Genomic DNA, 72,089 nt, shown 5'->3' on the forward strand with positions numbered 1-72,089 from the left:
ATGAGTACTAATACAGTGATGTACAATGAAAAAAAAAATGTAATGAAATAGTATTGTTTGTTTTTTATGAGACTTGTTAAATGAGTGTGTAATTTTGATATAAAATTACACAGTCAAAATGTAGTATATTTTACTTATTATAATATTTTCTTTCTTTTGATAATATATTTGTTGTAAAAATTTTTGATTTTTTTAGCATAGGGAACTGCGCATTATGAATTTAAAGACATTTTTTTCCTCATTAATCCAATATATAAAACTATTTTTAAAATTTCAAGAAATTCCAAAATTGCTGTGACAAAACCTAATGGTGTTGCTCGCGCTAAATGAATTTGCGTGAAAGCGAGTATGCAGGAAATATATTTTTTTTTTTGTAAAAATTAATAAAATTAGTTTTGTGATTCATGTTGAAGACATAATTTATTGTTTAATACTCAACATAATGGCAAATAAAATAAAAATATTAATTATTATAAAATTTTACTTTATTTTGAAAAATATCACCCATTTTTATTTTGATTTTGTTTTCTAATAAATTCATTACTCCTCTTTGCTTATTTATCCTAATGTCACATTCAGTGGGACAAGTGTTTGAAATTTGATATCCGTGTCCTAGAGTCACCCTCTTGCTGGGAATTTATATCTGCGAATTTATAAAAAAAAAAACAAACCATTAGATGAGGGTAGACTAATCTCAGTTTGTGTAACTTGAAATTTCACTCTTTTTTGGTACACAACAAATTAATTATTTTATATAAATTATCCTGATTTCTATTTGGTGGGTGAGAAGGTAAAAGAAGCGAGACATCTTAATTGTATAAAGTCAAATTGAATTAGTTGCTTACTTTGCATGATGGAGGAAAACTGAAAAAATTACCTGAGATGTAAATCAATTTTAATATGAGGATATTCCATATTTTTCCCAGTTCATTCCCGTGGGGAGATGAATTATAATTGCGCTTCTAGAGAAAGAAATGGGAGAAAGAAGCAGGAATACGCCCTTGACAGTGCTCCACTGAGATGGCTAATACGGAGAGTTTCAATTATTCAAGCCGACGGAAAATTATCTCAATTTTTCTGAATTTGCCCTGTGTTTTCATTACTCACAAAACGTTTGTTTGTATCATCTCCGAAACAACCCCCGTCACATTGTTGAGGCCGTATAAGGTAGGATAGGTGGGGTGATGATAAAGGTGTTCGTTTCACCCACGCTTTGTCTGAGCATTCAAACAACCCCGGCGGAATGCTGGTAATTCAATAACAGAACACAATGGTACCTCAAAATGGCTCTGGATTTACTGAAATAAAATTCTACAGGCTCACAGGTTCACCCTTCGACTTGTACGGGACGAGAAGTTGTGTTACAATTGCTTTCGAGGGTGTTAATTCATCAAAATGTTTGCTATGTACTCTGCCACTTGTGCTCTTGTAACACTGGGAAAGGTAGAAAATTCTCCGCAGATCCACCGTGATTAATGAACACTTAAAAATTTTCCCCACGCTCTCCGCCCTCCTGACCGACCCATTTTAAGTTGTGTGTGAATTTTTCATCAAGATTTTCATGTGAAGCATGTCCTATTCTCATCTTTCACTTTTTCACCCCGCATTAACTACAGTTGAATGAAACATCAAAGAGAAATGGTTTACAATTGAAACGGCGGCGAAGGAAGAGCCAGTAAACCGATAAAGTGATTGGCTGTCCACATCTTTGACCAGTATAATCAATCAAATCAACCAACCAACACCAACTCTTCACTCTGCGTCGATTTTATCTCTTTTCTTGTCTCGCAAAAAGATATTACGCAGGGAAAATGGTAAATGAAGTAAAACTGAAACGGAAGATTTCACACTCTTATCCTTTACCTTGTCCTTTACAGATAATACATGTTATATAATATACATTGTGCGATGTCGCTAGAGTGAAAGACTTTTCTTCTTGATTAAATTATGAGAATAACAGTTTTGGTTAGTAAATTAGCAAACAAGTCAGTAAAATAGTCTATTATTGCCAAAATACTGGCCAAATCTGCTGAAGAGGCTGAAGACCATTGTCAATGTGAAGACTTAATTAAATTATGCTCTACTAGCATTTAACCTTTCTACTTAACACAGTTGGATGTTGGATGGAACAAATATTTATAAAATTGTCTTATATCCCTAAGCATTTAAATTAAATATTACTATTTTTTTTAGTTGATATTTTACGAGAAAGATTGAAAATCAAAAAATACCCTTCATAGCAATTTTGAAAGTTTTATTTACTAAAAACCTAAACATGAACAACCAAAAATATTGAAGAAAATATACTTAACTGAAAGAAAAGACTTAAAATGTTATTCTCAGAATCAAGTATTTTTAGGCAAAAGTTTGTTTAAAGGGTGTAAAGTACCGTCGTTGCGGGTGACTTTGCACTCGGGGGGTGACTTTGCACTCTGCTGTCCGTAAGACTTTCATAAATTCCAGCACTTATTGATGGTCTTCGCCGATCCGGTCTACCATGTCAAAGTTTATAGGGATATGTTATGTACCAAGTAAGGTACAATGATCCCCAAAAGGATTCTTGTAGTTTTAGTAATAGTCAATTAAATGCTAATATAGGTATTTTGTCAAAAAACGCCTCCGTGAAAAAGTTATTTGAAGGTACAATTCCAAAATCGATTTCAGAGTAGTAAATTGTCCAAATCCAATCTAAATTTATCTGGCTAGAATAATCCACTTCGATTTTGTTGATTATTTTTATTAAAATATTTTTTTCCCTATTATCTTCCTAAGAACGCATGATTTATGTTATAAAATTGCATATAATGATCTTTCTAAAACTTTATTATAGAAGTATTTGGATAAAAATTATCCAATTTGGTGGGAACTTAAGATAAAATGACCGAGATCTACAAGATGGTATGGTAGCCATCTTGATTTGACGTTTCTGTCCGCCATTTTGAATAACTGTCAAAACAAAAAACTTATCCGATTGAGCTGAAATTTTAGTATGTTGTAGCTGATGTCAAGGCCTTTTCAGAACATATATAAAATCCGACCTAGGTCAAGCGATTGTCTGGATACTGGGGCTCCAAGTTCAAAATTTTGACATTTTCATGAATACAGAACTACGGAGAGCTTCTTTTATCGAAACTATCACAAAAAAGGCAGTATTATCGTTAGGCGATGAGATCTAAATAACAAACAAAAAGAAAAGTAATGTTTTTGTTTATAACAGCGCATGATTTGAGAATCTTAAAAACTGTTTTCGCAAAGGTGAAAAATAAAAAAAATTAATTAAATGCACTTTTCGTTTTTTTTTTTAATTATATTAGAGTAAATAAATATATAAAATTAATGCCCCAACCATATTTAATGGTTGCTAAGGCATTTCGTTTAGGTTTCAAATATTGAAGATTAAAAAATAAAGACCGCCAAAATATGAGTATTACAAAATTTTAAACTTTGAGCCTCTGTATCTAGGTAAATACTTGACGTAGACTGGAACATAAATATGTTTTGAAAAGGTCTTGACATCAGCTACAACATACTAAAATTTCAACCCAATCGGACCAGTTTTAGGGTTTGACAGTTATTCAAAATGGCGGACAGAAACGTCAAATCAAGATGGCGACCACGTCATCTTGTAGATCTCGTGCATTTTACCCTTAGATATGAAGATCTTCATTGTCGTTTATTATCAGAAATTGTTGTTTTTTTAGTATTTATTAAAAAGTGAAAAGTCACCCGCACCTTATCCCCAGTGCAAGCCTTTTTTCTTGATTTTTTTTTAACATAGTAAAATTTTATAAAATTAATGTTAGTGGCACAAAATCCATTCATTAACAACTGAATACAAATAATTTTACCCATTCACCCCCCTCCTTTCACTTTAACTATCCACTTTTAGAGAGTAAAGTTGAAAAACAGCGAAAAAATGTGCAAAGTCACCCGCAACGACGGTAATACAAAAAGAATCCTTGTCCACCACAAGCATTGAATCCCTTGATACTCAAACGCATATGAATTGACCTCCTGAAGTATATTATTAAGTATAAAATGCATTATAAAAAAAATATCACTCAATCTTTACTGGCATCGAATCTCTTGTCACTCAAATGCAAACACGTTGCCCTCCCGAAGTATAGGTTTAAGCTTCAAAACTTACACCTAAGCTAATTATATGAGTAATTATCACTCCAAAATATCTATATGGAGCTATAGGAGACTGAAGGGTTTTGTGGAAGTAAAGGAGGAAAGGGCAAAGATCTATTCACTACCCTTAAGGAATAACAGAGGCAAATTCATTACAATAAATTGTTATGGTTTGTGTTAAAAAAGGACAAAAATACAAGTTTGTTGGTTTTCTCAGACCCTCTAACATAGAGTATATTTAAAGAAAATGTTTCAGTAAATGTATTAGAAATACTTGATGTTCATATTTTGGAATTAATTTCTTACAGATTAAAAAGGATTCTTTTTGAAAAGATTTTTTTTATCTAATGGGGACGCTGGGAGCCGCTGTCAAACACATGTCTGAACGATCACTGAATTTAAATTCTTTACATTAATTTATTACAAACTCTAATGATTTAGAATTTACTAACTATCCAAGAAAACAAATTGACAACCAGAATTAAAGTCAGGAAAGAGGTAAAAGGCCAATTTTAACATATTCGACGGGATGTCGAATTTTCCGTCCGCTATTTAGGGCAAAAATTTTGCATGATAACAAAATGTATTCCATTTTTGTCGAGTTATTTTTTCCAAGTAATTGAGGGACTAAGGTAACTAAAAATTCATTATCGACAGCAATTTGAGTATCAGCTGCCCAGGAACTTCAAATCAATCAATTTGCGTATGATGTATAATACCATGGAAAGGAATGGGTTAAATGATTTTCTTAACAAAGTGGATGTCGTCCTAAAAGGGTCAAAATGTAATTTTAACTTTACGAAAATCACATGTTTCTGGAATAGATTATTAATTAAATATGTGTTTCTGAAAGATGTCAAAAAATCAAAAATTATTATCTAAAAGGAAAGATATAAATTTTATTTAAGTTTAGACAAATGCTGAAAAATTACTTTAAACACTTTTAAGTACATATAATATAATCATGAGTTCAAGCGTTTCGCAAAGTTGGGACATTTTGCCAACCCTTTAATTACATAATTTTCAGGATTTTCTTCTGAAGAGTCATCTTGATATTAAAGTCAAAATGCGGAAATACTTCTAATATAGTAAAAGGCTCGGGATTGATTTTTTTGCTGAAGGTAAATCCTTTATGGTGGTAGTTAAAAACGATCTAAAACAACATTATTCTGTAATACAAGTTGTGATGTACCATAGTAATTTTAAAACAAGTAAAAAACCATTGCAATATTACAATAAAAAGTTTTTCTTGTTTAACAAAATTATTATATTTTACCAAATTCTTCCCAGTTAATCTATGGAGTTTTTCGTTATTCGTTCCATGCCACGATATATTGAGAGTGTTCACGAAGAAAATTACAACATTTTCCACTCTAGAAAAAACATACATCCAATTCACATAAATTAATTATAGCCCTTTTTGGAAAGCAGTCATGGAAGTAATACCTACGCCACCGCTCACATATTGTGTGCATTTTGGGAAGGGTGCAAATGTTAGCATGCCCTCCTGTTGGGAGTTCCTCATAAAAGACCGTTTGTTCACATCACATATCGCATTTGAATTCATAACAAGATAATCGGTCTCGAGGGACATGATTTCACTCATGAGAGTTTGGTAATTGCATTAAAACGCAATTACGTCGCAATCCAAGTAGCTTCAATGCACGTGTAGTTCAATTGAATCGTTATCTCATTTCACAGAAACGGCAATATCTCTCTCAATCACTAGTTTAACTATTTGATAGGGTAGAAAAACATAAGATGTTTACTCAGGATCATCGGAAAAATGTCCCCGAAGGCATGAAAATTGTTCTGGTTTGTAACATCTATATCATTTATTATATTTCAAACCCTCAAACAAAAATATGGGGAATAGAAAACTTACACCCCTTCAATCATGAACAGATAATTGAATTACATGTATATGAAAATTGTATCTGCTTATTTTTATTGCACTAACTATTATATATTTTTATTTTAGAAACTCGTGATAAATAAGTATGACAATTTTCATTATGGAAAAGCCAATTTGGGCCTGTATGTTGTCAACAGAGTATTTCTTTGAAAGCTTCACACACGCAAAGTTTCCCAAATGATTTTTATTTAAATTGATTGACGACAACATAATATACTTTAACATACTTTTCCGGCTTCAGACCATTATATATAAAATAAATTGTTTGGTATCTCTACCTCTGAATCCATTTGCAATTAAATATTTATTGTTTCAGCAGATACCCATTTCGATTTAGAAGACCCAAAATCTGTTCCATGTCTTCCACAAAATGAACCGTCAATTGCCTAAAGACACAGGGGATTGAAAATAAATGGACATAGACTACGAAGATGTAGGAGAATCTATTTGTCTCTTAAAGATTAAGTACGAAGACGAAGGGATAAAGCAACCCCTTTTCTCTGTCTCCACTTTTATCTCATGTATAGTGTATAAACTTCCTATTTGGTATATAAATTTTCTATACCCGAAAACGCTTTCAAAAGATCTGTACAGTAGACTAATGCTCAATCGGCTCTTTTTCAATCGGGCGAAAAATTTTGTTTTCAATTTTCACGTTTAATTATGAAGCTAATTTGATCAAATTTACTATAATTCTTCCTATTTTATCGTGATTCTTTATAATTGAGCGCTTTTTGTGGAATTTACAAAGGCTTTGACGCTCAATTCTATCGCTAAACCGGATGACATTTTGCCCCAAATGCTTAATTGAGAAAGAGTCTGCTTTAAATTTTAGGTTAGAAAAATGTTCTAAATGAGTATTTCTACTATTTCTACAAATCAAGCTAGTTTGATTAGTAAACTTTAGTTTCTCGTAGTTTGTAAGTAATTAATTTGTCAACCTTGCAGTTTTTTAACCCAAGTTTACAAAACTTTAAATAATTTCCCTAAAAATATTTTGAGCATAGCCTAACATAAATATTATAAGTAGTAGAAATATATTGTAGGGGGAAGTGGGACACCTTTGAAAGTGGGGTACCTTAGAAATTGGGATTTTTCACCTGTTCTTAAATAAAATTGAGCCTTATCATGATATAATTTAGGTTCAAAAACAGATTGAGAAGCTAAATAACATTATGATATGGCTCAGTTCCATTTTAACATAGGAGAAAAATCTCAATTTCAAAGGTGCCCCACTTTCAAAGTTGCCCCACTTCCCCTTATATTATAAGGAGGTTTATTATAATAATTAGGTTGTTGCTTTAAACTATTGTAAAATTATATCGTGATAGGGCAGAGCGAGACAGAATTAGACGGTGTAAATGAACTTTTTCTTTGATTATAATTCAGCAGTTTGTTTAATTACATTGATAAATATTTCAATGGATAGGAAGGGAATTCATTACTCTCAAGTAGTTTGCTTAACATTATTTCTAAAAACAAATTATAACCCCAGACTATATAATACTACTAATTCTGTCCCGACCTCCCATATATCGATATTTTTTTAACTGTAGGTGTATTCATTTACTCTCTGTCTAATTTTAATATTCAACAAATAAAAAATTCAAATCAATTTTTCTACTCGCCACTAAAGATACCATGATAAAAAATTACTGATTGTAATAAAATGTTGGAGTCAAAAAATTTAGATATATATTTTAGAGATCATAAAATATCAGGACGTTTCGTTTGATTTTGCTCATGTCATTGTAAACTTTCTAGATAAGCCAGTGATTAGCCCAATTAAGCTTATGGTAGCTGAGATTCTTTACAGGTGATCACGAAATGCGTGCAACTCGAGGTGCTTGCAATCTGGAAGTTGTGAAAATTCGATTGTAAGTTGAATCTTAGGGGTAAAAAATTGCGTCGAGTGAACTGTTCTTGGCGGTCGAAATGGATAAAATTGGCTCGATCACAATCACAATCCTGTAGACGATTACAATCTTGTAGACCGCCCAGCAGCACCTTCCCCGCAGTGTGGATGAATTTTCCGTGCTCCCGGAGTTTTTGGATAGAGGCGGTGCACTTTTATTACGTTATATCACAGAGGTCATTTTCCTTTTTCAGTTAATGAGAAGAGATTGATATGTACTGATAGTAAATCAACCCTTTCAGCAATTTTAAATTTAAATAATAAAAATCCTATTGTATCTGATATTAGAAACTCTATAATGGAAAATTATCCGCACTTAAAGTTAATGTGGGTACCAGGCCACTTTGGGATCTACGGAAACTGTCGTGCCGATAGAGCTGCTGCCGAAGGTGCTACACGAGAATTAGTTGATGACTTATCAATTACGTTTCACGATCAAAAAAATCACATTAAATCAAAAATCTTGGAAAAAAGAAATCTATTGTGGGCAAATATATCACCTAGTAATAAATTAAAAAAGAGTAAAATTGATCCTTTTGGTTTTATCTATTCGAACTCTCATAGTATGCAAAATGAAGTTATTTTAAACAGAATTAGAATAGGCCATAGTCGACTTACTCATAAATTTTTAATGACAAAAGATAATTTTCCTATTTGTTTATTTTGTGGAGTTTCACTTTCCATTGAACACCTATTGATAGAATGTAACTTATATGATGATGTAAGGTCAAGTATTTTCCAAAATCAAAATTTAAGAAATATTTTAAAAGAAGACTATGCTTCTGAACTCGAAATTATTGAATTTCTGAAAAAAATTAATCTGTGTAATGAAATTTAAGTTTAATTTCGCGAAATACCCATTATCTTTAATTTAAATTTGATCAGATCAATTTATGTAAACATAAAAATGTACAAAATGGCCCTAGTGGCTCAGTACATAAATAAATATATTATTATTATTATTATATCACAGAGAAAATGTCTTTTTCTAAACATTCAGTTGTTTGCATCGGGCGGGACTCGAACTAACAACTGTGAGAGTCGAGTCAGATATCTCATTTGCTCAAGATCTAACAGTCTTGCCTATTATGCCACTGAGATCCCCGTTTTATATGTAGTCCAGGCGAATATTACTTCGTTCTATGACCGGAAAAATTGCCATTTTGAATTATTTGAGGTCAAAGATCAATAACTTTGAAGGTTAATTTTTTAACCGATTTGGTTAAATTTGGATTTTTTGTAAATCTCTTGACATTTTTTATCCGGCTATATCAGTTCTATATCAGGCTATATCAGGTAATGAGTTTGCCAAGTAATCGCAATTGATTTATTTTTCTCGAACATCCCTTTTTATTTGTGCGCAATTTTCTAGTTCAGAATTCTTTTACAATATGTGAATGAATTTAATCGTTAATAAACCGGGATAACAATTGAAAAACATTCAATAGATAATTCACGGATAGCTCTATCTCGTGGGTTCGAACATTCCGCAGTATTGAACATTCGAACATTCCGCATTTTGTTACAGTAGACTCTCACTCAATCGGTTCTTTTTTAATCGAGGGAAAAATTTTGTTGACAATTTTCACGTTTAATTATGAAGCAAATTTGCTCAAATTCGCTGTAGTCCCTATTATTTTATCATAATTCTTTATAATTGAGCGCTTTTGTGGAATTTACAATGATTTTAACGCTCAAATCTATCGATAATTTGGATGACATTTTGCCCCATATGCCCAATTGATAAAGAGTCTACTGTATATGATAAATTAAAACTAATTTTGTTAATTGTAGGTGCAAATCTGCTTTTATAGAGGAATAGAACTTATATTAAATTATGTAATGAAAATTTATAAATAAAAGTTGTAAAAATATTTTCTAGTTAGAGTGAGAAAATTGGTCAGTATAAAATGTGAACGATAACTTTGGCATTGAATGGGAGTGTATGAAGGGATGTAGTGATTGGTTGGTGTTGAAAATTACTTGGGAATTGCTGGATATAAATTGTGAAGTTTCAATTTTATCGAACTCTGCACCACATGAACGTATGTGAGGACGAAACGGCCAATAAAACGCAATAAATTTTTGATGAGTCTGAAAATTTAATTGAGTTAAAATTGAGTGTGAAATCAAATGTCTAAATAAAAGGGTGCATTTTTAAATGGATCCCCTCATTGATATAGAATAGAGAATATACATTTTTCATTATTTATATTTCGAGGGAGAGTCATTTTGACGATGAAAAAATAGCTTCTAAACTCTTTTAAGGTAAAGTACCCTTTATTCGACATTCTCAATTTAATTATTTTTGCTATATATATATCTAACATTAAAAATTATTCTTTAAATAATACGCGTGACAAATATAGAAATTGATGAAATTCTCAAATATTCAAAAATTGACCCACCGTATAGAAACCCGGTCGAGTAAGGGTTTTACCTTATATTTAAAAATAAATTGCGATACTATGGTATAAATATTTTTATTTCAAATTTTGCCAGATATATTTTTCCGTTTCCGCGGAGGAAACACTAATAGCGATATTACTCAAAAATAATGAAGAACGAGAGACACACAAAATTGCTAGCATGTAATGACATTTCTGACACAAATAACAATAATTTCATAGGTCACGCTCGTCTTAACTTTAATGAGATCCACACCAATTATACCTACAATACGATGATTGAATGAAGAGTAATCAAATGGAACCTGTAATTATTCTGAAAGAGAGAAAATTGGAGAAGAATTGAGTGTATTAAAGTCTGAACAGAAGTTTCTAGTTTTATTGATAAGGTTTAATAAAAATCCAAATTAAAATATTTTGAATTAAAAAACTAAACTGCGTCATCAATTGTTTTATTTTACTAATTTTACATTATTTGATTATGAAGTTTTATAATATACTGGTACCTTAATATGAATTTACATCATGTATTTGTCATGGAAGAAATTTTCCTTATATTTTCAAAACACAAAAAAAAAAACAATTCGTGTTTTTATATATTCAGAAGCAATTTTGTTTTCACTTACTCGCATTCACGTTTTTTTTATTGAAGTACTATATTTACACCCTTTTTAAAATAAACTTCATAGCCATAGTCCAAGTTACACAATTTTCCTACTAATTTTTTTTCAAAAATGATTTTTTGACGAATTCAGGTAAGATAATTTCTAATAATTTTTCGTTAGAAGTTTTTTTACTTGCTGTTACAACGAAAGAAAATTTCTTCCAAAATGTAGTAGGTATTGAAATTTAAATTTGATAAATGATTTTTAAATGCATGATATTTACTGTAATTGCTTATTTCAGTAAATAATTCTCGAATACACATAATGTTCAATAGTGGCTCTAAATTTTTACCAGATATTGTCAAAATAAGATTTAGAATATTTAAGGAAGAAAACAATAATAACGATTTCACTGAGCAAATAAATATTATTTGAATTGATATTTAATCTAGAAATGCAATTAACATAGGGAAAATTATTTTCCCTTCGAACGCTCACACTGAGAAAAAAAAACGGGGGTGCGATTAACTTTTTTTCCTCATAACTTTAACACTTTTTAGGTGTAAAAATATATCAACATTTTTTAATGTTAATTTTACACCTTTTTAACGGTAAAATTAACATGAAAAAGGGTAACTTTAACCCGCAATACACCTAAAACGGGCAATATTTACACCGATTTCGGATCAAAAATGCAGGGTAAAATTAACATTTCCGGAATGTTATTTTAACTTTTTCGGATTTCTCTCAGTGCATGCCTTTGAATAATATGAATTTTCTTTTATTTTTCCTAAGAGACTTACTCATTTCTATTAAATATTAGTTAGCTTCTTATCAATTCTTGGTAAAAAAAAATCATGTTAATCGACGGCATGAATGTCCGAAGCGATTGCACTTTCCCCTATGAATGTGGTATTAAATACATAATTTGAATTCTTTTTTTCCATAAATTAGGTAACAAAATACTACTATTTTTTTCATGTTTTTGGGTTCAGAATAGAAGGCATTGTAAGTATAAGGAAAGCCACTGTCTTGAATCATCATGTAAATATAAGTATTTTGTTTGAAGAGGACTATATTCACAATTGATTTATGCATGAGATCCTGTCACTGTAGTTCTATATACAAAGTCTGTAGTGTTATTTTAATACGATACACTATCAGATAATCACTAAACACATTCCAAGTTAATGTCTCTCTGAAAATCTATCACTAGCTTCCCAAAGCGGTCCATATGTCCAAACTGTGTAAAAAAAACTACACTCTCTGCATATCCTACAGAGCTTCAGCACCCTGCCGTATGTGGTTCGGCCCAGGGTTGAAGACCATGTAGAGCTGCCAGGGGTGGAGCTGCTGCTGCCGACGGTGTTGTTGAGGCGTGAGAAACGGTGGAGCCCGCAGGTGCGAACCCCTTGCTCAGAGCTTCTGCTTGGAGAGACAGCATCAATCGATTGGCAGCTTGTCTTTCAGCTTCACGCTCCTCTGCCGTTTGGCGCCTGAATTGAATATAAATTGAAATGTTTAATTACATATATAGATTTTACATCCAATATTCATTTTCATTTTCGGGCTTAACAGAAACCACAAAATACCTTTCCTCAATCTTAACATATACCAATATAATTTTCTGCTTTAGCAAAACACCGACGATAAATTTCTCCTAATTTACTCGGAATTATGATATAATAGGGGTAGGATGTTTAATTACTGGTGTATAAATTGTTTGATATGTGAACAGATTGTTTTCATCGTATCAGTGTAAATATTTATGGGCTAGAATGGGGATGAGTTGGTGCGAAATTTATGGTTTCATCACATATCTCAAAACAATGGTACAAACAACAATATATATAACAATATATAATACTATCTTGCACAGTGATCATGTAGCAGAAGAGTGAAATTTAATAATTCAGACTTTTACCAAATAATAACAGAAAATGAATCCAGGGGATGGACTTGAGCTTCAACTCATAAAGTATTTATCAAAGTTAATTAGCGCGGCCGCAAATTTTCCGATGTCAGAACCAATTATGAAGTCGATTTGTATAATTTTGGGGGCTCTTTTGGATACCAAATTGTTGGATTTAGAAAATTAATTATTTACTAGCTTCTTCAAATTGTAATTTTTTGTGGCTATTTGGAAAAAAATGTCGGAACTCGGAACCATATTAGCTGAAACATCATAAAAAGCTTAAACTAAAAAAGACCTAAAAAGAATGCAGAAAAAAAAACAAATTGAAATATAAAACCCCCATGCCTTTTTATTTTCATCTATATATAAACCAATATTGCTGTTCCCCTTTTAATGTTAAGTGGAGAGCTTTTATTACTGCATATTAATGATCACTTTTGGGAACAATTGTTTTCTGAATGAACTGGGTAAGAGCCTGAATCGTGTAATGGCGTCTCTAAAATGGTTATATTAGTCGAAAAAAGGGGAGGTTCTTCATGGTAAAGTGCGCAAATGCTACAACCGCTTTTCATATTAAACCCAGTGTAATATTCAGGACAATGAGTATAATAACAATTATTAATAATGTGATTCACTTAACTATATTATGGATGAATGTCTATATATACAAGGTAATAAAAGGGTTGAGCACAGCGTATAGCTCAGAAACACACTGTGATAAAGTTATTTGACTTTTGAAGGGGTAACAAATTTGCAGAACCTTTTTTTAATTTAGGTTTGAAGGAAATCTTTTTAGAAGTTTATTTGGCTTTACTATTTTTTTGAAAATATTAAGCAAACAAGTGATTTATATACTCAAGTAATTATGAATATCTAAAACATAAATATCTATATTACTAACATTAACACAAGCTAAAGGTTTATTGAGAATACAATGAAAGTCTTGAGCACATTTTCTTTTCATTTTTGTACAATTTCTAATCTTCTCATTTTTATTCTTCTCTTCTTATTCTTTTTCTTTCACTTTTAAATTATAGGGTTTGGCCGTCTCTTCAATTTCGGAACGATTTTGATTAGGATATGTATGGTGAAAAAAAGAATTAAGATCATGTTAAACTCTCATTTAAATTTAATTTTAAACTTAATTTTTTGTTAATGTGCAATTATAAAAAAATAAATGCAAATGAGTCTAATGACATTTATATATTAGGAAAATTTATATTAATCTTTTACAGTATTGAGGAACTTTTGATCGTTTTCCTACAGCGTAAACAATTTGCTTCAATATACCAAATATTAAAGAAAAAACTTCTAATATTGTATAGAGGCTACGAGACTTGATAAAATATCAGATAAAGTTTTTTTTATTTAATTTAAGAAATATTCACAAAATACATAGAATTTAATGTCAAAAAATTTCTGTGTTTGGTCATTATTGGCCCACTAGTTCTTAAAGGGTTATATTTAAAATGTATAAGTCAAAGGTTTAAAAATGTTTGAACTTTCCCTAACTTTGTATAGTTAAGTTTCAACTTTTTTACTGCTCAAACTCCATAGAGAGAGCAGTATATACAAAACATCGGTGTTTTCATCATAAACTATTTAAACTATATTTCCATCATATTCCACTATGTCGTCTCTCGGTTTAAGTCGTAAGTGTGTCTAGGGCATAATAACGGGTTTTCAAGATCAAAGGTTAAAAGGGCTTTTGATAGGATTGCGCATTTATAATCGAATGGTATCACGTTTGAGCTCGTTGGAAAGGTTTTGGAAATCATGCCTTACTCGATTCCAAATCAGTTATAACCCGGTAATGCACCGATTTATAACTGATAACATTTTTTTTTTATCAAAATTCAATTAGATCTCTCCTAAGCTATTTTGAGCGAAGTTTTGAGTAAATAAATAAATAGGTTCAAATCGATTAAGAACTGGTAAATTTAGGAACAAATTGCCCAGTTTGAATAATTTTGCAAATTCTTGAATTCGAGAACACTACTCTCTTTCTTATGAACTAAACCAATAAAACTAAACTTTAATAATATAGGCAAATGACACGAAAGTTCTTTTGAGGCAGAGGTGAGCAAGAACCGTTTGAAACCGAACAGAGTCGAATGAAAATGGTACGTCAATGGTAAAAACCCTACCTGGACAAACTTATTTTGACGTTTATTCGATTTTAAACGGTTTTTGCTCACCCCTCTGGTACCGCGTCTAGTCACGAGTTCGATTATTTCGCAAAGTATTGTAACAGGAATTCGTCGAGGAACTGGAGCCACTCTTAGAAGTGAACTAGTGAGTGTTAGAAAAGTGCTGCCCCCACATCCTCTGTTATGCCATGTAAATTCCTAGACAGATCGGAGACAAAACTCTGCAAATTCCTTAATGAGTCGACCATTGATAAATGCTTCGAGACCGAGCCGAAAGCTTTGGATAGAGTTGCCGTTTTTCTTAAAGTGACTCCACTTCCTCGACATATCCCGTTTCCGGTTCCCTTGTACTGAATTTGATTAGCGTTAGTTCTTTCACAAAATTTTGAAAACCCTGGGACGCTTTGCCACCCGTCTCAAAATTATAAGAGGTCACATTAAAAAGAATCTTACAAAATAAACGAATTGCACCAAGATAAAAAATGATCAATATATGTACATAGTACGACTTAAAATATAGTTGATAAATCACTTGATGTAAGAATATAACTTTGCGAAAAGGAATAATTTAAATATTAACGAAAATTGCTTTTTATTTTTAACACATAATTTTGAAAATGTCTTATTGGTGGGAGGCAAGAGGTTAGAAATGAAGAAATAAGTTGTAAAAACCAGTCATGGAAAGCACCCTCCCTGGCACTTTTGTTACTAAATAATTCACATCCCCAGGAATTGAGTGCTATTTCGATTGCCAGAATCATTTTGCCACAAAACGAGACTCGAAAAACATTTGCCTCTTCTACATTGTTGGTGTAATCGAATACAAAACACAGTACATTTTCCTCCCATCCTCTACTTGAGCCCTATTCCACCATCCAATCTAATCCGAAGGGAAGCAGTGACTCTGGAGTGGTGTGTGATCTTAATCGAATAAAAAGAGTGACACGCATCAGAAAGCAGAATTACCTCATACCTATGAATGTGTGTTAGAAGAATTAAGGAGTACACGATATACATGCAGTAACAAATTTACCAGTCAATCGTGAAAAGCCTAGATAAACTTTTGCTATCTGAGATTCTTTATAGGTATTGGTCCGTACAACTCTGAGTACATAGAAATTCTATTTTGAGTTGACACAACCTCGGCGAGCAAACTGATTTCAACGATCGAAATAGAAAAAAGTGAACATTGATGTCGATTAAGTTTATTTTCATTAAAACCACCAGTTCAAACCATTCAATATTAAAGTTTGAGCCCGATTCAAGGTATAAGGACTTCAATATATGAAGATAGCAAAATTTATGGGCACCGTTTGACTCAAGTAGAGTATACATATATGTACATAACGTGTCGCGCAATTGTTTAAAATTTGGTGGAAGAAATAACATTCTAAATGAATACGTAATGAAAGAATAGTTTTATAAATATAATTTTATATATAATTGGTCAGTTTTATATCCTTTTTAAAATCTAATATACAACGAGAATTTTATATTGCGATTTTTTTTGGGGCTTCTTCAGTCTAAATCAAAAAGAAAGAATTATTAACAGAAAGTGTCCTATATTTAATTCACATTTAACAGAAAGGAGTTGAGTATATGGGAAAGGGACAGATAATCCTAACCGGCTTATGTAGGTGAGATTCTTAACGTGAGCTAACTCGGAGTGCATGCAAATTCGATTTAGAGCTAAAGTTGGGAGACGCCATTCAGTTATCTTGAATCAAATTCGTGAAATTATACAAATTTTGTATTTAAACCAAAATATCAAGGATTGGGATGAACTGACAGAAAAGTGATACATGGGTGAAATGTAGACCAGAATGTTCTCTATAATTTTCCCATAGAACATGATCTCATCGATTACTCAGAAGCCAAGATAAGCGAGGTTTTTTGTTTCTTAACTCGTTTTTTCATCCAGAGTTTCCCAAGTAGTCATTTGTTGAACTTCAACTATATCAAAGAATTGTTGTATTTTGTGGGACTTTTCATTTAAAACCCTATTTTAAGTGTCTTGGTGGAGTAGAGGCAGTCAAATTGGCATCTGAGTGATTTCAAAGCGTTATTATGGGAAAAATCAATTTTTTTCGCACTTAAACGGCAAAATCGGAGTGATAGCGTAGTCTGAGTGGAAAATGATGTATGGACGAAATGTAGAGACAAATGTGCTCTACAATTATGTCGAAGTAATCATCAAAATCGGTTCAGCGACAGTCGAGATAATTGAGGTTATGTGATATTGAAATTGGTTTTTCGACTGTGGCGCCCCTGGTGTTGGTCCCACGAAGTTCAAATATTCTAGAAAGTTGTAGCGTTTGATGAGATCTTTCGTTTAAGCCCTCATTCATCAAAATCGGTCACATAGAACCGGAGATATGATTTTTTGAATTTTGTGAACTTTGACCCCTCATATCTCCGGTTCTATTGAAACCACAGCGCACTTACGCACCATTTTGGAAACGTCCTAGACTGGACTACAACATACTAAAATTTCATTAACTTGCACAATGCCGTTTTTGAGAAAAATGTCTTTGAATTTCGATGAATTTTGACGCTATCACAGCGCCACCTGTGGTGACTTTTTGAACTTCCATCTGAAAGTGCTCATCGAGACGAAACCAAAAAGGTAAAATTTAGGTCGCTATGTTAATTAGAACCGGAGATAGAGGCCGGTCAATGTTCGAACTTTGACCCCTTATAGCTCGGGTCAGGGGTTATGGATCGACTTAAGGTTTTTTTGTTTGATAGGTATAATCAACGGCTACAACATACTAAAATTTCAGCCCGATTGCATAAGGAATTTTTGAGTTATTTAACTTTTAAGATTTAAAAATTTTCTTTTTAATAATAGCGCCCCTAGCGGTGGTTTTATGAACTTGCGATGTTAGAAGGGGAAGTGGCATTTCACGAGAGCTTTCCAAAAAGCCCTCATTTTTTAAATTCTGACAATTAGAACCGGAGTTATGGCCATTTTAAGACATTTTTTTTGGACCCTTATAGCTCGGGTCAGGGTGGTCGGGGGACCTTAAGTTTAGTACTGATGGAAAGCTCTAAGGCCCAGCTATAACATACTAAAATTTGAGCCCGGTCGATGCCATAGGGGCGGAGCTATTGAGAAAACAAAAAAAGGGGGGTCTTCAAAATGGCGGAAGGAGGGGTGGTGGGTGGGAGGTCAATGCACCATGTTGCAATTTTCATGCGATATTTAACCTTTGCCGAAAACCGCAAGTCGATATCTTTTTTAGTTTAGGAGCTATTAAGCTCCAAAGAGCGGCCGGACGGCCGGCCGGCCGGGAACGTAACTTAGCCCCCCATATATTCGTGATCAGGAAGTGGCGAAACACATTTTGGCCAAGTTTGAGCGCGATCGGACGACATGAAATTTTGTTAGGATTATAGTAGGTGAGATTGTTAAGAATCTCACCTAATAGATCTGACTTCACCGTTTTATTACAACAAATCATTATTTTACCTTTATCGAAAAGCCCAAGTTAATATTTTCTACCTTTGTCTCTTTAGAAACAGTTACATGATGACGGTGAAATTTGTCATTCAGCTATGAAAATAGATTTTTTGAAGGTGCCATATTTATAATCTATAAGTGGTTCTTCTTAAAAATTGAGATCGATCGCATTTCAGTTAGTTCCTCTACCTAGCTTATGGTTTTTGACCCACAGTGGAAAAATATATTTTGAAACTTTTAATGTTTACAGTTTTATTAAATACACTTTGAGCCTACACCGTTTCTTATCTAATCAGTCAATATAATTTTTTCAATATATCCTTATATACATATAATCATCAAAAATTTCTACCATTAAAAATATAAAGCAAATGAAGAGCTCTTTTTCTATTTCTTCCTTTATGGTGAAATATTTAACTAGCCAAGTACTATCAAAAGTAATCCCCTAAGAAAAGGTGCAATTACTTTCTAAGCTTTCTGGTGTTTGTACCCCTCTTTTAACTACAGCAAAGGTTCTTACGTTGAGTGTGTTAATTCTCTTTATGACTAATAAATGAGAATCAATTAAGTGATTAAATAAATGTGTTCCAAAATTGAATCACTTATTCTCTTGTGCGACACTTTTATAAGGGAAAGAAGAAGAAGAAAAAAACGATTTTTGCGCACAAACATAGCACTACGAACCACATTCTTAGAATATGCGACGGACGATTTTAAAAATTTACCCCCGTTTTATTTTGCATCCCTACGCGTCATTTCTGTGTTCCAGTAGATTTTTTTTACATCATTCACTGTTTTTGTGGAGTGGTTCTCCAAGTTTGACACTTTGAAATCGGCTCATAATGGTGGAATATAAATATTTAATGGTTAAAAACTTCATCCCCTTGCGCGTCGGTGATATACTTCAGTATATATAGAAAGCATTCTATAAATTTTTCATAGTCACGTGCCTTATGTATTTACATAAAAAGAAACATTTTAATATTTCTCAAATAGAAAAATATATAGTAGAATCCATTTGAAACACTTGGGTGTGTCTTACGTTGAATTGTATTCTCAAAAGACAAAAAACAGAATTTACATTACGTTAACTGTGATGCTGCTGAAGTATCAATTTCATATTAGAGGGATCCTCATACTAATTCACTAACAATTCAATTAGGCTCTGTCACAGGTGTATGAAAATTGATATACATTGGTTGCAATTTCAACTATACGGTACGGCACTCCCTATTCACACTCTGTCATCAAGTCAATAGATTTTGTAACATGCGCCTCTTGTTAACACTTGATGAAAATTTTAGAGAACAAATTGAGCATCAGTGTAACCCGAATTTAACGGGCGAAACGTAATGCAAAATGTGAAAATTGGTCTCACCTCCACTTCGTTCTTCTATTTTGGAACCATGTTTTGACTTGTGCATCCGTCATCTTCAGCCCTCGTGCCAAAGCTGCCCTTTCAGCAGATGCCAGGTACTTTTGTTTGTGAAAGCGCTTTTCTAGTTCTGCAACCTAAAATCCGTTGAATTAAAAATAATTATAATATATATAGTTTTTTGTTTAGGTAATACTTGAAGATGAAAGATTTGAAAATGCGTGTATATACATATTCGTATAGAAAAGCATTACTCTACCGAAGTATAGGCTTGAGTGTAAAAGTCACACTTAATTTGTTAACAGGTGAAGGACTGATACAATCATTTGCTTTTCCTTCAAACATCTTACAGCAATTGATATTTAAGTCCAGTCAATGTTGTTACTTTTACAATGTAATGTTTAAATTTAAGTACAAAAAATACAATAGTCGCAATACTTGGATAAAATTCCCAAGAAATGATATAGGGTCATGGTAGATATTTCAAAGGTGCATAAAGAAGAAAAGGCGTGAGGGTTGAGAGTGACACCTAATCGCAATATAAATAAAAACGTTAAATTTAATTTAAAAGTCTAGCAATTCTTAATCGGTATTTTTTCTGCTTAGATGTTGCTTTCCATTTCACATTTTACCACAGGTATGTGCGTTATTGAAGTCCTAACGAGCGAAACTAGTAGTACTAGTTCTTGCAGCCAGGAATTATTTAAAATTATTTTGAGTCTTTTAAAACCAAGTTCAGTTTATAATGAAATCTAAAGCATTTCTGTATGCTACAGAATGTTTCATGAAATTACAGTATTAAAAAAAACCAGAGATTTCATATTTATAATTTCTAGATTATTTTTTCTTCTAGTCGTTCTAACACTGAGAGAAATCCGAAAAAGTTAAAATAACATTCCGGAATTGTTAATTTTACCCTGCAGTATTGATCCGAAATCGGTGTAAATATTACCCTTTTTAGGTGTATTGGGGGTTAAAGTTACCCTTTTTTCATGTTGATTTTACCGTCAAAAGGTGTAATATTAACATTAAAAAATATTGAGATATTTTTACACCTAAAAAGTGTTAAAGTTATGAGGAAAAAAAGTTAATCGCACCCTCTTTTTTTCTCAGTGAAGTACTTAGTCAATTTATTATTGAAATTGATTGATAAAAACATCCCACCGATATGCGTCCATCGTTACAGTTACATTTTCTTTTTATTTTGCCTTAAATTTATATTTACGGTTTTTAACTTTCATAAAATACAAATATAAAGGAATTGTTGTTTGGAATTTTATTTGAAATATGTTATTGTTACCTGTATTCGAGTAAATGATGTTCGAGGTTTTTTCCGTTTAGGTGGTGTTCGATTTTGATAAGGATGACCAATACGCCGCGCAATTGGAAATGCTGCTAAAAAATAAAGAAAGAAATATTATTGATATTAATTTATTATTCATTTATGAATTAAATTTGGAATAGAATTTCTTGTTATTGTATTCGTCAGAGTAAAAATGGGTATCCCAAAAACATTACTTTTTATTATACTTTTGAAAAAATAATCTATAATTTCTTAACAAATATTTGATACAAATATTTGTCAATATTTATTTTAAATATAGCATATATTAATACACGCTTTATTTATGTTCAGCGCACAATAGCTTTTGTTTGTAAACATGTATTCAAAATTTTCTATAGGAGTGAGCGAGATGACTAGATCTAGATCTCACTCACTCTCATTGAAATGTCAGAAACATGTTAGTCTCAAATATAACATATATTTAATATGATTTTTGTTTTGTTTTGAATTATCGTGTAAGTTTTGTTATTGGTATTTTTGATATTTAGAATTAATGAGAACCAATATCATTTAAAGTAACTTAAAAAAGATATTGTTAACACAAGAATTAAATGGATGGTAAGATGATTTAGATCCTTTCAAAATATTATTTTCTCAATTAAATAATAAAAAATAAGACTTTAAATTTCTTTTATCAACAGCACTTTTCCATCAATAAACACTTCGTCATTCAACCTCAGAAAAATAACCATTATTATAAAGAAACTAACCATTATATAAAGAGATAACTGGCGTTCAAAAAAAATATGCGTTCAAAAAGCTAGGACTATTGCAAGATCAGAAAAAAAGAAGATATAAAAGCTTTTGATCTTTTAGGGACAAATTCTCTGAAAAGTGAAATGGAGAAAATCAATAAGGAAATATATGTTTTTGGGAATGTGATAGGTTCTAAACATAAATCCCTAAAATTGGGGATCTTAAAAAATCCCACAGCTTCTCTTTACATTGATTCTCGGTGTTAACCCCTCAGATATACTTTTTTTATGTTTGGTGAGGGCGTTTTCTCAACTTGCTTTGCAATCAATTTCATGAAAAGCATGATGTTTGTCGAAAATAATATAAAGCATAATTTAATATGCTATTCGCTATACTTTCACCCACACGGTAGGTTACGAAAAAGATGAACATATCTGAAGACTTTTTACGATGGTGGAGCAGTTATGAATAAATCAATAAGCAATAATGTCTAAAAGGATTCAAGAGGGGAGCTTTTATTTCCCCACTTATATATTTCAGATAATCTGAATGACTTTATATTTATAAGTATCATGGTATCTCCTGTGAATATTTTACCATGCTGTCACGTACTTTTTTTGCTTATATAACATGCGCGACTCTACAATTTTAATGAATAGCCTAAAAGTTTACTTCAATTTTAGATTCGCGATATTCTATCTTCTTTTCTTGCATTCACTTATGTTCTTATATTGGAATAAATTAAAAGGCTTGAAATAGTTACTTGATCGGCGAACATGGAAAAAGTTTTATTAACTTACAGCAACAAATTATGTTAATTGTCCAATTAAAATACCTCTAATGCACATCGTACACAAGTCAATGATAACAATTTTATGTTTTGTTTTTGAATATTTTATTTTGTTTCATTTAACTTGCGTGGAGAAACATATAGTAAGAAGCTCCGTCGCGACTCTTTTTTATCACAAAACTTATTTTTATGCCGTCTCTGAATTGTAATGAACTTCGTTAAACAAATTGGACAAAAAAGTGAATACAGTGAAAAAGAGTAAAGTCGTCTCCAGCATGAGGGGAGATAACACCCAGCCAGAAACACGTTTTTATACTTACGGATTATGGTGATTAAGTCACCCAATCCATACTTCTTGTACCACGGCAAAATTGACCACTACCAAAAGGCCACAAATACCTAACTATGACTGTGTTATGTGAATTTGTTTGTTTTCAATGGGATGTTTTTTGTGCGCGTTGCATGTTTGATCCTAATCGACATAAAATTGGTATCAGTTTAAGTTGCAAAGCGTTGAAAACAGTAGCTGATTGCCCATAATATGTGAGTGTATCGTCTTCACAATTCTTCTGGCGGCAAGGTCTTCTATGACCAGTTGAAGGAGGAGACGCAGAAGCGCGCCGGATGTGTAGAATTAAAGAAGACATGAGCACCGACAACGAGGAGAGAACTTTGGATGATTCCAATAGACGATGAAACCCATGATGACAAAGATGATACTCATAAAAAACCACTGTTTATTTTGAAAATTAAGCCAAACAGCACGTAACAGACGGACGGATGAATTTGACATGAATTTCACAGACCAATTTACAAAGGTGAGTAATTGCATTTCGAGACACAGAAGTACCATGCAATTATCAAGCCCATGTAGGTGGTCGACACTAATCAGTGGCCAAAGGAAGTGAGGTTCCGAAGAGCCTTGTAATTTTTATTTCCGCTCTCTTTTAATCGTTGTGGCAACAGACCAAAATAGTCATTATCAATCGAAATGGATTTACTGCACGTTTTACGTTTTATTAGATTTTTTTAAACGTATCTTTCAAATTTACTACAGAACATAATATTGATGTCTCTACTCCATATTACTTTAAGGTGGTATTATGTTACTCCAACGGATGTTATTTGCGACTATATTTGATGCAGTATATTTGATGTGCAAATTTAGAGAATAAATTGAATAATGTGCAAAATAACCAAAACTACCCAATACTAAGATCCTTAACAAATTTTTGATTTTTTTTAATAAATATATGGCGCTAAAGAAATATGTAGTCTACATACTTAAGTGAAGTTATGTTTAAAGAGATTAGTCATCGGTTAACAACACTAGTCACAGTACCGACAAATATTGCAACTTTAATTTTTACTGCTCGAACTTCACGGAAAGAGCAGTATATATATAATCCCTCGATTTTTTACCCCCTCAAAATTTCCCTTGTCCACCCACTGCTGGAGACCACTTTTTTCAACAAATCTTCACGTTTCAGATGATTTCTGAGAAATGTCTTACGCTGTTTGTCCCACTGTCTGTCTCTCAGTCTGTGCGTCCGTCTGTCCGGCTGTCGCGAGCTCTAGAAGCCAAATGGCAAGAGGTAGTGCCTTGGGACATTCGGGGGACCCCCCATAAGTCGACCCAAGGATCGTAAACATCTCTCATTTTTCCCCCATCCCACCAAACCGTGTTTTTTGGGATTGCTCGAAAAGTTCCTAATACGGTTTTCAAGGTTAAAGGCTAAAAAGGCTCCAGAGAGCGCATTTATCAAGTGAATGGAATCATGTTTGGGCTCGTTATAAAGGTCTTGGAATTTCCGACAAAACTGAACCGGTTCCAACTTTTTATTCGATAGTTTTTTATTCGAAATTCAATTGTATTACTCTTGAGGTGTATTTTGGGAAATATTTTGAGTGACTTATAAATCATTTCAAATCGGTTGTGAACCAGTAATGATTCGGTTATGGACCGATAAGAATTTTTTGTCCGAAAATCATTTTTATTACTCTTTAAGCTATTTTGCGTAATCTTTCGAATGGTTTATGAATCGGTTGATAACCGGTCAATTGTAAATGATGCGAAATTACTTTTGAGGTTAAGCCGAAGTGACAAATTCGAGCACTTCGAGATGTTTAGTTTTAAGATAAAAAAGCTGAATTTATGGGACTTGCAAAATTACCATTTTAAGTTGAGAAAAAAATTAAGAATGTCATTTGATTGAAGAAATCAACAGTGAACATACACTATCGATAATTACTTAATAAAATTGGTTGAATGCTTCAGAAATAGTAATTTAGACGTACTAGACCAAAAGGACAAAAATATTTGATGACGCCTATTTGTAAATGCTACTGGATGAAGATTATATAGCTTTCTTGGTCATTCAGCAAAGAATTATAAGCATCTACAGTAGAGTCTTATAAATTCGAACGCTCGGGGGATATTTTTGACATTTCTCACCTCCCAAATTCTAACGTTTTTTTTTTCAAAACTAACTAAATTTATGTGAAATTAACCCTTTAAGGACGAGAGGGTCAAAAATCAGGGGTCAGAAAAAATCACTTTTCTGACTTTTTCGGGCAATACACAACTTTAGATTACCGCAGGAAAAATTTCATTTTTGGGTCACCGACCGGTGAATCAACCGTCCTTAAAGGGTTAAAATGTACTTTGAACACTTTGAATCAAATTCCTGAACTTTCTCACAAGTCTTAGTGGTAACATAATTCCTTTTCATTTTATCCGATAATAATGTATGTAAACATAGGAAGAAGCACATAAATTTGATTTGCATTCATCTAGAATACGATTTTTTTTAATATAACCCCATAATTGACATTTTGAATCCAACGTCATTCGAATTTGAGATATTCAGATTTGAGACACTCTACTGTACATGTTTAAAATTTGTGGCATCGAAGTAATATAAGCCACTAGAAATGAATATACGTTTCTATGTAGTATCTTATACTTGATATATCGCATATCGAAATTGATTCTTAAAGAAGGCAATGCTCAAAATTTTAGTAGGACTAACTGAGCTGCTGAAGCTGAGCGAAACTGTCAAACAACAAAAACTAATTAAATAGGATCACGAATTGCCAAAAAAGACGTTCAGAAATGGTTAAAAACCCCGAATAAGTGATATTGCAACACAACAATGCTCTATGCCGGTCTATGCTGTTGCATTATTATGGTCCAGACAGAACACCCCCATAAGTTGACTTGAGAAACTCCCATACGTGTTTGTATGTAAAAATGAGCTTTTGGTATCAACTTTTAGGAAACTTGGTAGAGGCTTGGTACAGAATAACATCAAAACGCTGATTTTCATATGTGGCTTTCAGTTCAATTCAAGTCAAGACAGAATTCGGTCTACTTTTTTATTCTCGAACAATATTCTCGAGGAATATTTGGAACACTACTTTCTATCAATTCTACTCCAGATATTTCCTTACTATTTTCCTTATTATATATGCCAATGAAAGACTTGAATACTTGAAGATTGGAAAACTTGATAATGTTCTCTTAGATTGTTGATGTTTTGAAGAAGATTTCTGAAGAAGAAGAATTGAAGCGATTAGCCCTACTACCCTAACTGAGCAGTGATTGGTATCGTTCCTTTAGAAGAATCTTCGTCAGAATAGGCTTTCTCTCTCCAACTCCTCTATATAGGCTCAATAGCTCTACTACAAAGTTGTTTTCGATTATATAGCTAAGAGATCAGGAAACATCGAGGAAGGAGTGCGACTCATTGTTGTAAAGATCTCAAAGGATTTGCGAACCCTAATCGAAACGTAATCGAAAGCTCTTATTCCAAGCTATAACATACTACAATTTGAAAGCAATTCATGTCATATAGAGGCTGAGTCATTGATAAAATAAAATTAGTTGGTCTTCAAAATGATGGAACGGGTTGGGAATGGCGGGGTGATGGATTTGGCAGATTTAACATGACCAACTCCTAGCCGTACATCTGCATTAAACCTCTCCCAAAAACCGTTTATCGATATCTTTTTTGGCTCTCTCTTCAAAAACGGTTATACGACGGACACGAACGAGACGAAACGGAACTTCTACAAAATTGATTTTTAGTGGATAGAATATTCGTGATCAATGAGTCCCAAAGCGTGCACGATCTGACGAGGTCGGATTTCAATGATGACAGTAACTTGAGTTATAATCGAAGTTAGGCCATATCTTTGGTGTTTATGAATCGATTTCGATGAAATTTTAGTAAAAGTGTGTAGAAGTCAGTTCTTCTATAAAGTGGTAACGTCATAATTTTTTTTAAAATTCACGAGTTAATTCTCCTCACTAAAAGGGAACGGAGAGGGGAGAATTCGTGGCGATAGGGTGTCAGTCTTGGTTGGAGCGAGGAAGAGGAAGCATCGGGCTCCTTGTCCTTGGTCTGATGAGGTGGATAATGGCATATCCCAAGGCCCAGGGCAACAAGTGTATCTGAGTACGAGTCATCTCGAAGGAAAAAGTCTGTTCAGAAACACTCCCATTTTCGATTAAAATGTCGCATCAGCCCGGCTTCACTAAGGAATCTTTTTTCATTCATGAACTGACCGTAACTTCAAAATGAAAAAAAATACGACGAGTTTTTAAACCATCCCAGAAAACATAATTTTGTAGAAGGAGTGACGTAGGAGGGATACTGAGGGAAATTTGAAGGGTCCCGAGGTCGACTTAAGGGCGGGTTCCTTGTAGGTTTGAAGTCTCTATCTTTAAACTTTGATGTGGCTCTAACTCTAGACATGGTAACGGCCGAACAGATGGACGGATGGATTGATAAACAGCATGACATTATTTTTCAAAAATTGTATCAAAGTTGAGATAGTGGTCCCAGCCCGGCGGGTGGAAAGAGGAAATTCAGAAAACCTATCAACCTTTCAACCTGAGAACCATTTAATAAATTGTAGCGTAGCAAAAACCAGTGATAAACCCGGGTAAGCTTACGGTTGCTGTGAATTTTTACAGGCGACCTCGAAGTACGTGCAACTCGGGGTGATTGCAACTCGGAATGCGTGAAAATTTTATTGTGAATTACATTTTGGAGTCAAATAATCGCGTCGAGTATACTACTTTCGGAAGTAGAAATAGATAACATTGGCTCGACGTGATTATTTACCCCCAAAATTCAATTCGTAATTAAATTTTAACGCATACCGCTTTGCAAGTACACCGAGTTCGCCGAGGTTGCCTGTAAAGAATGTCAGCTACCATAAGCTTGGCTCTGGGCTTATCACTGGTAATTTTCTATTTCAAATAATTTGAGTGCAGAAGACTAAATAAGAAAAAGAAGGCTCATTGAAATCGTTCAATAAACATCACAGATAAAGTCCGGTCAATTTCGTTATAGTAAGGGTCGGGGTACAGTGGGGTGGAGTGGAGACGAATGCGACACACCATTAGAAAGGTCTTGATCTCAGATACAATATACTAAAATTTAATCGAAATCGTTTTACAAACACCAAAAATGTAGTGTGGTTAAGACATTTTTGGTTATATGTATCTCAGGTCAGGGAACATCAAGGAAGAAGTACTACCCACCATGGGAAAGTTATCGATCTCAGCTACAACATACTGAAATTTAAAGAAAAAGCGACGTGTAGCTTTCGAAATATTCGACTTTCGATTGAATCGGATGAAATTGGGGTATCAAAATAGTTATAATAATTCACGAGAGCTTTCCAAAAAACCATTTTTTTTAAATTCTGACAATTGGAACAGGAGATATAGCAATTTGAAAATTTAATTTTTGGCCTATTCTAGGTCGGGTTGTGGTCAGAAGGGTCGGGGTGCTTAAATTTTTTTTAATCGAAAGCTCTTAGGCGCAGCTATAAAAATTTGAGATCTATCGATGCCATAAGGCGCTAAGTTTTTGAGAAAACAAAACTTTGGGGTGTTTCTAAATGGCGGAATGGGGGTGGGCGTGGGTTTTCGCTGTGTCCGTACCAGTCCGTTCGCTGCGTAGAAAAGAAAGAAGAAAATTAGCTCGATAAGCGTGTGCTGCTAAATTGGATGTCATGGGCCCGCGACCCCAATAGGAATAAGCAGTTGAAAATGATGATGATGATGAATAACAATCGATCACTGGTTAATAAACGGTTCTAGATCTGATTATGGCCAGACGGACGCACGAATCAAACTGAAATAAGAAAAGTGGTCTTTAGGGGGAGACAGATTGCAATTTTTCAGGTCAAAAAATTGAGGGGTTACACAAATTTAAATGAAAATTCTTGGATTATTCCTTTAAGGACGCTAGGGACACCAGTGTCCCATTTTTTTTTATTCCCTGTGGACTTCTAAAGTTATGTTTTGTTATGAAAAGCCAGAAAAAGTTATTTTTTCTAACCCCCAATTTTTGACCCTCTTGTCCTTAAAGGATTATGAAGATGTGGGGTACATTTGACTTGGTCACCTTTGAAATAGGGTTTTCTTTCCTAATTTTTAAATAAAACTGAACTGGACCTTACGATGACATAATTTAGCTCCACAACACAATTGTGAAGTTGAATTATACATTACGATAAGGATGAATTAAAAACAGGAGAATGAAGCCCACTTACTGGGGTGTATCAATAATATATCCCATTTCCGCCTACATACAACAGCTTCAGTTAGAAACCGAATTTTCCGAAATTCTGAAAATTATTGAATTTTTCCACCAACATTTTGTTATTGAATATAAAATTCACACAAACATTTTCATTATTAATTAAGTTTGTAGAAAATTCTGAATTTATTTTATAATAACTCATTGAAATTCGACATAATGGTTAAAATCCGTTCGTATTATAAAATGAACTTATAACAATTGGTTAATTGTATATATGGTTAATTATGTTGGTACTACTTAGTAATTAAATATTTAGCGATCTATTGTAAAACAACAATTACCTGCCAATCGATCTTTCACAGCCTGATGAGCGAGTGCAGCGGGATGTAGAGGTGGTAATGCCCATGTGAGGGGTGTACATGGTCCCCTCTGTGGAGCTACTCTTAATACATGGCCCGGAGGATAAAGTGGATATGAGTAGATACTACCGGCGGCTGTTGAATAAGACAAACCAGCCGAAGAAAGTGCGGATGATAATTTACTTTCAGAATCTGAGAGGTCCTTATCACTTTTATTGTTATTTTCAAATGGTTTCGATAGCAAACGCGATATACTGAAAGGCAGGGTTTCACTGGAGGAGCGTGTCTGTTCTGATTGAATCGGCTCACTGTGAAGGAGACAAAAAACATAACAATGTTACAAATGAATTACACCGAGAATCATGGTGAGGGAAACTTGTTTATACAAACACCTTTATGAGAAAAATGAAGTTTAAAAAGTATTACTGAGTCTTTTAAAACGTACGTCTTTATCTCAATGCATTTGAATCATAAATCAAACCTGTAGTAAATTTATTTAAAGTTATTTTCGCTCGACATATGTACAAATCAACAAGACAATGTTAATGGTTTAGTTTTGCAAGGAAATATGCCAGTTCTTTAACGAAAAATACCCTGTTGGACAGTAATATCTAATAAGATGTGAATTTGCATTAGAGTGCACGATAGGTAATGAGGGTATGATGCGATTTTCACCTTATGGCAGTCTCTGAATCGTCGTAACAACTTCCGCCACCATCGCAATCAATATCTGATCCACTTCCTCCGCAACTCATTCTTGAGTCCGAATCCACATCAACATTGATTTCCTGTTCGTCGTCCCCTTGGGTCGACATTGCCGTTAGGGGCGCTATTTTGGCGGTTGTATCACTGCACTGGGGCACCCAACAAAGCACTTGTGCAATTACAATCTTCACACTTCTGTTCACCTGATATGGAGAAATTATTGCTCACATTTCCTTATTAGCTTAAACACCCCAATGAATGATGAAACAAGTCCCAAAGGTATCACATTCACCGTAAACGTTAACATGAACAGCAATTTGCTGACCGTTAATTGACAGTGATATGGATGAAAGGTAATCATCGAAGTGTCAACATTTCTACAAATAGCACACTCGATGAGCTTCTCTTGGCTTTCACAAATTAACCATATAGATATACGATTTGGTTTTGAAAGTCGACAATATAATATAGTATTAAGAATTTTATTTTAATTATTTAAAAAGGAGAATTGATTTATTGCAGATCACTCGACAAAATATACTTTCGGTTTTTTAACGAAAGATTTAAAATAATGTCGCGCGTATCTTAAGATGCTTACCGGAGCACTACTGAACAAAGACTGCAGAGTTGTCGTACGAATGAAACATATAGTGAAGAGCGGTATCGAGCAGTGGTGCGCTTGAGTAAACCATCGAGACTCCGCCTTACAGATTGCGCGTATATATAACATATATATAAATGGAAACAACTGGTTATGCGGAGGCCCGGTGTCTGGCAATGCCATGGTGAGTCGGTCGGCTGGGCGTATCAGAAACACAACTGCGATTGGTTCAGATTCTCAATGTATAGTGCAAGTGCGACGAGGGAAATCGTATTTATTTTGATTTGGCGAAGCAATTTAGTTAGAAAATGGCCAAACGGATTTTCTTTGCATATTACATAGGACATTATAGCAGTGGAGGAAGTAAATACATTGTCAATTGACTGCTTTATTTGTCTCTTCATATTCTTATTTAACAGCCTAATGTTCAGATAGTTTCTTTTGTATAAATTATGTGATATACAAATGTAGATAGAGGAAATTAATTATAGCCTATTTATTTGAATTTAAATGCTAAGATGATAAATACCTAATTTTGCAACGCTAGTTAGAGTAATAATATTATTCATATAATCAAATTCTAAAATATTAATGAAACACGTTACACCCAAAACTGTCCCAAATGTTCTTAGTCCAGTGCATTTTGAAAGGCTATTAGGTAAATCAATTGCAATTATGAATGATAGCAGATAATTATATTTATTAAGATATGAAATATATATCTTAGAACACAGTATAAAGAATTCAAAAGAATTTAATATTTTAATCTATAATATCTTAATCATAGTTCCTACGAATTTTGGGATGAAATATTAGGTATCTGAATAATTTTTCAACGCTGACCATCAAATGGTGTAATTTCAGCCTATTTGCATTGGGGTAATATTATTTATAACACTTTATCATATACAATGTCTTCATGGTAGTATACGAGAACTCACAGTCGGAGAGTTTCAGCCAAAGGAAAATACATTCGAAGATCGACTATCGATATCCAGAGAAGAATATTAGGAGAGATTCTGCTTTATTCATGCTTCTTTATTATTCATGCTGCTATAACTAAGTTCAAATGCTATAGTACATTTGAACTTCGTGGGACCAACACCAGGGGCTCCACAGTCGAAAATTCATTTTCAATATTACATAACCTCAATTATCTCGACTCTCGCTAAACCGATTTTGATGATTACTTCAACATAATTGTAGAGGACATTTGTGTCTACATTTCGTCCATACATCATTTTCCGCTCAGATTACGTTATCTCTCCGATTTTGCCGTTTAAAGGCCTCTACACATTGGGAGCAATTTTTGTCAAAAATTGCATTTTTGATAGAATTTTGACGTTTCTGCCTACAGCACTGCAGCCAATTTCCTTCAAAAAAGCAATTTTTGACGAAAATTGTGCTCAATGTGTAGACACCTTAAGTGTGAAAAATGACTTTTCCCATAATAACGCTTTGAAACCACTCAGATGCCAATTTGACTGTTTCTACTCGACCAAGACACTTAAAATAGGGTTTTAAATGGAAAGTCTCACAAAATACAACAATTCTTTGATATAGTTGAAGTTCATTAAATGAAAACTTGGGGCGCTCTGGTCGAAAAAACGAGTTCAGAAACAAACAACCGCGATTATCTCGGCTTCTGAGTAATCGATGAGATCTAGTGAGATCTAGGAAAATCAAAGCAACGAGACTCACAGTATTCTTGTTTTACTATTAAATCCCTTTACATTCTCTGAGTGTCTCCTTTGACAGCTTAGTATGGCCTCTACACAGTAGAGAAATTTATGTAAATATTGAAGAAAATTTCCTACGCTTCTATGAGACATCTTCAAATGGGTATAAATATATGGTGTTTCATACATTTTTAAATTCAATCTCGAAGTTTCGGTATTAAAATTCGAAATTTAGTTTAAGTTTTTCGAATATGAACATTGTGCAAATAGAAAACTATTTATAAAATTTGCCAGTAAAGCAAATAAAATTCTTCAGTAGCTTTAAGACTACAAGTCTCTGTTGGAAACAATACACTGAAACTGGTTAAAACGGAAAAGAGCGTTTGTAATGCTACTTCAGACATTGAGGGAGTATGTTCCTATCGGTGCTATCACACTAGAATTTTTACAATTTAAATTTAAATTTAATTGAGCCAATTGAGAATAATATGATTCCTAGAATTGACTTGAAAAATTCTCACAGCCAGGACACATTTTGCAAGAAATTTGCTCAATTTTAAATAGTGCCGCGAGATATTTGATTGTGAATGACTCCGGAAAATGCGTGATAGTGCTTAAAATGTCTTATAAGTCACTTATCTGTTGTTCAGAAGGATCTCCAAAGCCAGAAGAAAGATTTGTAGGGAAAGGGCTAATGAAACGACTCTCATGCATCTTGTTGAAAATCCATGGAAATCTGTGTGAAGTCATATAAACAGGAGATTTTTTGGCACAATAATGACTTTGGAGGAAATTAGCAAATTACTTCCGATACTGATGCTTCACTCGCGTACAAGTTTATCACTAAATTACTGTACTTATCTTATTTTTTGGTCACAAATAATTATTATTACAAGTAAATAAATTTTATAAGAACAATTTGGTTCAAAGACTACTTATTTAATTTTGAGCAACCACATTTTTTATGCTATTTTAGCGTGTTTAAATATGTTTTGGTGGGCCAAGTATTAGTTTATATCAATAAATGAGCGAAAGTGTATCAATTCAAATGATTTTTAATGCAAAATAACGCATAGGAACAATTCATCTGAAAATTAAATTGAATTTACATATTGAAAAAATCCTAGGGTGATAGTACGGTATGATGTGTTTCTAGGTTTATTGATACCGTATTTAAGTGTGATTCTTTCATAATCACACCTAATATAATCATTAAGTTTGCGTGACGGAGTTTTTCAAGGATTTTCGCGGATTTTCGCAAACAGCGGAATTTTTCGCGGATTTTCGCGGATCCGATGTATACTCGGCTTTAAAGTTTTTCTGATATTGTGCATTTCTCTTGCGATTTGCTATCTCTCATAGTTTTCGAGATATTCGGCTTTAATGTTTTTCAGATTATTTTCCCTTACAATTTTCTTCATTTTCAAGTGAAATTAGGCATACCTCAAGCCTAAAGAAGGCTCTACATGGATGTCAATTTTGAGGTTTCTATCTCTCATAGTTTCCGAGCCCATTTGGCTTTGAATATTTACATGTTTTTTGTGCATTTATGATAATCGAATTTGCATGCTTTCCAATTCGCAAGAACCTCGAGTTACACACATTTCGATGTTGCCTGTAATGAATCTCAGCTATCAAAGAATTTGCACCCAATCTGAATTTGCAATGAAAGAATCATACCTACCATAAGCCCATTTGGGCTTATCACTGGTTTTTTTTACTGTTCGAACCGTTCGAACGATTTCTGAAAAATAATATCACAATGACGTATCGAGATACAATCTGTAGATCTCAAATCTCAAAAAAACCTTATTATCATGTACAATAGGGCTATAACAATTATATAAATACTTCATATGATACTTAAAATTTAGGCCGCATAATTCGACGCATAATTCGACTTAAGAAGATCTATTAATATGACCTTCTTTTTCCTCAACCCCATCTTTATCATTAAATCATGATTTTTTAATGCTTTGTTAATTGAATTTCTAAGAACTTTATTAATAAAAATAAAACAAAAGTTCTGGCAACTATGTCGTGAGTTCGAGCATTACACTAAGATGGAACGCTTTGATACTCGTTTTCCTTTCCATATATTTTTATTTAGTGAACACTACGGACGCTACGTATCATATATAATAACTGCAAGATTAAACCATCGAAGCATGAAAACGAATTATATCTACAGAGTGGAAAATGCTGCAATATTACGTGATAATTGAATTGTTGCAAACAATTGAATACTTACATTTGAACTTTTATGCATTTTGGTTTCTTGGTTATTAATGTACTTATGAACGTATCATACATATTACAAGCATTAATTTTTTGTTTCATTATTATACAGGATTGTCATGGTAATTCGGGAGTTTTTCAATCTGAAAATATTTCTCATTACTTTATAACTATATATATATATGACCAAGAAGATGGTGAAAGTTCCTCACGAAAAATTTTAAAATTATTAGGAGTGAATGGAAGTCTAAATCATAAACCTTAACCGCAATTTCCGCTTGTTAAGTAGATTCACAGGAAGGAGATGATGTTGAAACTTTGATACGAAAAGTGGACGAGGAAATAATAAAAAATGAAAATCTATTAAATACTTATTCGCAACTTAAAGTAAGAATACAGTCCCAGCTAAAACAATCAAGAGTCTGAACGTGAGAGCTCTGTGAATGGTACTAATCGTTTGTTGCTGAAGAAATAAATATTAGCGGCATTTTGTAATTTAAGGTGATCTCAGGATGATTGTTATCTGGAACCATAATTTGTAGAGACAATTTTATATAGATGTAAACCTTATTCACAGCGAAGCCAATGGCTAGGAGTATGTTTGGACGACACAGAAAAAAGGAATGAGAAATTTGTGGTCTATAGAAAATGAGTTTTGGTAGTATTTCCCGAAGGACCCCGTATATGTCTGTTGCAGCATTAATGAGAAATACATAGCCATAAAAATAGGCTCTTATTTCTGAATTCAATCTTCAATTTATTGCTCTTAAGTATACCCATAACAATAACCTTGCGATACGAGACTTGTATTTTCTATTGACTTGATTCTGCTATTTGTGACTCCCAAAAGTGGCTGAAAATAAAGTAAATTTTCATTGTGTTATTGGTAAATTTCACTTCTTTATTCGGATCACATAATAACGACATAGAATAAATTGCACTTCTGTGTCGAAACCAAAGATCTTATATTAATACCACAGTTGTATATTCTCTGCATTGGGAGGTATATAATATATTATCCAATCCAAAACACATTTATATACACTGTTAGGAATTGTATCAGGTTTGAAAAATATTTTAATTTTTGAAAAAATAATTTCTCTAATAACATATTATTTAAGTAAGAATGATCAAGAAGTTTTTGCTGTCTCACTTCAAAAACCTATTGAAATAAATTCTAAGGTTCGCACATTTATCCTACATATTTATATTAAGTCATATATTTTCAAGAACGTCTCATTACGTGTTAAATAAAATTCAATATTGTCCAGTAAGTCATTAGAGGACAGATGGACCACCTTTTTTATATTCAATATTGTGAACACCTTTTTAACGCGAGACAAACACAAATTTCACTGGTTTGTCATTTGAAAACTCTAGATCACTCTAGATTTAAGATATAAATATTAGAAAAGCCTAGATGAAAATTAGTAACTTCGAAAAATTAGATTTAAAAAAAGTAACATTTAGAGGCATTTCAAAAAAGTGAGGGAGAGATGAACCACCCCCAAATTTTAGCAAAATATTTTTATTTTATTTAATTAATTTAGGAGGGTATTGGGTTTAGACGAGAATGCTATTTCATTGAATTTCTTGAAGTTAATTTTATTTTTTTTTTCAATATTGTGACGAATTTGCCTTTTAAATGGCTAGGGGTTGTGAAATATTCAAGATAACCCCCCCCCCCCCCCCTAACTCTACAATACGCCTTTGGGTTCCTCACAGCCACATACATCCGTTTTAGGGCGAAAATTCCAGGATATTCGCTTAAGTGCAATTTTTACGCTTAAGCGTATACTTTGGGAGGGCAACACATATGCCTTTGAAAGACAATGAAGGCAATGTTTGTGGAAAAGATAGAGGAGTTTTAACTCTTTCCGGACCGCAGCATATGCTGCAAGCCAATTTCACCATTTTTTAATCAAAAATATCTAAGCTCAGGAATTAATTGAGGTCTTACAAAAAATATCTTACATTTGGACATCCTTATAGTTTATAATCATCTACAAGAATCGAATTTTTATCAATTCTGAATATTAAAAAACACTGTTTTTCATAGAATATTCATATTTTGGGTACTCAGAGTTCCAAAAGAGACGAAAGAATTAATTTGCCTTTTATAAATCAGGCAATTTATTGTCTGTGGTACCAATCACATTTCATGGTGAAGTCGCCTGCTGTGTGAATGGGGAAGCTCCTGGGGTTGCAATGGTCATGTCAACATGGAGTCTTCTACTATTCCACGGTTCAGGTTGAATCCGCCTGCCGTGAGAGCATTTAGCCAGACGAGTCGCCTTGGGGCTTATTGGAAGCTGAGAAGCAGAACATCTTTTGTAAGGGGATGAAACCTGACGATCACCCCTTAAATTCTGAGGACTTTAGATATGCCCAATACCTGTTGCTGGAGAGAGATAATGCTCTACATGGTAGCAGAACAGTCGAAGTTTTGGAGATCTATCCTTGCAGTCAACTTTGGGACTTTCCATCGGACACCCTGAAGCTACATCAACCCCTAACTATGCCTAGAGGACTTCAGACATTGGATTCTGAGGTATTTATACCCAAAATAGAACTTTATTCGGCAATAAAATATCTGTAAGGCAAAATATTATGTTTTTAAAAAATAATTCTAAGAATGAAGTATTTTAATAAACTCTATAAGACTATTATAGTATATAGTTTATATAAAGTAAATAAATAAATCCGTTTCAAAAAATATAAAGGAAAATTGGCGGATGTATAGCTTTAGGGTGGTTGATAAAAAGTTCGAAAGATGACTATTGAGAAGAAATCTCCCAAATCATTGGGGCACTTCAGATTAAGGAAGTGGGCACGCTTTAAGGACGACAGGGATAGCGATGTCCCAAAAAAAAGATTTTTCTTACAGCCTTCTAAAGTTATTTGCTCTAAGAAGTCAGATAAAGTGATTTCTTTAGATCCCCTATTTTTGACCTTCTCGTCCTTAAAGGGTTAAGGGGTGGTGTTCATGCCCTCACCCCCAATATAACCAATAACATACATTATGTATGTTATTGCTCCAGCCTTTACAACACCAGCGAGCACTACTTGAAAAAGCGGTGCTGGACTGGAATGATCTACCAAAATTAAAGCTGGGTTGTCTAATGGAATTTATCCGAAGGACTGGCTGGCTCAATACACAAAACCCGTAATGGATAACCGTAAAAGGGGATGCATAAGGGGTCTAAATGGAGGCCTTAATGCAGCGGGCGAGTCGGCGAGAACATGATGCACGAGGAGCGTCGAGTGGCTAAATCTGAGGCTGGGATCGGAAGAGGAGCAGGAAGTGTATGGATGGACGTCACTTGCTGTCTCTAAAATGAATTTAACTATCTACAACCAATAACCCCCAAGCCAATTTGTATGGCTAAATGCTCTCACAGCAGAAGAATTCAATTTGTACCGTGGAATCGTAGAGACTCAATCCACAGGAACAAGGGAGATGTGCGTGCCTGGATACACGGTGGTTGTTGTATCTCAAGGAGCTTTTCCCCATTCTCATAACAGGCGAAGATTTCACCATGAACTGTGGTTTGTATTGCAGACTGGAGGCGAGGAAGTACACTTCGGTGTTCGGACATATTAGGGAAAACTATTCACACTCTCTTGAAATCCGGAGACAGTCAATCCCTTGGCACTCAAACGCATATACATTGATCTCCTGAAGTATATTCTTAAGTGTAAGAATTGTATTAACAAGCCAAAGTATTGAAATTTTCGCCTCAAAATAGGTATACGGGGTAATTAGGGACACAAGGATAAATTGTGGAGGTAGGGGTGTGGTCTGTCGTGAACAATTTACTACCCATAAGCATTTAGAAGGCAAAATGTTGAATTACTCATTCGTTTATGAGTTGAAACAAAAATATTACAGTGTACGCTTCTGGTAAACACAATCTCATTGTAATATGTACAAATTGTTCTACAATAAAAGCCAAGAGTCTGTTGTAAATAAATGAGTAGATATTCTCACATGAATACCAAATACCAATTGTCGAGGCGGAAAAAATCGCAGAGTATCTTCGTTCAATACATTAGACTTCTTCTACCATTCTGAATTTTGGGGCTTGATAATATTATATTCTGCTACATTTCTTTTTCTTATGGTATTTCAATGACCATAAATTGCAGTATTTAATTATTATTATTAATCACAAGTATAAAATAAACTAGAAAAATAAAATTAATTGATAGAACGCCCATAATAAGATATGATACAAACTCATATCGATTTTACAAATCGATATAGGATGTGACAGTAGTGTGCAACTGTAATGTTTTACACAGGTTTAGATATACTCGTACATTACGTACATTCATCTGTATATTAGGAGTTGTGACGTTAATCAATTTTAAAATGTTGTATTTTTGTGAGATTGACCTTCAATTACGATTCAAATATAGTCGATTAAGAGTATGTATACCTAATGATTTTATTTACGATTAAAAAACGATTATATCCAAAATTATCATTCAAGTTCGATAACGAATCATACATCTGAACAAGTTAATAAAAAGTCTAGTGGAAGGTAGGGCAGTTCACGCTGCCTAATTTTTTAAAGATTCTTTTGTCAAATGAACTTACAACTAAGCAATTATGTTGTATATTTTGCTCTGTAAAATTGCTGTATACATTTCTTAAATATTACCTTGAAGATATAAAAAATTAGATTGTAGAGAATTTCAGCTAAAACAAAACTGTATCATAAATGCGTATACGTATCCTACCCTTATCAATTACTGCTATAATGGTTCTAAGAAAACTGCAGTCTCTTCCCACCGAGCTGTACACAACTAGGACGTATACATATATCTAGATATACACATCAATAACCCAAGTAGGTGGATACGTGCTAAACCAAGTAATGAAAAATAAAAGAAAATTGGAGAATATAAAAAAGCAAACAATCGTTTTCCTCAAAACGAAGTAGCAATGGTCAATTTATATACCGTCTTCCTTTATTTCTTCTGCCATATTGAATAATTTATTTTATCTCTGAGCTATTTTGCAAGATTTATCTCTGCTCACTCTTCACTGTCATTTTATATACACGGGTCTTTCTCAGCCCCAAGCATCACGAAAAATGCCATATACCGCCCCTAATATATGTATAACAGAGAGGAGGGTTTGTGTTGAGTTTCCAATCATTCTTATAATGCTAAACGGTAATTGCATGAAGAAACACAATTATTTTGTTTTACACGACTACAGATTTTTAAAGAAACAATTTTCATTTGTTCAAAATACAACTTAATAATAATTCTCTATATAATATTCAATTCCGTGAACCATTCTTTAGTGTTTTCAGGAAGACTCAAAGAAAAAGTATAAGATCACGTTCGTGGGACTACAATTTCAAGCAAAATGATGGGATTCATACGCAAAAACGTTTAAGTGTAATTTTATAAGACTTTTTTGACTTGGTAATTCTCTCTCCTCGTGGCATTATGGTGGGCTCATCATTTTCCATTTGCCTCTAAATTGCATCTCATGATGAATGATGGCAATCAACAATCAAATGAAATTGATTTTTCTGTCATTTTGCATATCACTATGTGAGATCTTAAGGAGATGGTTTCAAGAAAAACCAATCAATAAATAATCTAAATAATCATATTAAATTGCTGTTTTGTTTTAACTGCGAATTTTTGTAGGGCCAAATTTTAGTATGATCGAACTATTGGTAAATTAGTAGAGGAAGCAAAAAGTGAAAAAGTCTATTCTGTCTTATCCCCAAAAATATCAAAACGTTCATTTATTATACTTTTACTCCTCTAAATCAACTGCGAAAAAATCCGCCAATTTTTAACCCCCTAAAAGTTCCTCTTTTCACGATTCGGAACCACCCCTCTGGCATTTGGCCTATAGAGTTGAAGCCAAAGCGTAATTTTACGTGCAAAAACGTATGCGAATTTCTCTGCATTTGCAACCGTTACGCGTAATAACTTAAAAGTGAGGACTGTTCCCCTTTTGGAAGTTACTGATCCATGTGAAGGGTTAAATATACTAGATTCCTGTCTAAATAACTTTTCCCTATCGGCTCTGTGAGCTGAGTAAAGGCGCTGGCTTCAATTAGTTCCATATAAATAGGAGAACTTGCCATGAAGGTGTTCGGAACCATATTTCTCAAAATATCTCTGTGAATTGGTCGATTTCTGAAAAACTGATAATACGTTGTTTTCCGTCTGTCCGGTATATCAGTCATCAGACCTAGTGGTCAGAGTCCCAGTGGTCGATTTTGAACCTTCGGGGGTCTCCTTATAAGCCGATTTTTTTTCATTCCTCAGTTTCTTTTTGCAAAGAGCACGTTATCGTTAATTTTTGGATATTTTTAGTTGTTGTCTATAGCAGACATTTCGTTCATGCACGAAAATATTGTTGAACTATTTTTTAAACTAATTTTCAATGTCAATAATTTAAAAACAGATAACTAACTTTTATCCGAAATTAAATTGTATTACTTTAAAGCTAAATATTTATACGATCTTTTGAGTTATTTATAAATCTTTTCAAATCTCTCGTGAAACTGAAAATAACTGAACAAGAGATGTTGTAAAAAGGAGAAACTTTTTCGAAATTCACGAACTCGAGAATACTACGCTTTACCCTATGCACCATATGAATTAATACATGTAACTGGTGCAAAAATTGGATAATTGAAAAACAGCTCCAACGTTATTATCAACCACTTGTCCTTTATTGGTTTGGGTTTGCAGAATCTTTGTTTTTTTTTTCATTTTGTTTTTCACAATTTTGTTTATCCCAGTTTGTCTTTGGAATCTTTGTCTTTGGTAGTCTTTGTTTTTTGGAAACTTTGTCTTTGGAAATCTTGTTTTTTTTATATATTTTACAATTTTATAAAGATAAGGAATTTAGGCTGAGTTTAGAATCGAACATCAAGCTTTTTAATGATCAGTTAGGGCAAAGGGAAATTTTTGGTGGTTTTTGAAGTTATTAGTTTCGCCCTTCGGAGCAAAGGGAAATTTTTGGTGTTTTTTGAAGTTATTAGTTTCGGCCTTTGAGGCACAGAGAAATTTAATGTGTTTTGAGAAGTTATCAATATCGTCCTTTGGGGCAAAGCGAAATTTTCTATGTTTTTGGGAAGTTTACAGTATCGCCCGTTGGGGTACGGGGAAATTTTTGGGAAGTTATAAAATATACTTCTGCAAAATTTATGACAAACAAAATTTCCGATATACTTGTGCAAAATGTATGAAAAACAAAATTTCCAGAGATAAAGCTTCCAAAGACAAATTGGGAAAAACAAAAGCGTAAAAAACAATATGGAAAAAACAAAGATTCCCTATTCCATTGTATTGCAGGCTTAATATCTTAGATGTGCCTTCTACGGCTCCAGTTTAGAAGCGTGTTTGGGAGTTGATTTCAAGGCTTCCGATGCAAGATCTTAAATTTGTTTAAGTTTTCCACTTAAGTTTGATTTAAGATTGTTGCACCTTTATAAAACCTAGACAGTTTTATTTGAGTTTCCCCAGCAAAACAGGGGTGGCAAAGAGTTCCATATTTTGCGAAATAATCGAACTTCGTTGTTACATCTCAAAAATACTTTCGCAACATTTACCGTTTACCGATTTGTAACCGAATATAACTCATAGATTGCCCAAAATAGCTAAGGAGTAACACAATCTACTCTAAGATAAAAATGAGTTAACGGTTCATAATAAATTGGAACCGATTCACATTTTTGTTAAAAATTTCAAGGCCTTTCTAATAAATCTAAACATGACACAATTCGTTTGAGAAATGCGCTCTGTAAAGGATTTTTAATATTTATTCTCGAAAAACCGCCTCATCATGCCGAGGATATTTTATAACGAGCATCCATGAGAAACATTCATGTGCGAAAAGAGTCAAGGAAAGGCTTTCCCCAACTTCCAATCAAAATTGGTTGTAGTTTATATTATTTATATAACTAAAAATATTTAAGAAAAATTTGGTGCACACTCATCCTTTTATGAGTTCCAGATCTATGCGAAGTTTTTTGTTATTAATTTTTCTTCTTCATTTTTCAACTTTTCGCCTTGTGAACTCACGATTTCCTGTCTTCGTGTGTGAGTTTGTTGTTTTACATTTCATTTAAAGAGCTCCAATATTCCGATGTTTATGGTCAAAATTCGAAATGCCTTGTCGCCGAATCTAAATTGTTATGAAACAAGTTTTTGTCATACAATATAAATAACTAAAAGCTTTTAAGATATAACACGTCTTTTAAAATGTTAATAAGAAGAATTAAGATAACATACAAAAGCTAAAATGAAAAAAAAAACACAAATAAATTAACTGAGAGATTGATAATGTGATTGGAAAATGAAGTATTTCGTATTCCTTATGGTATTCTTCTTTGCGTTTCTCTTCCAGAGAGGAAGAATATTTGAGTATTATTGTACCAATTAATTCTTGGTTATATAGTGTGTGTATGTATGTGCGTATAAGTACTTGTAAAATAATATACTGTTCAGATCATGAAGAGTGCGCAGAGACATTTGTATTGAAATTCAGATTTTTTTAATATCTTTATTTGATACCTATGAATTGATGAAAATGAAATGTCTATTAGTATACTATGAGCGCCACATTCAGTTTCAATGACAAAGACATATCAGAAGATGAACGAGAAAAGGCAGAGAGAGCGAGAGGAATTTTGGATTGGTATTTTAATTTCTTCTTAGCTGCCACAGTATCTTATCATGGCGCAATTACTTATGGTTGGCGAGTATGTCCTTAATCAATTTGAACAAAGAGCTCTTAACATTCCACTTTGGAAAACGTGTGTGTGTGTGTGTATGTGTGTGAACTTCAACATGAGGTGTTTTCACGTGGGAGAAGCATTATTAACCATGAACACATATATATATATTAATGTGTTATGTATGTGACATTTTTTTTTTTCTAAAAACCTTATAAATTGTCTCACTTTGGTATTAAATGTCAAAAGGGATAACAAAGAGTCTAAGCTTTGCGGTACACTCGAACTCTTTAGACTGATATAGATACTACAAACTTCAAATGTTATTAAGGGAGTTCCCTGAATTACGAAATCATTTTTTTGAATTTTTTCTTTGGCAGACAAAGAAACGACCAAGTCTGGAGTTTCATCGAAATTGTTTCATAAATACCGAAATATGGTCTGCTCAAGTTATTTCTTAAAATATTTCAGATCAGGGAACATTGAGAATGGAATGCTACCCATCTTTTAGAAAGGTCTCAATTTCAGCTACAACATATTAAAAATTTCATCGAAATCACAGTCTAGTTTTCGAAATATTTTGCAATAATTTTCAAAAACTGACTTTTCGATTGATCGGCCCTTCGATTAAATCGTATGAAGTTAGAGTGTTTTGAAGAATTGAAATATTTCACGAGACTTTAAAATTAATTTTTTGACCTCTTATAGCTCGGGTTAGACCAGTTAGAGAGAGCCAAGTTTATTTTTAATCAAAAGCTCTTAGGAATAGCCATAGGCGATTCTGGGATTTACGAAATAATGAATTTTTGGTTACACTTCTTATCTTATTTTTAAAATAATTTTTCAAATACGCTTCAACATTACAATTTTAAAAGCAGAAATCTAAAGACTTTTATGTACGTTTTACATGTTTTTCAAAATAATTTTAAAATCAAACCTGAAAATGTTTTGCATTTCGAAAGATATCTCCTGAACGTATGCAATTTCTAATTTTTCACGACCAAAAATAATTGTAATACTGGGATTCTTTGTATCTATATTAAAAAAAAATTCAGTGGTCCAATTGATGTAGATTATGTTTCGTGTTCACAAAATATTTATTTAGTGAATAATATTTATTTCGTATTTTGAAATATTTATTTCAAAATACGTCAAAGCGCTCAAAACAAAAAAGGAACTTTATAAGTGTATGCATTTCCCAATTAAAAGAACATTTTGTTTGCTCTGAGAGATAACGAATAACGCGCGGTAGGCAAATTTTACAGAAGAGCGATTTGAAGCTGAGATTTTACATGCAGAGTACCGTCGTTGCGGGTGACTTTGCACTCTGCTGTTTGTGAAACTTTCATTAATTCTAGCACTTATTGATAGTCTTCGCCGAACCGGTCTACCATGTCAAAGTATATAGGGATATGTTAAGTACCAAGTAAGACACAATGATCCCCAAAAGGATTCTTGTAGTTTCAGTAATAGTCAATGAAATGCAAGTACAGGTATTTTGTCAAAAAACGGTTCCGTGGAAAAGGCATCTGAAGGTGCAATTCCAAAATCGATTTCAGAGTAGTAAATTACCCAAATCTATTCTAAATTTATCTGGCTAGAATAATTCATTTCGATTTTGTTCATTGTGTTTATTAAAATACTTTTTTTTCACTATTATCTTCCTAAGAACGCATGATTTATGTTATAAAATTGCACATTAATAATCTTTCTAAAGCTTTATTATAGAAGTATTTGGATAAAAATTATCCAATTTTTTGAGAATATAAGATAAAATGACCGAGATCTACAAAATGGTATGGTCGCCATTTTGATTTGACGTTTCTGTCCGCCATTTTGAATAACTGTCAAAACAAAAATCTCATCCGTTTGATCTGAAATTTTAGTATTTTCTAGCTGATGTCAAAGCTTTTTCAGAACATGTATAAAATACGACGTAGGTCAAGCGATTGTCTGGATATTGGGTCTCTAAGTTCAAAATTTTGACATTTTCTTTAATACGGGGCGAGTCTTTATCGAAACCATCAGAAAAAAGACAGCGCTAACGTTAGGCGATGAGATCTAACAAACAAATAAAAAGAAAAGTAATGTTTCTGTTTATAACAGGATATTCTTTGAGGATCTGAAAAACTGTTTTTGCAAAGATGAAAAAATAAAAAAAATAAATGCACATTTCGTTTATTTATTTCTTAATTATGTAAAAGTAAATAAATATATAAAATAAAAGTCTTAACCATTTTTAATGGTTACTGGGGCATTTCGTTTAGGTTTCAAAATTCAGGATTAGAAAATGAAGATCGCCAAATACTATTATTTCAAAATTTTAAACTTTGAGTATCTGTATTAAGGTAATTGCTCAACCTAAGTCGGAACAAAGATACATTTTGAAAAGGTATTTAAATGAGCTACAGTAGACTCTCGCAAATTCGGTTCTTTTAAGATCGGGCTACTTTTTAATTCGGGCAGCGGTTACATTTGAAAAAAGTTTGTTGTCTTCAACATGTTTCAAGTTTGATTATGATTATCAAATGAATCAAAGGGACAGATAATCCTAACCGGCTTATGTAGGTGAGATTCTTAACGTGAGCTAACTCGGAGTGCATGCAAATTCGATTTAGAGCTGAAATTGTGAGTCGCCATTCAGTTATCTTGAATCAAATTCGTGAAATTATACAAATTTTGTATTTAAACCAAAATATCAAGGATTTGGATGAACTGGCACAAAAGTGATATATGGGTGAAATGTAGACTAGAATGTACTCTATAATTTTCCTATAGAACATGATCTCATCGATTACTCAGAAGCCAAGATAAGCGAGGTTTTTTGGCAGATTGTGAACGGAAAAATAGACCTTTCTTGACTTTTTCTCTTTAATTCTTCACTTCACTTATTAGGTGAGATTCTTAACAATCTCACCTACTATAATCCTAACAAAATTTCATGTCGTCCGATCGACCTCAAATTTGGCCAAAATGTGTTTCGCCACTTCCTGATTCCGAATATATATGTGGCTAAGTTACGTTCCCGGCCGGCCGGCCGCTCTTTGGAGCTTAATAGCTCCTAAACTAAAAAAGATATCGACTTGCGGTTTTCGGCAAAGGTTATATATCGGGTGAAAATTGCAACTTGGTGCATAGACCCCCCACCCCCCATCCCTCCTTCCGCCATTTTGAAGACCCCCCTTTTTTTGTTTTCTCAATAGCTCCGCCCCTATGGCATTCAGCGGGCTCAAATTTTAGAATGTTATAGCTGGGCCTTAGAGCTTTCCATCAATACCAAACTTAAGGTCCCCCGACCCCCCTGACCCGAGCTATAAGGGTCCAAAAAAATTTCTTAAAATGGACATAACTCCGGTTCTAATTGTCAGAATTTAAAAAGTGAGGGCTTTTTGGAAAGCTCTCATAAAATGCCACTTCCTCTTCTAACATCGCAAGTTCATAAAACCACCGCTAGGGGCGCTTTTTTTAAAAAGAAAATTTTTAAATCTTAAAAGTTAAATAACTCAAAAATTCCATTGTGCATCGGGCTGAAAATTTAGTATGTTGTAGCCGTTGATTATACCTATCAAACAAAAAAAACCTTAAGTCGATCTAAAACCCCTGACCCGAGCTATAAGGGGTCAAAGTTCGAACATTGACCGGCCTCTATCTCCGGTTCTAATTAACATAGCGACCTAAATTTTACCTTTTTGGTTTCGTCTCGATGAGCACTTTCAGATGGAAGTTCAAAAAGTCACCACAGGTGGCGCTGTGATAGCGTCAAAATTCATCGAAATTCAAAGTCACTTTTCTCAAAAACGGCATTGTGCAAGTTAATGAAATTTTAGTATGTTGTAGTCCAGTCTAGGACGTTTCCAAAATGGTGCGTATGCGCGCTGTGGTTTCAATAGAACCGGAGATATGAGGGATCAAAGTTCACGAAATTCAAAAAATCATATCTCCGGTTCTATGTGACCGATTTTGATGAATGAGGGCTTAAACGAAAGATCTCACCAAATGCTACAACTTTCTAGAATATTTGAACTTCGTGGGACCAACACCAGGGGCGCCACAGTCGAAAAACCAATTTCAATATCACATAACCTCAATTATCTCGACTGTCGCTGAACCGATTTTGATGATTACTTCAACATAATTGTAGAGCACATTTGTCTCTACATTTCGTCCATACATCATTTTCCGCTCAGACTACGCTGTATGCGCGCTGTGGTTTCAACCCGGAGATATGAGGGATCAAAGTTCACGAAATTCAAAAAATCATATCTCCGGTTCTATGTGACCGATTTTGATGAATGAGGGCTTAAACGAAAGATCTCACCAAATGCTACAACTTTCTAGAATATTTGAACTTCGTGGGACCAACACCAGGGGCGCCACAGTCGAAAAACCAATTTCAATATCACATAACCTCAATTATCTCGACTGTCGCTGAACCGATTTTGATGATTACTTCAACATAATTGTAGAGCACATTTGTCTCTACATTTCGTCCATACATCATTTTCCGCTCAGACTACGCTATCACTCCGATTTTGCCGTTTAAGTGTGAAAAAATTGATTTTTCCCATAATAACGCTTTGAAACCACTCAGATGCCAATATGACTGCCTCTACTCCACCAAAACACTTAAGATAGGATTTTGAATGGAAAGTCCCGCAAAATACAACAATTCTTTGATATAGTTGAAGTTCAACAAATGACTACTTGGGGCACTCGGATGAAAAAACGAGTTAAGAAACAAAAAACCTCGATTATCTTGGCTTCTGAGTAATCGATGAGATCATGTTCTATGGAAAAATTATAGAGAACATTCTGGTCTACATTTCACCCATATAACATTTTTCTGCCAGTTCATCCAAATCCTTGATATTTTGGTTTAAATACAAAATTTGTATAATTTCACGAATTTGATTCAAGATAACTGAATGGCGTCTCCCAACTTCAGCTCCAAATCGAATTTGCATGCACTCCGAGTTAGCTCACGTTAAGAATCTCACCTACATAAGCCGGTTAGGATTATCTGTCCCTTTATTAAAAAGTGCAAAGTAATCATCCGCACCTTTTCCCCAGTGCAAGCCCTTTTTCTTGATTTTTTTCTAACATAGTAAAATTTTATAAAATTAATGCTAGTGGCACAAAATCCATTCATTAACAACTGAATATAATAATTTTATCCAATAACCCCCCTCCCTTCACTTTAACTATCCACTATACAAAATGGCGGCACTCAGGGCCGATTTTTTTGAGGCGCTTCGCGGCGAGCAGTGGAACTGGATTAATTTTCATCCGATTGATTTCAAAATTTCAGGGTAGGTGCTTAGATAGATTCTCTACAGAAGTACATAAGATTTTTAAGATTGATAAATAATTGTATTTATTATAAATAATTAAAGCCAATTTTTTGAACAAAAAACCATGATTTTTTTCAAGTTGCTGCCAAAATTGCAAAAAAATTGATATGCGAAATTTTATCTGAAAAAATTTACAGCTGAATATATCGGAGACTATGAGAGACAGTAACCTCAAACTTGACATACGTTTAGAGTTTTCTTTTTAGGCTTGAGATATGCCAAATTTCATTTGAAATTGTAAATTTAAAATTTGACTTGAACGTAACTGCCGCACGATTTAAATGACTAATAATAAGTCCAGATAAACTTATGGTAGCTGAGATTCTTTATTTGTTGTTTCTTCTTTTACGGAGTACTTGCAACTCGAAATACGTGAAAATGCGAATGCGAGTTGAATTTTTGAGATAAAGTATCGTGTCGAGAAAACTGAGTATAAATCCAAAATCTGGACTCGATCTGACGAAGTCGGATTCTACTTCGAATCACAAAAGCTGTGATCTTGAAAAAACGAAAAAAACTGAATCAGCAAAAGTCCACTATATCTTGTCTTCTCTTTCTCATTGCTAAAATAGAAAATAATTGCTTGAAATAGTTTTCTTTCAGAGTATAATAGAACATAATAATTGTGGCCCATATGATACAGTAAAAATGAATAAACTAGATTTTTTTTTTATTTTCCTTTGGAAGCTTTGGAAAAACTTATTATAATTACAGTTGTCTTACTTTGGTTTTGCATCCTCTCTAGCCTCTCTAGAGGCTCTCTAGTGTTATAGTTGAATTTCGAAATTTCGAACTTTTAATTTTTCGTGTGTGTCTGAGATGTACTAATGTTCATGTCTTTACTGAAAAGGCATCACATACAACAACCCTATCTGAAATACCGACAGCCATGACACATTAGTACTAGTACTAAAATTCTTATAGCCTGTAGCGCCTCAGGCGTATAATAGAATAATATTTTTCTACATTTAAATTTAACGGTGCGTAGTATGAGGAAAGTCTAAAATTCGTAATAGACATATTGCATTGAATGCCACAATAGGAAATTATTTCTGATAAAATTTAATCTGTCGAATTAAATTTGCTTTAATTCATTAGTCATAAAATTTATAGAAGAAACAATGTTACTTTCAAAGAACTGGTGCATTTCAGCAAATAACAGAAATTTATTTACTTATATGTTTATTTTTTCAGATCTTTTCCTGATGAAATTGAAATTTGGTTCTCAGGGACATTGTATGATGTGCCGGAAATATTCAAATGAACCTGTCACGAACAGTCAGAGACTGTATCGGAAGAATTAGCTGTCTTCAGCTTGTGATTCTTTACATCGATAATAATTACTCATTATTGTCGATAATCGCTCAAGATGCTTTTAATTAAATGCGATAATCGTGATTGACGAGTTAAACCAATTTAAATTGCTGTAATTCGAGGTGGTATTTTCGTGGAAAAGTTACTCAATGCTCTGAGAGATATGAATTTTCCATGAAGCATATCCCGATTTTAGAGCTTTGTGTTTGCAGGAGACATCCGTCATTCGTTCAATCATAATTGAAATAATAATCACATGAAATGGTATTTCAAAATTAGATCTGTTTCTCGCTTTCCACCGCGCCACAGTCAAAATCAACAAACATCGGATCGAATTTATGGCGCTTTTGGAATATTAAATTATGGCATTTAGTACCTAAACACCAACGGGGTGTGTGTTTTTCAAGCCCATCTCACACATACTCCATCTCCCTCCTTCTTCTGTGCCTCGAATTCACACATTATTGTCCGCATGCCACGGCGTGGAAGACAATTTTTATTAACGTTTATTGCTTGGAAATATTTAATGGGCATATGGAATCACGTCTTTGGACACAAAAAACTATACCTCCCACACATTTTCTCAATTCATTTCCCTAATCATTCGGGGTAAAATAATATTCATTCCAAACACAAGGCATAAGGAATGGTGAATATAATTTCTCACATCAACATCAACAGAAATAAAAGACGATGCAAGATTTTGGAGAAACATTAACAAATTATAATATTCATTCCCTTTATTGGCCTACATAAAAACTTATTACAAAGGAGAAGTAAAAGGATAAACTTATTTTTTTCTTATAAAAACAGCAAATTTTACACAGACTGGAGTCAAAGTTCTTAAAAAAAAACAACTGCCAAGTTTCTTATAATTTTGATTAACAAACAATTTTGGTGATATTTAAATGTTTTTAATGTTTCATTTACAAAAAAAAAAAATTCCAAAAAAATGTCAACCTGCTACAAGATTGTGACACTGCACAATTTTTAGAATCTTACTGCTCGAACTCAAAGAGAGAGCAGGTATAATCCACTTTTTTTCAACTTGTGGTTGTGATACGACTAGAGGTCAAACGGGATGAGATATCATCTTCGATGATCCCTTCATAAGTCAACATTATCTAGGACAATATTTTTTCTTGTCTTTCCACCCCACTCCTCACCCTCCAAAACCATGTTCTTTGGTTCATTTTGAAAACGGTATCTAGATTTTTTTTTATTTTCAAATAAGCCTTGAAGGTATAGTCGAAGTGAATATTTCGTACTTAGACAACTATCTTCGTGAAACATTTCTATATGAAATTTTCGAAGGTCAAAGTTTAACAACTTTAGGGGGCCTATTTTTCAACCGGTTTGCTTAAACTTGGATTTTTTGAAAGATTTTGAAATTTTCAACACGGCTCCATCAGACTTAATCAGTCATGAGGCTATATAGTATCCATAAAAGATTTACCTATCTCGGATTTACTTTTTTATGTGTCGGTAGTATTTACCGGTAGTATACCGGTATTCGCCTGAAAAGGATGCGAAAAAATTCGGTGCGCTCTTTCTCATGAGTTCGAGCACTCTGCAAAGCTTGAACTTTCCTTTGTCACAAAAAACTAGAGCAGTATGACCGATACTTTGAAAATAGTTCAAATCACGATTTCTGTAATAGTAATACCATTCAAATACAGAAGAGCCATTTATGTAATAATTCCGACAAAAATTGCGAAATTCCGTAATTTACAGGAAAAGGTTTTCATCATTTAACAAGGTTTCTTAGGTACACCTATTGGGTAGGAAACACTTCTTAGCAGTTTTGTCGAAATATTAAAATTTATTTAAAGTATATAATAAAAATGCAAGTATGTAACGACTTTTCTTTAATCTAAACTTTTCCTAAACGGGTGCCAATAGGTGCCAATAAAAAATGTCAATAGGTCATGACACAAATTCTTAAACGCCATTAGATGTACTTTTCACCTTATTTGGACTACTTTGAACATTTCTCAAGCGAACAAGTATCCCTATAGTATAATCTATGAATACATATAATATATTTTATCAACTCCTATGGGGCCTAGGGGTAATTAAAGAGGTCCAGACCGTGAAAGTGACTTTAGTGCTACTTAAGTAAAAATACAAGTTTTGTGTTTTTTTTTAAACCGCTAAGGGGTCACAAGGGTTACATCGTTTTTTTTTTTAAATTATGACTGCTCGAACTTCACGAAAGATCAATTTTAACAGACCAATTTTTTTCAAATTTTCACGAGTCTAGGTAAGAGATATCGACTTATACTAGCGAACCGACTTACCCAAATCACCTACACCTCTTCCAACTCCGAAAACATGTCTTTTTGACTTATCTCAAAATTGGCCTAGGGGATTTTGTTAATTTTTGGATATATTTTGGGAGATAGTCCAGCTGAACATTTTCTCATTCGACACCATTTCCCGGAAAATTCGCCATGTTGAATTATTTAGGGCCAAAGTTTAATTACCCTGGAGGGACTAATTTTCAATCGATTTGGTCAAATTTCGATTTTATTGAAAGGTCATGAAATTCAAAACACGACTGCATCAGTCACAATGGGGGATGAATCGGGAAAGTAACTGTATTAGCTCATATAAAATTCAAACATAAAATTCATGATATAAACTTGAAACTAATCTTTCTCTTTTGACCCTCCTCCTTAATACGTTTCTTATGCCCCTAAAATACGTAAAAAATTAGGTTTGCTAAATGTTTTTCAAAATTGGTCCAAGTTTTTTATAATCAATCCAGCTGAACATTCGTTCATATTTAATTATTCAAGGTCAAGAGATCTAATTTTCACCTGATTTAATCAAATAATTAATTAAAATGTTAATAATTTTTTTAAATACCATGTTCTTGAAAAATTTTCAATTTAAAGATGGTTTATGGTGATTTATAGAAAAACTTAAATCGATATTAATCTTATATGCATCCAAAAAGAATTGCGAAAAAATATATGGCAGTGCTCCTTATCGAGAGTTCGAGCAGCTCGCAAAGCCTCAGACGCTTTTGCCACCCCTATAAGATTCTTCCAAGAATCCAAATGTAATTTTTTCCTAAAATACTTTGTTAAAGGACGAGTTTAATTCACCTTCTAAGAGTTATTTAGGTTTAACTTCTGAGTAATCTATTTTGTGTACTAGCGACATTATCTGTTTTAAAGTCTCAGAAAATCAGGTCTCAACGACATAATTTTTAATATTTTTAAAGAAAATTTTAAGAAAATATTATTCAAATCTTGTATTTTTAAATACTTAAGAGTATGCATTAAAAAATTATTCTACTGAAAGAGAAACTCGGAAAAATAAGACTACTTTTTAGTCTTCTAGATAGAGTGAATGAGGGTTATGTGAAAAACCACTTGGAATATTTTTAAAATGTGTTGGAAAATAAGAAAAAAGTAACGGATACCCAATTTTTTCGCTGACACTACAACTTTTTTTGAAAATCATTTTTCTCTATCGCAAAAGAAAACGTGCTCATTGATCTAGGTATATTTTCTAAAAATTGATTTTTGCGGAGATCGGGTATGGAGTAACTTCTCACATTTTACTAACGTTAATAAAAGTATATTATATTGATACATTTTGATGGTAAATTTAATTTTCTAAAAGTTTAAGTCCTTTTAAATAAATTAAATCTTTACCAAGGTTTATCACTGACTTTAAAAATATACATATATGATAAATTTTACAGTCATACAGATATGATAAGACGTTCAGATACCATACGAAACGAACTTCTAAATGGTACATGGCACTCTTAAAATTTTGATATAATTAAGTGCATAATATATCTGTCGATAATTAGCCCAAAAAAATGTATCTAGCATTGTGTTTGAATTGCACAAATAAAATAATACAATTTTATCCATTTTGTTCAATGTATATATAAATTAATAAACACGTTAAAAATAGCTTTGGGTCGTCAATTAGTAAGATTAATATGAAATGTAAAACAGGAAGAAAATTGCAGAATATGGGTCATACTTTGTAGATGGGCCATTCATTTTATATCATGAGACTATCCGTGGTGGAATTAATTGGCAAAAATTAAATTGTGATGCTAGAATCTGAGCCAAAAATCAATTAAAAATAGAGTTATAGGCTAAAACAATTTCTGGCACCTATTTATTCAATCATATTCTCAGAGAATTATTATAAAATGGTGTCGCATCTCTTTATACACCCAAGCTATATAGATAAACACAGGGATTAATTAATTAAAATGTTTAAGGCGTTTCGCATTAAAGCAAATGAAGAGATACATAGCACATTGTACATCATTCACAATTCTTATAGCAATAATAGGGGGATGGTTGTGATGTGCTGAAGAAGTTGATGCTTTTTATTTCTTTATGCAAAGTAAATATGAGACACATGCAAACTTGAAGAGATGCCAAGTGCATCGGAAATCATCCAGAAATCATCTCACTTAGCTAAATAACTGCATGAATGTGTAAAGTGAATGCGCAAGGGAAATCTTTTGATTAAATACGTTTAAAGTGGTTAATTAAATTGTGTCTAATTCTGTGTGGATTTGTTTGCCACCAAAGTGGCATCTGTCTTTACGACAAAATTATATTTGACAGTGCACATTTGACTCATTTTACTGCCTCTTAATTGAAATTCCCTCTTTAATTTAGTATTGGGATAATATATTATTGAGCAGAGGCGAAGAAAGTGTCAAATGACTAAACCATGGCCATTGTGTTCTAAATTCATTATCAATAGGTACCATTCTGCATCATGAATTATTGCATGAGGAGGTAACAACAGTCAAGAGCTTTCTCCCTCTTTGGCACTTGACGTTAATTGCCTCGTATTAGCGACAAATTATTTACACCCAACACAAGAACAGAGACTCGTATGACGACATTGGAAAATGGAAATGAATATGCAAATTGGGAATGAGATGAGTGATAAATAGAGACCGGCGCGCGGATCTCTCTGCCGCCTTTTTAGTCAAAATGCCGAGCCTTTTCATTTCGTCTTTTCCAACAAGCAAAATTGATCGATGATCATAAGCATCATCAACTTAATAGTAAAAAATGTATTATGGTGTTATTACATTGAAAAATATCTAGCTGTTAAATAAAAATCAGTGGTAGTCATATCATTCCATCTTTTTCGTTCACATAGGCTTTCATATCTAAGTCCCTCGTGGCTAGAGAAGGCCGGCCTGATATTTTTTGTTAATATGCCTAAGTATTATACTTTAAAGTAAGTCATAGTATTAACATTTGCTAGAGCAAAACTTTTTACTTAATTTTGTAAGTCAATATATGCACGTTTTCATAGTCTGTTGGTTATAAAATTCATCAATATTCAAACTTTGCCTTAAAATCGTTTGCTTAAGCAGTATTCGTCTATTTAGTAATTGTAGTACATCACATGAAGTAAAGCCATAGAAATGCTAAATAGAGAATTACCTAGCAATAGACTTACTGTATTATCACACTTGCACATTAAAATTTTAATATGATTCACATCAATTGTTGCTGGTGAGAGTCCAAATGTGTAATTTGTGTGTTTGAATCATTTTATATTCAAAATTTAATCTATTTGTTGATAAAAAGGTAGACTTGGCCCGCAAAATTTGATATAAATTGATTTATAGCATTAATGCGAAAAATTAATGCGATTTTCTCTTTAATTTTTTAATGTGAAAAATATTTATGCTTTAGGTAAATTTAAACTTATTTTTGCAGGCCAACTTCTTTATCAATAAATAGAAAAATCCCAAATATTAAGTGACTCAAAGACACAAATAACATATTTGGACGCTCACAAGCGACAATTAATGTGAATCACATTAAAATTTTAATGTGCAAGTGTGATAACGCCGTTATACTGTAGATGTTATATTTTGCGTTAGCAAGAATAGTGGGCAAACCACTATTTAATCAGAATAACATTTTTTTCAATAATATTGTAAAATAAACTTTTTACTTTGAAATCATTGGAAATATTATTACGATAATTGTGCAACTCAGAGGCAAAATTGAACATATCCTATGATTTAGCCATATGATATGTTAAATTTTGACTCTGATCTCCACAATTTTATATTAATTTATTTCACAGTGTAATTCGATTATCTTTTTACTTTTGATATAATACAACTCATCAAATTTGAACTGAGTTTGACAATGTAGGTTTAGTTTTTAATCATTTAGTATACTATTGTTACTTCAATTACTATTGTTTTAGTATTTCGCAATGGATTAATCTGTTTTACAGGATTTGATTTAATTTAATCATGTGGTAAAAATATTTACGATGTTATACATAGATAATAATTATTTTTTATTTTTACATATATTTTCAATGTAATGTCTCCATTATACTAGATATATTATATATAACTAATACACGTCTCTTTAATATAAACTATTTCATAATTATTGAAATTTTGCATAAGCAACATTACACCATATGCATTTCATAGTCAACATATTCATATTAATAAAATGTATAAACCAAACAATTCTATTCTTCTGACTGAAGTACTGAAACAATCAGTTTCAAAGCACACCGCACTGCGCTATTATATGGTGTTTTCTCATCTGAGTGAGTGCATTAAATATAAACACACTGTGCTCAAATTTCTAACTTGAACTCAAAATACAGAATAATTTTTTGAATAATAATATTCAAGGGGCTTATCTGATTAATAAATACAATTCAGGAGTATTGATGAATTTCTATTATGTCATTACGTAACCATTTATTTGACACTGACCGCCTAAAGATATGACGTGTCAGTCGATTGTTACTATCGACTGTAGCCTCATGGCAATTCTCTAGGATTTTCTCAACCAGAAGATTCGAGAGAAGTCGCCGACATCAGTTCCAATCTTAGTGGAAGCACATTAGGATACGTGGGCAGAGTTTCCTTCTGACATTTTGCAGAAATTGATCAACAGGATGCCCCGAATCTGTGAAGCGCCTATCAAAGCTAAAGGAGGATTCTTCGAGGAGAACTGAATTTGATGATTTTATTCATGAAGTAAAAGAAATAAAAATGGAACAATAATAAGAAGTAATTTGAAAAATAAAAAAAAATATATGAAAAAGTAAAATTTGGGCTGTAAATTTTAATATGTGGAGCTCAGAGGCAAAATGACACATATCCTATGGCTAAAGCATAGGATATGTGTCATTTTGCCTAAGAGCTCCACTTATATAGAGAAGAAAACCTTTTCAGAACAGATCACACTGGAAACCGACCACAATCCATACCTAAAATATTCCCTCGGCATAATTTTCAGTTTTTCTGACTCTTAAAATATTTACTAATAGTACTTAGCTTATATTTAATGATTATTAAAAGATTAGATCAGTTTTAGTATGTGGGGCTACTTTTGATATTAGATCATTTTTGTCCAAAAAGCTAATTTTTGACTGATCCTCAAATTATAATTTTTTTTGCCCAGGTATTTTCTCAAATTTTATTTAAAACTGTTCTTAGGTTTATATATGAAAGTATTTCAGTCAATAGAATTGGATATTACAGCGTTTTCCCGGTCCAAACCAGGTGTATTTGAACTTACGAAGGTTTTGAACGGTACTGTACCTTTCTGTCAAATTCAACTCTCAACCAATTTTGTACGCATTCCTTTATTTACAAACACACCAAGTTGCAAGTATTTGAGGTCAGCTGTGAAAAGTCTCATCTGGTATAGGGGAGACTGGGGCAAAACTTGTCAAAATGCATATTTAATTCTTTCACGAGCTCTGAGAAAACTTAAACGTTTTATAATGAGCATATTCTTATAGGAAATTTACTGCTCTACAACATTACAGAAGACTATTTTCCTCTATCTCGAAAGAAATGTGATTTTCGAATCATTTTCGAAAAGTCGATTTTGTGGAGATTCTCAAAATTGCTGGGGCAAATCTTGTTAGTCTTCAGATAATTTGTGACGTTTTACTCTCGCAAACGTTAAAAATATCAAATAGACATATTTTTATAGGAAATTTATTCCTCTACAATTTTGTCGAAGATAATTTTTCTCTCTCTTAACGAGAAATGTGCTTAAATTGAGCTAATCAGTATTAATATTTTCTGTAAGCTAAATATTCCAAAAATAGGGCTCAAAATTTCATAATTTTTTATTTTACATAGTTCTTCCTCGAATTCCATGAAACTTTGTAAGTTTAAGAAGCTTCATGAAGGCTATCTATAATAAAAATTTCAAGCCTGAGTCTCTTTTATTTTAGAAAATAGTGAATATTGAAATTTTCGTTTTGACAAATTTTGCCCCAGTCTTCCCTGAGCTTAAGCTTATCATTGGTCATTGTCTATTTTAAAAATACAGAAAACTATCATAAGAAAAAAATCATGGAAATCGGATACACATTGTTAAAGCCATTTAAAGTCTTTTCGGATATAGGTGGAAAAACTGTCTTCACAAAGGCTAGTAATCAATCCGTTATCTTTCTCTCTAGGAATAAATATAATTCTCAGAATTCAGGAGGAAGTAGCCGAAAGCCAGGAATTGAAGACAGGAGAATGAACAAGAAAGTGCTTTTCGAGAAGCTTAAGCACTTATTGATCCGCCCGAAAGCCACTGATCGCCTATTGCGCCACTGAGATCCCCATCTTTCTGTCAGTTCATCGAGGCTCTAAATATTCTCGTTTAAACACATGATTTGCATTTATTTCAAAGTTACTAAAATGATTCAAAATTACTACAAAACATTTGCAAATTTTAGCTGTCGAATTTTCATGCAATACGCGTTTACTTTTGTTCTATAATTGGATTCCGAAATTCTGTTATCTCAGTTTAATGTTCGAGAAAATTTTAAATTCATTAAATATTTTCTTGGTTTTTTTAGGCAAACGCCAATATATTATATGTTTTGAGACATTAGTTTTCAATGCACTTTAGGATTTTTGGTTGACTTTGACTTTAATCAGTTTCATATTTGCATCCAGTTATGAACCATTAAAGATAGCAAAACAGAAAAGATTTCAACATCATAAAATTCATGTATAATATGACTTTTAGTAAAAAGTAAGAAAATCAATTTTTATATTTATTTACATACTATCAAACTTTAACAATTTAAAAACCTTAGCAATTTTGAAGTTGAGTGAAATAATAAAAGAAATTGAATGATTTTATAATTTGATTCAAAACTGGTGCTAAATATATTCTACAAGAATATATTTAATTAAATTAAAATCAAGCAACGTTACGATAGTTTCACACTACATTAACTGAATAAAATTTAAACATACGTTTTATTTCCAAATAGTTTTTCAAGTGAAAATAAGTTTGTCATTTACCATTTACAAGTTGTTGACCCCTTTTTGTTTTCTGCTCATGTAATACAATTCAAAATTGATGTTGTGTTCATTTGATTTGTATCGCCGATGAAATCAATTTGCAGTCAGTGTCTCATTCTTATGTATGTACATAATATGCCTCCTTTTCGTGTGTCACAAAACCGTGTGCCCTCCATTTCAATCACCACCCATATTCTTGAACATAATTAGAAGACTACTCAAGCCGACAAAAGACAGAAGAATTTGCATAACATTATATTGATCACGACATTTTACCAAATAACACTCCATGCTTGAGTGTTAAAATTTCACGTGGAAAAACCATAATAATGCCAACAAAGACAATTTTGAGCAAAATTATTTTGTTAAACTCTATGTGTCAATAAGAATAGGTTAACTTTGTGGGTATGTAATTTTGATGAAGAGATATTCAATTTATTTGACACACTCTTTGATTGTCCACATTTCAATAAAATTAAGGGCGGTATGATGAATTCCGGGAATTCGGTAAACTATCATTATCTTTATTTATTTATGAACTTTAACCAATACTTTTCAATTTATACTTTCCAACAAATCCCCTCGAAGCACTTCATTAATAATTCTGATTTGAATTTGCTCTATGTTTTCTATACTTTTACTAAAGTGAACGTGTCCATTTTGAATTTATGTGAAATTAAAGTTACATAAAACAGTCCCCTCAATACTCAGATAAAGACAAATTAAATATTTATTGGAAATATAATACTTAAATTTTTTTCATAAATTTTGCTGAAGCAATATATAGTACGGAAGAGGACAAAAATAACGGATAAATTAGGATTTTGAAGGGAATAGGACTTGATAACCGAAGAATTTAAAAAAAAAAAACATGATAAGGTTTTATCACTTTGCAGATGAATTAATTAACTGTAATTATTAGTATATAATATAATTATACTAGTTATTTGAGGTGTGAGAACTTCAAGATTATGAATGCGTTTGGGATTGCACAGGGGCTAGCCCTCCCAAGGGTAAGTATACTTCTCTCGCGAGTTTAGAATACACGGTAGTGGTTCGTCGCGACATTAAATTAATTAACTTCCCTTATGATTAAGGCGTCTTCACAAAGTACCTATATTATTATTCATTAATTTTGATGTACCAGTTTATTTTGGCCATTTATTACATTATTTAATTTAAAATGTGTACTCATTTTTTAGAATGTACGTACACGCGAAAATGCCAATATACATAGCAATAGTTAAAGACAGAAGCTCCTACTTTTTCCTACTAGAGCATTGGATTATATACTCACAATAAAGACACTTTACAATATTTTATGAAATGAAATACATATTGATGTTAACTTACAATTATTAAAAAGTATTCATTTCAGTAATTCATTCCGGTAATATTTAATGGTATGTTGTTTCTTTTAGCTATACCTGTTTTAGTACGTAAATTATATAAAATAATTATTAATTTATATTTGATTTTACACAATAATCTTATTGGGAAAATTCTCAAAAGCATAATCACCATTTTACAACACTGGAACTGGAAGCCAATGAAAATTGGCGAATTTGCTCTCAAACTACTCGTACGTCGGGGTTTTGTTTTAGAAAAAAATCTAAATTTGAAACACAACAGGTCGGATCTTACAATGTGTTGATAAATAAAGACTTATATTTTTGCACATCCTACAAAGTTAGATATGCTCTTTGCTCTGTAAAGTAGTAAATGAGAAGGTAATATGATTATATTACCTTCTCATGGTAATCTTATTTGAACAGTGGTAGTTCGTCTATCATAATGATTCATAAATAAAGTTTCCCACATACTTCATTGTTTATCAAAGGGCACTATTCTCTATACAATTTAATTAGTAATAGGTATCGTAAGTTCTTTTTTTATTGGCTTTTAAAATTTACAGTGATTTAACTTAGATTCTTTGCAATCACAGCTTTTGCGGTATGTGGTGTGAAACTACATCACTCAATTAGGCTTAAACTCTGTAGGAAAACGTTATCAGACTTACATGTTAAAAGAATTATGTTTGCAAATATAGGCGAATTGAACATATAGAATAGAATAGTCTATATTGAACATAAACACTGCTTTTTTTTTTAAATAGATGTTAGACTTCAGAGGATAGGAACTCTATATCGCTCCTTGGAAATTACAAGGGGCCAACTCACTTTTTGGCGATTTTGAGGTTTTAATGCACTCAGACAGAGAATTTAATAGAATTTCAGATGATATGAGTCAATAAATTTCGTTATTAGAAAAGTTTTTCAAAATTTTAATCTTTATGATTGCTTGCGCGGATTTGTTTGAAGTCGAAGGGCACAAAATAGATTTATCGTCCAAATTTTTGTGAAACAAGGGACTAACTCAAGCAAGTTGAACCCGTGTCATTCTAATTTCATGAAAATTTTGCGCATCATTTAGAATGACAAAGAGCTAACTAATAAAAAAACATATTTTGAAAGGTAAAAATATGTATGTTTCGATGTTTATAATAATGCTCATACAAATATAAAAGAATTAAATTGTTTTTATTAACATACTTAATTGAGATAATTATTTATACAAAGTTGAATCTTTCATGCTGTCTCTTGAAAAATGGCTCAGATTGAGTTGGCTCTTTGTAATTTCCAAGGAGCGATATGAACATAGATATTAAAGGGATCCTTATATTTTAGATCCTTGACGAAATGGTCGACATAAGTCTAAGTACAGTAGACTCGCCCAAAATTCGGGCATTTGAGATCGAAATGTCAACCGAATTAGAGAGAAATTCGGACGACAAGTTTTTTTGGAATGCAACGATTTTTTATTCTTCTGCATACATATATTGAGTTCACATACTCATATTTGTGGAGCTCAGAGGCAAAATGACACATATCCTATGCTTTAGCCATAGGATATGTGTCATTTTGCCTCTGAGCTCCACATTTATGGTAAATTTCATGAAAACCCCTTAATGATGCAAAAACACATCAGAACTAAGACTAGCCATGGCAAATTGGAAAAATGGCAACAAACTTTTATAGAATTTAACTGCCGCCCGAATTATAAAGTAGCCCGATCTTAAAACAGCCGAATTACCGAAAGTCTGCTGTAGTGTAGACATGAAAATCAGTGTTCTATGAAGTATAATCGCATCTTGAGACAGAAAGGTAAGTGACATCAATTCGCAGTTTGATAGGCTATCGTAAATCCAATGTGTATCAATATCATTCAATTGGTGCTTCTTTTTCAATTGTGAATACATATTTACGAGCCCAAAATATTCCATTCATAGTTATATCGGAAAGAATGGATCTATTTATCTCAATTTATGTCTCGGGTTTGTCTCAAAATAATCTCAGTTCTTACAAACGTACCTGAGTTCATTAATGCTCCTTAAAATGCTATAATGACTTATATTTTAAATGTCCTATTTTATTATGTCACGCAATATATAAATATTTTAATGAAAAGCTCCGTTACTGACAGACCCTCCATGAAGAATTTTCTGTGGCATGGTGAGAGAAATCATAAAGTTACTTTAAATGATAATTGATTAATTTGTTCATATTTTCTTAACGCTAATTTTTGAGAGCGACAAACAAATATTAATATTATTACAGTGAGTTTTTTATTTTTAAATAGTTAACACAAGCTATAAATTCGATGTTGTTAAAGCAAAAAAAAATGTGATATAGCGCATTGAATTTCGCATTTTTATTATATTTTGATATGTTATTATGCAGAACGTTTGTAATGTTTGAAGGCAATTCCAATGATTATTGCTAAGCCACGCAAGAGTCATTTTACGGTGCATGTCATGCTATGCTATTTTTTACATAACTATCGCACATTTAGTCGTGAGACTGACTCTCATGATTCTCCAATATTCTTAAATGTCTTGCATAGTCCTGTGCAGATAAATTTTTAAAAATTATAGAATTTTACTTAAAAAAATATGTTTCTCATTTTAATCATAACACATTATGTTACAGTTTTCATGTATATTAATCAGAATGGAGATATAGATACCATGACCGCGAGGGATTACTTAATATTCACACAGAACACAGTATAGAGTCAACTTTTTAGTGTCTCGTTTCTCGTATCACGGAATAAGAGTCATTAAACGAGCTATCAATTAGCGATCATGCAATGAAATATTTATAGTTGACTCGGTTAACAATTTGTCAAATCAACATCAGCCTTAATTCGAACTAATGATATGGGCATGATGGTCGTTGCGGCAGCTTTTTCTTCTTCTTTCTGCGTGTTCGACCATTTGAAATAAATGGATTCCAGTCGCATGAATCGTACAAATACTGGCTATGCGGCTTTCACAAAGCACAGCTTTTGTGATTTGAATTGCTGAACTTTTCAGATACATACCTTTATATTCATTAGGGGTGGTTTGTAAATTTGAATATTTTCCATGTAATAAATGCTTGTAATACGCTTTCTATAATAAAGAGTTATCGGAGAATAATTATTAGCTTTACTTAAATTTTAATCATTCGGGTCAATCCATCTCAAGACGACCATAGGGGTACCCTTCATGGTCTCAAATGTTTCTGAATTATACATATGTTAAAATACACGATCAAATAATATAACCCCTATTTTTTTTCGCCCAAAAAAATTTCCTGGCCGGAGATACATGGCGCCAAAGATGGCGTCTCGCGCTTCATTCGTCAAATGAGATTTTTGGCAAATATTTCAAAATGCTCTGTCTCGCGAACGGGTTGAGATTTCTTCTTACTCTTTTTTTATTTGAAAGATAATTTTATACTCTTTACACGAGTTTTTGCATTATCTGCTCAAGTTTTTTTTGTAACCGGTTTTTTTGATTTTTTTTTGAAAAAATTTAAAAATTAATTTTTATCAAAAACCCCATTCTCAAAAATTTTCATTTTTTTACTGTTGATCAGTAACATTGAGTACTACATTCCCTGAAAAGGCGAGCTTCTACTTTTGCGCTTATTTATAAAAAAAAATCAAAATTTTACAACATTTTCAAAAAAAGGAAAAATACCAGTTAAACTCAAAATATTGAGTTCAATTTTTCAGAGAATACAGTACTATACAATACTTATAAACAGTTAAAAAATCAAAAATTTTCGATCTCCCGTTTTTGAAAAAAATATTTTTTTTTGATTTTCAAATAAAAATGCCTTTTATTGACAAAAATAAAGCTTGCGTTCTGCACCGGGCAGAACTCGAACTCGCAACTCGTGTAGAGATTCTTACCGTGCTAGAGCCGAACCTTTTTACCAATTACACCCACGGACCCTCTAAAAAATCATCAGCTTAACATTCTAGTATTTAATTATTTGTAGAATAGTAAATTACGCGAATATTTATTACGAAATACTTGGGAAATTGTACTTTGATTTTAATTCGGTAGAATTTCTTTTTTATTCATTGGACATAAAAAAACCGATTTAAACCGATTCATAAATCACTCAAAAAGAGTTCCCCCAAAATAGGTTTAATAGCAATAGAATTGATTTTCAGATGTAAATTACTTATCGGTTCATTACTGGTTTACAAACGATTTGACCCATTTATAAAGAACTCAAAACATTGCCTAAAATACACGTCAAGAGTAATTTAATTGAAATTTGAATGAAAAATAGTTTTCGGTTATGAATCGGTTCAGTTTTATCGGAAATTCTAAGACTTTTTTTTTCAACGAGCCCTAAGATGATATCATTCGAATGAGATATACGCTCTCTAAAGTCTTTTCAATCAAAAACCGCTAGAAATTTATTTAAAATTATAATATTAATAATATTAATTAAAAAATATTTTACCAAAAAAAAAAACTAATTAGAATATATTTCACTTAAATATTCGCTACTAAGGGTTTGAACTTTTTTTTTTATTTCAAAGTTAAGTTAAATAATCATAACTACAATTGAGAGTGTTAACGTGAAAAGGTTTCCTGAGATGCTTATAAGAATGATTCTGTATCGATAAATAAAACCATATGCTCATGAGAAAAGACAAAAATGTGTAGATTTTTTTTGAAATGAACCATACTTAAGCATTTAAAGTCAAAAAGTCTCTTTCTTCTCACACTCATTCCTGCGTGACAAATTAATATTTTGTAATATGACAGACAAAAAATAAAACAACTGATGTGATTAATCTTATGTTGTGAAAATGTGTACAGAGATAATATTAATTTTTTCATCATGCGTGCACAAAACGGTGTGACTTCTGTGTCGATACGCACTCTGGAACTGTGAATAATTGAATTGATTTCTATTGTGTATGTCTTACTTTTTCACCTCTTTTTCCTCATCATTGACCAGGCATTGATCTATTGTTTTATGCGGAATAATTAAGACATTTATTGGCAAATTGAAATATTCGACAGCAATGAGTGTTCCGGATTAGATGTAGGAAAGACACTTACATTTATTGAGTGAGACAATAGAAATGGTTGAGAGGCGTCACGAATGAAAATTAATTCAGAATTAGCATCGAGGATTCATAGTTAATTAACTTAAAATGATTTTCTTACATAAAGTGTGGCCGTTGATAGAGCAAGTAAACACATTGACAAAACGTGTACATCTTTCGCGGTAAAAATAAAAAAAGACATGAAACTAATATCAAAACAGACAATCTACGTATATACACTTTACTCATACTTAATGTGATGTGATCGTCGTCGTCTTAGTTCACATCATCTTCACTGAATCCAACCAAGTGGCTCTTGTGGGCTTCCTTGCAATTTCAGCATTTTGGTCTCTTGATGAAGCGCCGACACACTCCGGTAGTCATTTGTCAATTTTATTCATCCGTCACTAAGGGTCCCGAGAATGTATCGCTAAAAGACGTTCTAATTATCAAAAATGATGGTGACATGGAGAAAAAAATCTCTTCCTTCATCTCAAACCACCAAGTGAATGAATATACACAGTATTTAATTAATACAATTAACGTTTTTTGCTGATGGATGTGATTTGAGTGAAAGAATATAGGGAAAAAATGATGGGTCTTCGTAGACCTCATATCCGCATCACGATCGCGTTCACTATCTGCGAATTGGATGAATGGAAGAAGGCATAATTTCCGTTCTCGAAAATTATTTCTCATTTAGTCTTTTTTCTCAACTGGAACATTAGAGGACAGTGATCTCCCTTTTAGCATGAAAATGAGAGAAATAGGATAAGCATAAAGATTTTCATAATTAAGATTGACGAGATTCTGACCTAGTGATCCGTGGAGAGCGTGCAAATTTGATTTTGGCTTAAATTTTCAATATTTGTAAATGAATAATTAAAGTTTTTGTATTATTTTGTTATTATAATAATTATTATTATTAATATTATGTTCTGTGGTTCAGAAATCAGAAGCTGACTTTAATCGTTTACAAATATTTGGCGCTCTTATTATAAAAATTTTTTATAGCTATCTCTAAAACAATTTAAAAGTCAAAATGCCAAAATATTTAAATCAATAAGTAAAACATTTTATTTAAATAAATCATACTTTGAAGTTGTCTATAAAAAAAGGAAAAAATTAGAAACCAATTTGTATTATATTTTTTATAGAGAAATTTTTTCCTTTATATCTTTTAATTAAAATATAATACAAATATTAAGACAGATAAGGGAAGTACTCATAATTTAAGACAGGGTGCATATGCGCATAAATGTTCTAAGTTTAAAATGAAATATTTTCAATACCGTCGTTGCGGGTGACTTTGCACGTTTTTTCGCTATTTTTCAACTTTGCTCTCTAAAAGTGGATAGTTAAAGTGAAGGGAGAGGGATTAATGGATAAAATTATTTGTATTCAGTTGTTAATGAATGGATTTTGTGCCACTAGCATTAATTTTATAAAATTTTACTATGTTTAAAAAAATCAAGAAAAAAGCTTGCACTGGGGTTAAGGTGCGGGTGACTTTGCACTTTTTAATAAATACCAAAAAAATCAACAATTTCTGATAATAAACGACAATGAAGATCTTCACATCTAAGGGTAAGATGCACGAGATCTGCAAGATGACATGATCGCCATCTTGATTTGACGTTTCTGTCCGCCATTTTGAATAACTGTCAAAACCTAAAACTGGTCCGATTGAGTTGAAATTTTAGTATGTTGTAGCTGATGTCAAGACCTTTTCAGAACGTATCTATGTCCCAGTCTACGTCAAGTATTTACCTAGATACAGAGGCTCAAATTTTAAAATTTTGAAATCATCATATTTTGGCGATCTTTATTTACTAATCCTTAATTTTAAAATCTAAATGAAATGCCTCAGTAACCATTAAAAATGGTTGAGGCTTTTATTTTATATATTTATTTACTCTTACATAATTAAAAAAAAAATAAATGAAAAGTGCATTTAGTATTTTTTTATTTTTTCATTTTTGCAAAAACAGTTTTTCAGATCTTTAAATAATATGCTGTTATAAAGAAAAACATTACTTTTCTCTTTGTTTGTTATTTAGATCTCATCGCCTAACGATAGTACTGTCTTTTTTGTGATGATTTCGATAAAAGAAGCTCTCCGTAGTTCTGTATTCATGAAAGTGTCAAAATTTTGAACTTGGAGCTCCTGTATCCAGGCAATCGCTTGACCGAGGTCGGATGTTATATATGTTCTGAAAAGGTTTTGACATCAGCTAGAACATACTAAAATTTCAGCTCAATCGGACCAGTTTTAGGTTTTGACAGTTATTCAAAATGGCGGACAGAAACGTCAAACCAAGATGGCGACCACACCATCTTGTAGATCTCGGTCACTTTATCTTACATTATCAAAAAATTGGATAATTTTTAGCCAAATACTTCTATAATAAAGCTTTAGAAAGACCATTACATGCAACTTTATAACATAAATCATGCGTTCTTAGGAAGATAATAGGGAAAAAAAAATATTTTAATAAAAATAATCAACAAAATCGAAGTGGATTATTCTAGCCAGATAAATTTAGAATAGATTTGGGCAATTTACTACTCTGAAATCGATTTTAAAATTGCACCTTCAGATAACTTTTTCACGGAGCCGTTTTTTGACAAAATACCTATATTAGCATTTCATTGACTATTACTGAAACCACAAGAATCCTTTTGAGGATCATTGTACCTTACTTGGTACTTAACATATCCCTATATACTTTGACATGGTAGACCGGATCGGCGAAGACTATCAATAAGTGCTAGAATTGTTCAAAGTCTCACGAACAGCAGAGTGCAAAGTCACCCCCCGAGTGCAAAGTCACCCGCAACGACGGTACAAACTTCCTTTTCAGAAGTGTTGTTTGGGATCTTAACAAACAGTTTATTGTCGTTGCTAAAATTGTCGTTTCCTAAAATTAATCGTAATATTGTTTAAAAATGAATAAATATGTAGAGAAGGATTTGACTGCAATTTTGGATATCTTTTTTGCAATTTTGTACACTATGTTTGTACACTATTCCATCTCATTAGGATTCCCATTGTTGTTAATTTTAAGAACTTAACTTACCAAGTCCTTTTCCTGTTTATGAGAAGGAACTATAGAATGTTCAAAAGAGCCCGGAAACTTTCCACTAATTCTTTAAAAAAAAGTTAACTTAGACACTTCAAATACGCTCGGATTCACGCATTCCCTTGCCATTTTGGGACTCTTTTAAGGCTTTTTTCAATGCATATCGTTCGTAGAGATTATGATACTTTGTTTCCTTAAATATTTTTAAAACCTGTTCATCACAAAAAACTAAAAATTTTTAAAAAGTCGAGGAAAGAGACCTCTACAAAATAGTAAGCATCACTTGGGAAATCTCTGAGGAAATTGTCCAATTTTCACACGAAAAATGTAATTCACAAGCCAAACCTCACTCCATGGTATGAATTATGAGATTGTGAGTTTATCAGGTGATAAATTGTGTTTCAAACGATTTTAACAAATATCATGTAAATTCTAGTATACCGTGAGTGTTCCACGTGACACTTTGTAAGTTCACGAAATACTCACAAAGGGCGATACAAGAGCTGTGAATTTATCACGTGAAAAACTCACGAATTTCAGAATTAACCCCCAGGTCAAAATGAAAAACTCGAATTAACACAATATTCCGAAAGAAAAAATCCGAAAAAGTTAAAATAACATTCCGGAAATGTTAATTTTACCCTGCAGTATTGATTCAAAATAAGTGTAAATATTACCCTTTTTAGGTATATTGGGGGTTGAAGTTACTCTTTTTCATGTTAATTTTACTCTTAAAAAAGGTGTAAAATTAACATTAAAAATGTTGATATATTTTTACACCTAAACAGTGTTAAAGTTATTAGGAAAAGAAGTTAATCGCACCCTCTTTTTTTTCTAAGTGCACTTGAAATTTGAGTTTGTTGTACTTCATCACAGGTAAATAAGTCAACAAAAAGTTCTGTCATATTTCTCGCAAGAAATTACTCAAACTGATGTTTTAACAAAGGAATTTTAATTCAAATTATATTTAAAATTCAGCGTATTTAGTGTTAGTATCTTCTAAAAAGAATAAATATTTAGGTAAAATACATTACTCATTAAATACTGGAAGAAATTCCATAATTCAATTTATTTATTTATTTTTTTTTTGTTTCCCCCCTTACCTGTCCCCCCTTACCAAGGTCTTAGGCCTTTAGGCCTATTTTGACCAGTATCCTGTGTAGAAAATCCTTTTAAAAAACAAAAACGTTCACAAAAATATATACCAAAATCATCAATCTATAAAATTAAAATATCTCCCAAATACTGAGGAAAAACAATAAATATTTAAGACGGTACCCTTACACATTAATGGCCGTACTGTCAATTTATTTGTGGTGTCCAAAATTATCCTCAAACTGTCCATACTAAAAGCTGTTATGATCATTTCCTCTAATTATTTGCGATACATAGATGACTTGTAGGAATTAGATTGAAGCCTTATTTTTTTGAGTCAAATGGAATAATTTAGGGCGAAGGATTTTTTTGGTTTTATTCATATTAAAATATGTATGTCGGCGAATTTGCACTGATTTTTTTTCAAGACTTGTCATGTGTAAAAGCAAAAGTAAGAAAACAGCACAAAATAAGTCGGAGTTAATGGGGAAAAAAATCTAAATGAAGATGAAAAGAGCTAATATGAAGTAGTTGGAGGAAAAAGACTTCGCGCGCTTCGCGCTACAAATACAATATGAAGTGCTTTTTCTTTATTTTTTTTATATATATTATACATGCGTTTCTTTGCAATTCATATAACAATAACATCAAAGGAACCGCCTCCTGGGTGGTTGTCTGGTTGTTGGTGGTAGTTTGACTTCGCGTATATAAAAGATTAAGTTAAGTCGAGTCCTCCATTGATCATATTAATATTATTACTTCTTGTCGGTGTCTCAGATTTACAATACTAACGTTTTGAATGGCTTAGAAATTTGCACTTCTAAATGACTCGGAATTGTTGTCAGAGGTAAAAAAGGACAAGAAGTTCCGAAAAGAAACGAACGGATCTTGCTTGGTATGTCTTAGGGGAAAAAGTTTTCTTTTAAGCGGAGATTTGATGAAGGATCATGCAGACCGCAACAATTTACGACGATTTAATGAGGGAAATATGTTTATCTTATTTTAGCAACCAGCAACATAATTGCATGTGCCAAAGTGGAAGAGGTGTGAGACGCTGATATGAATTTTTGATGTTTAAGTGTGCTTCTAATTTACGGTTCATACGATCAAAGGTAAATGCCGCCAACAATTCTACATATGTAAGTATACGTATGAGAAGTAAATACATATTTTCTTAGCTTTTCTGCCACAGGACAAGGTGCTCATAAATTTTAATGTAAATTCCCCAATTGCGCAATTTCATCGCAATTTGTTTGTTTGATGTTCTCTCACTAAATGGCCGTATTTGTTTTACACGAGTGGACATTTTCTCAATAATGGTAAAATATTTTCACAAATATATTGCCAGGATAAGTCAAAAATGGGGTCAAGGTAAGATACTTTTTTGATGCCTTTTTTCTCTTAAGCTCACTGAGTAGATGTTTTGAAAATATTGTGCCTAAAATTTGGTAAATTTTTAAAAACACATAAATTCTATATTTTGTATATTTATACTTATAATTAATAACTATAGTCTCAAAGGAAATCTCAAGAAAGACACACAAAGAGAGAATAATTGCTAAAAATTATTAAAATAACTAGAAAATTAAGTGCAGTGTCCTAGACCCCATGCCCTGTGAACCAAAAGATCTTTACAGCAAGAAAGACTAAAATTTAATCACTGAGGAAGGCATGGAGTCCGAGCCGAAAGCTTTGGGAATAATTTGAATTTTTCTGTGCTTCTTCTTATTTGACGCTCACCGGTTTCCATACATATTGAATTAAACGCCGGAAATTACCAAAATCATATAATTTATTTTAAATTTATTTTTTAATATAAGTTATTAACTTTTAATATAAGTGACAAAAATATACTCTTTTAGCGGAATACCTCAAAACTAAACTGAAACTAATATCTGTAAGAATTTAGAACACAATGTGTTGTCTGTCTAAATGATCACTTATAC

At 32.6% G+C, this 72,089-nt stretch overlaps 1 protein-coding gene across 2 annotated transcripts; it reads right to left on the reverse strand.

The window, feature by feature from the left end:
• Window positions 1-10,807: 10,807 nt before the first annotated feature.
• Window positions 10,808-30,942, reverse strand: LOC129799476 (T-cell leukemia homeobox protein 3). 2 transcript variants are annotated; one of them, XM_055843376.1, is made up of 5 exons: window positions 30,309-30,942; window positions 29,616-29,941; window positions 21,181-21,272; window positions 19,884-20,017; window positions 10,808-12,473 (listed from the first exon to the last, which is right to left on the reverse strand). In XM_055843376.1, the coding sequence occupies exons 1-5, from the start codon at window positions 30,446-30,448 to the stop codon at window positions 12,263-12,265; spliced, it is 903 nt and encodes a 300-aa protein (XP_055699351.1). In that variant the 5' UTR covers window positions 30,449-30,942; the 3' UTR covers window positions 10,808-12,262. The 2 variants fall into 2 exon arrangements, with proteins under 2 accessions (XP_055699351.1, XP_055699350.1); XM_055843375.1 differs by having other exon boundaries at window positions 21,181-21,275.
• Between the last annotated feature and the right edge of the window lie 41,147 nt (window positions 30,943-72,089).

Source organism: Phlebotomus papatasi, chromosome 1 (assembly GCF_024763615.1).
Source record: "Phlebotomus papatasi isolate M1 chromosome 1, Ppap_2.1, whole genome shotgun sequence".
NCBI classification, from domain to species: domain Eukaryota; kingdom Metazoa; phylum Arthropoda; class Insecta; order Diptera; family Psychodidae; genus Phlebotomus; species Phlebotomus papatasi.

Coding starts and splice junctions, on each gene's coding strand:
- LOC129799476 (XM_055843375.1), bottom strand. CDS start 30,448: ATGTCGACCCAAGGGGACGACGAACAGGAAATCAATGTTGATGTGGAT. Junction 29,942..30,308: donor GATTCAGAGACTGCCATAAG/GTGAAAATCGCA, acceptor TCTCCTTCACAG/TGAGCCGATTCAATCAGAAC. Junction 12,474..19,883: donor AATAGAAGAACGAAGTGGAG/GTGAGACCAATT, acceptor TATTCAATTCAG/GCGCCAAACGGCAGAGGAGC.